Source organism: Dermochelys coriacea, chromosome 8 (assembly GCF_009764565.3).
Source record: "Dermochelys coriacea isolate rDerCor1 chromosome 8, rDerCor1.pri.v4, whole genome shotgun sequence".
Taxonomy (NCBI): domain Eukaryota; kingdom Metazoa; phylum Chordata; order Testudines; family Dermochelyidae; genus Dermochelys; species Dermochelys coriacea.
The window spans coordinates 77,707,745-77,768,692 of NC_050075.1; the positions used below are offsets into that span (position 1 = coordinate 77,707,745).

Below are 60,948 nucleotides of genomic sequence, written 5' to 3' on the forward strand. Positions count from 1 at the left end.
GAGGCCGAACAGACTATCTAAAAAGCAGGTGCATCAGATACCATCAGGAGAAACAGCAGCTAGATAGTATAGAGGAATGTAGAGGAATAAGAAGCAAGACAAATAATGTGTCAGAAAGAAAGAAAACAGATGATCTGCTTTTGATAAATGAAAACAATGATCAGACTGAGAATGAACTGGGAACAGATGATAACCTGATCAGTGAATGCAAGTACAGGGACCAACTGGACGAGAAGAGGGGGCAGCTGATAGATTGGGCCACTATCTATGGCTCAGATAAAGACAATAGAATAGCATGCTGTCCCTTAAATACCAGGTCAAAGCACAGTCCGTGATAAGAAATACTCAGGTTATCCTACAGAATGCTGAGTAATGTCAAGATGGTGAAGTTATATATAACACAATCCACATTGGAAACTCCCCGACAAGGACCAAAAAATCAAAGATGACTTTAAGGATCTGAGGAAAGAACTGAAGATGATGTGGTTGGCACATGTGATTAGAGACAACTATTTGGTTTATGCTAATCTCCAAAAAAGCAGGTGTGGTAACAATTCCTTAGCTTCAAAACCTATAATCGGGGTTCATTAGGCAGGTTTTACCCTAGAAGAAACTGAAGAGGTACAGTCCCTCTCCTTATAGCTCTGCTGAGCCTCTAGAGAGAACAATGTGTATAGTTCTTGGTACCTTAATATCCAAAATATGTCAACAATTTGGAGGGAGTTGAGAGAATAACAACAAAAATGATCAAGAGGCTGGAATGATTGATGTTCTATGTGAGAAAAAATTAAAAGAAATATAAATTACTTGGCTAAATGACATATTTTGGCTGACTACCAGAATTTTTTTTTTCCAGCCGTGACATCTGTTAGGCTAAGGAGTAGCTGCCCATATAAGGGAAGCTATAGGCCCTGGTACAGGGCATCCCAAAAGATAGGCATTCTGGAAAATCTAGTCTGGAGGAACTGATAAAAGGCACAGTCCAGGAATTGTATAACTAAGACTATGTGATGGAGGAACTATAAAAGAACTACCTGTTTCTCAGATGGCAGAGAGCAGCACAAAGAAAGCTGGGAAAAAAGTGCAGTAGAGGCTGTGGAAAAGGCCTCTGTGGGGGCCTTGAGGCAGGTAAGAGGAGAGAAAGGGTCCCTGGGGGATAGGAGGCAAAATAAAGGAAGGGAAAGCCTAAGGCAACAAAATAGGGATGTGGGCTAGAAGTCAAATAGTTTAGGGGGGACTTAGGCTGTTATTTCAGTGACGATGGAAGGAAATCCCCCTTCACTTCCCCTGCATCAATGGGGTGAAAAGCGTGGCCTGGAGAGAGCCAAAGATCATTGATCTCTTTAGTCTGGGGAGGACAAAGACTCTCAGATCCCTGTATCAACAAGGTACTAGAATGCAAATGACTCTAGAAACCCATGTTAGGAAAGGTGGGTGTGTGGCCTGGTGTGATTTTGAGGAAGAAACTGTTTAGTCTGGGAGGGAACACTATGAGTGCTATTGCACAACTCTGTGTCCACAGGGTTCAAATCCATAGTCCCAAGATAAGAAATACTCGGGGCTGAAGGACTGAGCATCCCTGTATTAACAGGTTTGAAGGTCTATTAAGCTCAGGGACTGCTTAAGGATTATTTTGTGTTCTGGACTTTTTTATTTGCTCTGGAAATTGAAGACTTTATGGCTTTGACAGAAGCTCCAACTATTTTATTAGAAGGGAAAATTTAGTTGCTAAATTATTATACCATGGGAGAGAGAGAGAGTGCAGACCAAAGTGAAAAAAAACATACCTTAGCTCTAGAGGAGGAACTGCGGCACGGCCACACCCAACACTCTCCCATTGGGAAAGATGGAAGGCCCACTGCAATGAGTCATCTAAATTTAGCCTGAACAAAGCTCTTGATGATCTAATTTAAGGAACAATCCTGAGTTGGCAAAAGAATGAACAAAATGTAGTTGTTTCCAGTGGTTCTCTGAAATGTCTGATTTCTGAAGAATTTGATTCAAAATTTGAGCATCAAGTAAGAAGAGTGAAGAAAGTTATTTTTCTCTCTGTGGCTGTAAATTTCTCATGTTAAATTGTAGCAGGCCCAGTCTAAATGCTCTGATATTCTTGTGTACACAGCACTCAATTTTAGCTGGGTTATGTTTCAAACTGTCTATTCATCCATGTTTCAAAATGTCTGCTCAGCCCTGCTAAACAGCCTTATTGCTACAAAAGGCACAGAGTTCTCAAGCTTTTTATTTGAATAGGCTGTAGCTAATATTAAAATAACCTTCAAATGTTGACTCCAGATCCCTTCACACTTTGATAAAATTGTCCTGAAATTTCTGTCATTCTTGCTAATATGTTTCATTTTCCATCCCACATAGTGTACTTAGCATTGTCAGAATTTCTCCCTTTTCTACCTGCTGTACATTAAGAAATATTGATGTCATTTTGCTAAAACAAATAAGTAAAGTGAAATTTTCCCTTTGATCGTTTGTTCTGTTCTCATTTAAAAATACAGTGTTTATAGCTGCCTCTGGCTTTTGTTGCTTTAAGTGACAAGTCCATATGAAGTTATTTAAAAGTTCCCCATTACAAAAGGAAATGTCTTTAACTATTCATAATCATCTTTGTTTAAACTGTGCTCTCATGTAGAAGTAGGCTACGTGAAGCACAAAAAATAATGTCTTGTTAAAGAGTCACAGTGTTTTTCAGAAAGGACATGTTCTTATCAAGGACTGAGACAGTCTCCTTTTTTCTTTGCATATGAAATATTTACTTGTTAGGCAGTATCAGGAATACCCATTTTCCATAGTGCTGTGCCAGCCCAACCCATCAATGTGCTGGTTAATTAAGTGTGACCTAAACCAACTTGACTTGAGCTCTGCATTAAATGCACAAAACCCATTTGAGCTGACCAGCAGCAGAAGTGGTACTCAGAGAAATTGAAAAGGATTTCTCCCAAATGCTTTCTACTTACTTACAGCACTCAAGTAATGGCTGAAGATTAGCATATGACATGACAGATTACATTAAGTCATGTCTTTCCAGTGCTTTATGACAGCACTATCACATTAGCTTCTTAGCACTGGCACATCGAGGCATGCAAATGTTTTCAGACCCTCTTATTCAAATCTACAAGCTGACATGGCAGCCTTGATATGATTATTAGTCATTTGAGAGACTTTAATTCACGTCATCAGATAACAGGTTCTGCTAAAAGGTTAGAGAAACTGTCTGCTTTTAATGAAGCCCTCAAAAAAGACCCTCAAAAACCTTACTGCTCACAGAGAGTCTAATTTGACTTTATTGACAAGATCCCCCGAAGAATGAACTTGAGTTGAATACCTAAGGAGGCATCTAGACTGAAAAATACAGACTCAATTTAAAATGAAACCAAACTGTGATGGAGTATTATTCTTTTCCCCTTCCTGGTTTACTCTAGTTTAAAATACAATCTGTGTTGTCCTGAAAATGTTTTCAGTAACTGATATTGGATGGAGGGTGGTCAGTGGCAAGGGTAGGTCTGGTAGTTATAATGGTAATTATTCTGAAGATATCCATCGCTGTATTGAGCTGCAGATCATTGCCACACACTACAAGGGGTTAACTGATGATGTCTTGTGATAAGTAAACAAATGCTCAGTGCAGTTGGAGATCATCAGAGTTTGTAATTTGTAGTTTGCATCTATTAACTTGACCTTATGTTGTTTTATTTTATAATGTGGTGAATCTGCATTTAACGTCCAGGAGAAATTCTCATTATAAAATACTCACACATAGATCAATGGAGTTTGGCACAGATTATTGTCTGTTTTGAATGAAGGGGGATGGAGTGATCATGAAAAATGAATGCTTCCTATGAGAAGATAGAGAGAGAGGGAGACCTCTACAGGTAAGAAGGGATGTTTGTTGTTGGAGTACTGTAAGTAATTTTCCTTTGGATCTATGAGCGTTTGGAAAGATCCACTTTGAGTGCAAATTCTCTCTTCTTTTGAAACTGTGCTGCAGATGTCTACTTACATGGAATTCATTGCAGGATAGAGGTTTTAAATATCTTAGTTAATCTGGTTTATCTCACCCCAGCTCCGATCCCAACTTCAAAAGGCCTGGTGATGCTTTGTGAAAAACTTTGTAAAACATTTTATTTAGGGACATTTTGCATGTGTCATATTTTCTGTATTCCTTTCCACTTTTTATTAATGACATTTGCATGAAACACCAAGTCTCTATTTGTTTCTTATTAGTGCTTTAATTGACACCAACCTCAACTTTAACTTTCCTCCAGCACCTTGCTATGTAAGTTACACCAACTTAAACTCCTTTGCACTCACTCACTCGTACTTTGGCAAATAGGCATATGTAAATCACAAGAAGTCTAATTGGAAGGGATCTGAATTGGTGTGAGGGTCTCTAAAGTATGCCACTTTACACATCAGCCCTGAATTTAATCTACTACCTGTAATCTTGGTACCCTACTTGACTCTTTAACTCAACTTCTTCCACATTTCATATGTCTGTAAATCTATGTGTTGCAACATTATCCATGTACTCCATATCCTCAGTTCTATTTCTACTAAATCCTCATTGACATCTTCATCTCCTCTTACCATCATTCATGCAACTTCTTCCTCTATGATCTCCCCAACTCCTCGCAATTCAGCATCTGCAGAATGTAGCTGTCTGCCTTTGTTTGTGTACAAAGCAGTATGACCACATCACATCTACCCCAGTGCCCCTCCATTTGCTCCCCGTTTAGTACAGGACTCAGATCAAATTTCTAGACCTGTTTTCAAAAGTCTCCATGGAGTTACTTTAGCTTGTATCACAGATTTGGGCCTGTTTCTCCACTGCCTTGCATCTTGTGTAGTCATTTAAACCTGAGCAAAATGGGCTATTGTAAGCACTACCATTCTGATTTGGTAGTGCTTTTCACTCATTTTGCACAGGTGTAAATGGCTACACAAGATCCAATGCAATGGAGTATCAGGCCTCTTTTCTGCTATTCCTTCCTCCCTACTCGTACAGTTCCTTTCTGTTCCTTTACGCAATCTCTCTACCTATGGTTTAAAACTCTTCTCCTCTGCATGCCAGCAATATAGAACAGCCTGCTTGTATCTCTTTCCCTCATAGATTCTCCATCTTCTAAAATCCTATCTTAAAATGCATGTTTTAGCCATGCTTTATATTTCTCTCTCTTTCTCTAATTGGATTTATGACTGACTTTTTAAATGTATTCATCATACAATGTATTTGTAATTGTGTTCTGTAATTTAAACCATTGCTTTATATAATTCTGTACAGTGTTTTGAGTCACAGTTTGTATGAAAGATGCTATACAAATAAAGTTACGTTGTATTTTCATGGTTTTCTCTGAAGCATAAAAAGCTCTTTAATTATATTACATTGTGTCATTGCTCACAAGTTAATTTCCAAGACCGAAGAAAAACACTTGGGGACGGATCCTGCAAACCCTTCCACACGTGAGTTCTCCCATTGAAAGAGATTAAAAAGATGTAGGATTGTTTAGGGGACAAATGACAGGTGACAAGATAGGAGTAAATAAAGAAGTGGGTAGGATAGAGAAGGTCTCTCAGGTGGTCCTTTGAACCTGGTTTCATATTACAAGAACAAGGGGGATACCAATGAAATGAGAAGGCAACGCATTTAAAATGGATAAAAGGAAATAGTCTTACAAGACACATCATAAACCTATGGATCTCACTTCCACAAAGGATCACTGAATCCAGAAGCCTACATGGATTAAAAAACTGAATAAACAATATGAATATCTGTTGCTATATGAGCGAAGATAAAAAATAGATAAGAGATACCAATCCCCATGCTTCAAGGGAAAAAAACACCTGGGATTCGGAGGAAATATCCTCCCTAAACCCCTTGCATAACTCTGCATAGTTGTCCATTATGGGATTTTACACCAGCCTGTCTTTATATTGGGCTTTTTTTTTTGTTTAAATTCACCCATTGCTGTGTTCTGTGAGCACCTTCTATGAAGAGTAATCATGAAATCTCTCTCCTGTCTAACCCTACTGGCAGGAGCAAACTAACAGTTAGTGTTTCTGAAACTTTTGGCCCTGGCCATCATTAGAAATAAGAGGGACCCGCAGTCTGATACAGCACTGTAATTGTTTCATCTTTATGCTTCTGGATAGTAAGTGTGCATGGCAGCATCCATATTTTTAAAATTATAGACTAATTTAAAGTTTACAAAGTTTGCTGTCTGCACTAGTGCTATCATTTCAAAAATAAGGACCCAATTCTATTTTACTTTAATATTTCCTTAAAAAAATTTTGTGTAACAGAAACTAGGGGATCCATATTGCTGTGTTCACCTACTGCCTCTCTCTCTCTCTCCCAACTGTCAAGAGTCAAAGAAAATCAGTCTGAATGAAATTACATAGCAATGATCTTCAGTTCATTGGTACATTCTGGGGTTTTATTATTTTTGTTTTCCGTTTTTTTTTTTGGTTCATATGCATTGAAACATGTCCCCCATTCTATATTGCCCCTACTCCTCATGATGGTCACACTTCCATATACACAAATGTTGACAGTGGCTCAAATTATTATTGGCATATTTTTGGTTTGCTCCTCATTGCAGGTTTTCTCTTGATTTCAGGAGAGTGGCAAATGCAGTGGGCTGAGGAGCTTTTACAAGGAAGATTAGAGGGGTTTTTTTCACCAGAGTTTGGAATCTCTTGTGACAGCTAACTACAGCTCTAATTTTCATGTGCACTGTCCCAGTCCTCTAACAGATTGCATTTCCCTCACCCTTTCGCTCTCTATTATTAATTCTTCACCTTTAAAGAGATTAATACCTTTCAAGAAATGGACTTGTGTGCTGATTCAACTATTCTGAGTGCTAATATATGGAGCCCACAGCAGTTTGAGATCTACCACTTGATGGACCCTGATGTACAACCACAGTTATCTCAGGTTTTCATGGTTTGTGTAACTTAAAACTTGTGGAACTTGTATATGAAGGTGCTGCTAGTAGGATGAAATCAATTGTTCTAGGAGTTAAGGGAACTATAGGGTAGTTTTAGATTAATCCAGCCTGACAACTGTACTTGTCACTCTTGAAAGGCAGACCACAATGCCTGGGTTTCTTGCCAGCAGAAAAGTTTTCAGTGGCCTAGCTGAGGACGGTCATAAATATAAGGTGTGATAACAGGGAATAGTTGAGATAAGAGACAACAAAAGTAGCAGGAATTGTTTTAAAATGGTCTGTAAAAAGGAAGAAAAAGTTGCCAGTTGTCAGCTCATTTTCTTATTGCTCTATACTTTGAGCTTAAAAATATCTCCATATGATCTTCAGAACTAAAGAAGTATTTCAAATTTCTGTCACTCAAGTCTACCAAGTATGCATTAGCTATAAATCTCCATCCTTAAATGTACACATGCAATTATATTTGTGAGATCTGGCTTCCATTAAAGTGACAATTGCCATTCTTGCCCCCACTTTAGTTTGTATAAAAATAATGTTTATATATGTATAAAAAAACAACTGTCATTTGATAGGTAACACAGACATTTATGCTGTTATTACATTAAATTTCATGCTTTATATGGCCTTATATTCTCAGTAAAGTAATTTTACCTTACAAGTATTTAACAATTCTAGAAATGTGAAAAGTTATGCTGCTATAACTTGAAATTTGACACTTTTAGGAATGCTCTTTACTTGCATAGGGCAAATTCAGGGATGCTCTCTGTGTATCTAAAAGGAGCCTATGTTATTGTAGCTTAGAGACCGGCCCTTTCCCCACTCTGTGTGTCCTATGCTATAAAAACTTAGACTTCCTCACTATATTAGACCTCCTTACTTAGAACTACACCCTCTTACTTCTGTCTAACCATACTTTACACATGCACTCGTTTAGTCTATCCTAGGATAGAAGTTAGCTAATATATTTTAACTAACATGTTTTAAAATGGCCATGTGGGTAGGGCAAGAGTCATCCTAACATATGTTAGCTGGTTGAGGTGAAACCTAGGCATTGTAGACTGTGGTCCAGAACTCTCCCAATCTGGCCTTCCCCCTTTCTTCTATTACATGCCCTGTCACAGAGGTACAGAGCAGGTTGTAGACTTTGCACCAACTGGGAGACTCCTCAAAGAGATGGTTTAGGTCTTTTTGTGTCACTCTGAAACTAAAAAGTGAAAAATGTCAGGAACCAAACCTCATAGCAAAATCTGGAGAAAACATAATGTAAGTAATTTTTATACAATAGAGATGGGTTTGCACTACCTCCAAAATGTTTGAGAGTGTAGCACTAGCAGTTTGTGCACATCCCCTAAATATTCTCTTTGTGTACATTTTTTGGGAAGGGGCATGAGGCATTGAAGCAAGAAAGCAGGCTTCAACCCTATACTAGCTGAAGCCTTTTTACCTAGTCATCCAATGGAAGAAAATTCTCGCTGTAATGTAACAAGAATAAAAAAAATAATGTTGTCTTTTTTTTTTTTTTAAGACTGCACTAGGAGTTTTATTAGGAACACTACATTATCCCTAAAACTATTCTCTCTCTCTCACTATAGAACTTCTGCCTAAAACTTGAAGTCTGTGTCCTGCTTGGAATCCTGATATAGTTTTTTTTTTAAAAAACAATAGCCATATTCTCATACCTACTATTATTACGTAGGAATCCTGTTCATATGGGAATCCAAGAGACATGATAAATTATATAGTGGGTACCTGTAGCGAGGTGATGTGGTCCCCCGCCACCCCAGAGAGGGATGAGTCCCTCCGGACACCAAAGTAGGTGGAACCAGCGAGCCTCCAGAGGTCAAGGCACAGGACAGGAAGTATAAAAGCCCAACCCCAGAGCTCATTGGAGGAGCAGCTGCTGGAGATGCCGGACATCTGCGGCCTAGCTCCCGGTTGGGAGACTCCGGCAACCAGCAGCAGACCCAAAGACTGGCCCTCCCGATCAACACTTGACTCTGACCAGAGCCCGGAGGAACTGTCAAGCCTGCCCCTCACCAGTTACCCAGAGAAGCTGCCAAGCCTACCCCATGCCAGTTACCCTGAGGAACCCATGTTGCTTGACCCCCCCGGAGGACACCGTCTGGACCCAGGTACCTCTAGGTTGGGAGTTAGGAAGTAGCCTGGGGGCAGTCAACCCTAGTCTGGCTGTAGCACTGCCAGAGCCCATGCCCATGTGTTGCAGCCAGGATCCCCACTGACTCAGCAGCAGGCCTTCTGCCACTGCTAGGGCCCCGGGCTGGGATACAGTGGAGTGGATGGGCCTGCGTCCCCCCCTGCTACCCAACTTGTGGGTGGCAGTCTCCCCTCTCCCAGGCCCCTCTGAGCTGAGAGCCTGGCCTGGTTGTTTACCTGCCTTTGCTCAGCCCTGCCTGAGGGCTGAGCCATTGACTCTCGGCTGCCCCGCCTTGACTTACAGTGTACCAGTAAAAAATAGCCACCAGTACCGGCCCGTACTGCTGACTTTAAAGTGCTGCCCCTTTTGCGCCCCCATCGGCAGCCTTGCCGGTAGGGACCCCTGGTTACTTTCACCCCTGGTTTTGCTGGAACTAAACTGAAGTGAAGAAATTCTGCTTGAAAGTAGGGCCTGATTTTTTATCCCATTTCAAGTGATGTATGAAAGTGATGTAACAGAATGCAGGATCAGGCTTATACTCCTTCAATCCAGCTGAAGCTATGTTGCACTGGAAATTTCCTAGGAAAGTCTGATCCTGTGAGATACACAGGCCTTTGTCCAGATTGAAAAGGACCGGAAACACATCTGAATTGAACCAAACTTCTATATTTTGGAGTTTTACCTGTGACTAGTTTTATTGTTATCTGTAGATATGGTTCTTACCTGAAGGTAGAGTTCTATGTGTGTGGTTGGGGAGGGAGCCATATTTGTACCTCATGTGAATTACTGCACAGATTAAGAATCATGAATAATTTCATATTGCTGAATTACTTAGTGACTCCTTTATGATTGCCCTTGCCATGTAAATGGTGGCAGCATCGATTCTCCTTCTCAGAGATAATTGGGCCCATCTAAAGGGGTCTAAGAGAGTCTCAGGAGGTCTAGGTTGTTAGTGTAACTCCTCTTTATAATTTACTCCCCTTTAAAAATCATTTCTGCATTCAGCCCAGTATTTGTGAATTGTGTTCAGGTCGTGAGACGAAAGGTGCTACAGAAGTGGAAAGATGTATTATTTTTATTGTGGCAACACCCAGAAGCCCTGATAAGACACTGCAGCTCCATTATGTAGGCAGTGTATACCAAACTTCTGATTAAATTACGCATAAGAAGCCTGCTGGGAAGTCTAACAATAGTGCCACTTGTTATCATCCTGGGAGCAGAGGCTCCATCCAGCTCATTCCCTTTCAGCCAAACTGGCATGGTGTTAGAAACTCTCATAGTAATCGCTGGGAAGAGAATGCGATTTGTTCCACTAAAGCTAAGGCGTCTATCACATACTTTAGGGAAATGGTCACTTGTGCCCTAAAGGTAGTGTGGACATAATAGGCCATACTGCATGTATGTCACTCCTGCCAGAGGGCTAGAACAGCAACATGTCAGACAGGTGCCCTTCTCAGCAGGAGGGAGTGCTTCAAAGGAGAGACTGGCACTTGTTCATACACTTAAGATAGGAGCTCATCTTTTACTGCTATGGACTGAAGATTTGCTTGTTCCCTCTTATATTTGTTGGCATGGGGAGAGCCAGCTATTGAGAGACAAGTTCACAGCAAAATCAGCAGATGGCTGTGATTTGGGCCGTGCAGGGGGCGGGTTTCAATGCTGGATAAGAGTTGAGCAGCCAAAAAAAAATCAAATCAAATCACACATAGGTCTCAGCAGAATGAAGCCTCCCCTGCTTTTCCCTCCTTAATCTCTGAGCATTTAGCAAAAATATATTGGCTTTATGAAAAAAAAATCAACAATTTGAGATGACACGCTTGGCAAGTGTTCCTTAAAACTGCATGAGAAAGTTGGCCTCTAACACAACGCGCAGCCAGCTGGAACAAGTCAGTTTCATTGCAAGTTGGGAATTCCAGCTCATTGCAAGGAGAAACTCAAGAGTTGTGCTGTCTCAGTCTCCAGAGAAGAAATCAAGTGCATTGACCTTGTGCTGCTGACCATGCCCACTGGAGCAGCTGATCCTAATGCTCCAGGAGGATGAAAGCTCTGTTCCCAGTTTGAAGGACACACTATGTGTTTGATATAGAGGCGGGCTAGAGGACACAGTTAGTCAACTTAGCTGGTGAAAGCAGATTCCTGCTGAGATAAAAATATGAAGAAAATCAGATAAAAAGCATATTTAAAAACTGCTGTGTTTGAGACAAAATTGTTTAGTGCTTGGTCTTTAACCACAGTTCACCTTTAAATTGAGCTGTCTCTGAAGGCTAATCGCTGTGAGGGAGAGCTATCCCTCCAAGACAGGGTTGACATTTTTGGCATGGTAGTCCGGAGAAGTTTGCATTGGCACCCTCTGGATTGTAACTCAACTCTGGATAAACAAAGTGCTTCAGCTTCCAAAGTAGAGAGACCCTTAAACGTCATAAACATAAGCATTCATCCCCTCTCCCCACATACCCCGCCCATGAAAAAAGTGTGTGTGTGTGTGTGTGTGTGTGTGTGTGTGTGTAAACATTAAACACACTCTAAAAGCAAAACCTGCTCTCCTCACAAACATGATTAAACATAGTCATTATGCCATGAAGCATGAACCTGTCAATTCAGCTTAGAAAAATTTTCAGCAGCAACAAACCTAATAAACTAGGTTTCAGAGTAGCAGCTGTGTTAGTCTGTATTCGCAAAAAGAAAAGGAGTACTTGTGGCACCTTAGCGACTAACAAATTTATTTGAGCATAAGCTTTCGGCATCCGATGAAGTGAGCTGTAGCTCACGAAAGCTTATGCTCAAATAAATTTGTTAGTCTCTAAGGTGCCAGAAGTACTCCTTTTCTTTTTGCTAATAAACTAGAACACACATACCATATAAAGTCAGTCTTCTTTAAAAGGCCTAGTGAAAAATGGAACCCTGCTCCTATGAAATCCACTGCAACCCTTTCAGTAATATTTTGTAACTATTTGGTAATAGTTTTGGTAAGTATTTCAATATATTTTTAATTTTAAAAAATAATGAAAAGAGGGTTATTTTTGAGAAAACAAAAAATGGGTCCATTTTGAAGCCTTCCAATGAAAACAATTTTTACTTTTTCAAATTTTTCATGAAACTACTTCCGCCCCTCCCCCCGCGCCCAATCAGTTCTAGTTATCAGCATGTATAATGAACAGTGTGGATAAGCTAATATGAGAAACTTGTCTATGAAAATACTCAACAATTTTTCTTCAGCTTGGCTTGTTTATAGCTGTCATTGAAATGTGGGTAACCCGTTTTCGGGAATGCTTTTTTTTTTCCAGATTTTCTTAGAAGATTCTCATTTACTTTTGTCCACTGAAAAGGTATGAGATATATGTATCATGCAGTCTTCAAGTTTAGCTTAAATCTCAATTAGATCTACAAAACAAATCAAGTTTGATAAACAGTTCAGTGGTTTTACCATTTTGTTTCTCGTAGAAACATAAACTTGCTGCAATATATATGTGTTTGTATGTGTATATGTATATATGTTAATAGCTAGCTCTAATATAGTACTTTTCATGAATAGATCTTAAAGCTCTTTACCAAGGAGGTAAGTAGCATTATCTCCATATTACAGATGGGAAACTGCAGTACGGAAAAGTAGAGGGGTGTGTGTGTGTGTGTGTGTGTGTGTGTGTGTGTGTGTGTGCGCACATACATGATATAGGCCAGGCTGGTATCGTCTATGTATGAATATTCCAGTTTTAATGTTTTTTATATGTGAGTACACATACCAGAAATAAAAACAAACATTAAACTTGAATAAATTTTTAAAATATCAGCAGTTCAAGGAACAAGCCATTAAAGGACCATTACAGATTTAAAAACCTAAATATTAGAAAAGTAGGTGCATTTGGAAATGTCCACAGTGTTTTAAATAATATTTACGGGTAGATCTATGTGAGCCCATACAACGGTCTCAAGTTTTGTTGAGGGCTATCAGGAGCTCTCTTGCTCTCCCCTGGTTTTGAACTGTGTGTGAGTGATGACGTTTGGGCAACATCTGGGAATCATAGAAATGTAGGACTGGAAGGGACCTTGGTCGGTCATCTAGTCCAGTCCCCTGAACTGAGGCATTACTAAGTATTATCCAGTTTACTCCAGACAGCCTAGTAAAGTTCAAATCTGCATGAGATCAGATCTGTGAAATGTTACCAGGATCAATTTTTTTTTTTTTGATGAGGTTGGGTTGGAGAATTCAAGTTTGTAATCAAAAGGTTGTTCCTACATTTTCCTTTAAGATACTAGAACCTCTCCTAAAGAAAGATAAATAGGTAGTAGTGAATAATAGAAAATATAAATTATTCTTAGGCTTCTGGGCCTATCACATCAAGTGAAATGAGGACCTCAGAATTGTTTTTCCCCTTTAGTTACTGTGATAGGGTGTGCTAGGCTCTTTGAGAGCCCCTGCTGGAGGCCTGTGGTCCTACCACACCCTGCCCCAGGAAAGGAGCAGTGAAGGTAGATCCTCCAGGCCTGCCTAGAAAGGCTGCAGGGAAGTAGCCAATTAGAGTGCGACAGGCTCAGTTAAAAGGAGCTGCAGGGACTAAGCAGATTAGTTCCTGGGTAGAACCAGAAGAATGAAGAAGGGTTAGAGGATTGTGAAACTCTCCAGGTGAGGAGGCTCAGGAGACACCCTGCTCAAGCAGGGGACTGACAGAGAGAACCCAAGTACTTAAACCCTAGGGTAATGGATGAAGGTGATGCGACAGAGTGGGTAGCAGCAACTCTAAGGGAAGGACTACGAGACTGCTGTTTATAGGGTCTCTGGGTTGGCATCTGGAATAGTCAGTGGCTCCAGGTCATCTCACCATCAGTGAAGAAGTGGCCTAAGTCCTGAAGAGTAGACAGGACTCTTTGCTAGAAGCCAAAGATAAGGGGGCTAGATTTAAAGAGGACCAAGAGGGGCTGAAGAAAGAAGGCACCCTCAGGAAGGAGGGGCTAAATCCAGCTTGAGCCAGGGAATTTGAGAGACTTTTGCTTGTGTTTATTTTGGACTTGTGTATGCTGGAAGGGGTTCACCATTTTAGACTGTGTGACTTAGCCGGAGGACTGAGCCACTGAAGACTTGCCCAGCAAGGGCAACAGTGGCACTGGGAGAAGAGAAAAAGAATTCAGGTTTGCAGCCAGCCAACAGTAGGTGCTCACAAGAGGTGAGTGTCCCCCATTGCAGTTACAGTATATTGTATTATTCTAAATCTTCTGATCTATCCTTTTGTTTCCTTTCTCTCAAATCACCTTCTCCATTTTTCCTCCCCCTTCTCTTTCCTCTTTCTTCTCTAGGCTCCACTTTTGAATCAACCCTCCTGGCCATGGGTCTTATTTTTATAATCCTACTTTTTGTGCCAACTCCACTTAAGCTTTGTTTATTTGAAGAGCTTAATTAAGACTCACGAAATTTTCTGATTACTTTTCTTAAATAAAACATGAAAGCAAGAAGCAATTATGAGTATGTAGCTTTTGAAACTGCAACCCACAGGCAATAAGACTAAAAAATCTGCTGTTGCCTTACCCCTGCACCACCCCAAAAGGAACAGCTGCACTTTTTATTGGTGACAATATACCAGAGGTGGGCAAACTATGGCCTGCGGGCCACATCCGGCCCATAGAACCATCCTGCCCGGCCCTTGAGCTCCCAGCTGGGGAGGCTAGCCCACGTCCCCTCCCCTACTGTCCTCCCTCTCCTGCAGCCTCAGCTCACCGTGCCGCCAGCGCTCTGGGCAGTGGGGCTGCGAGCTCCTGCCGGGCAGCGCAGCTGTGAGAGGCTGCCGGTCATAGACTCATAGATATTAAGGTCAGAAGGGACCATTATGATCATCTAGTCTGACCTCCTGCACAATGAGGCCACAGAATCTCACCCACCCACTCCTGCAATAAACCTCTCACCTATGTCTGAGCTATTGAACTCCTCAAATCCTGGTTTAAAGACTTCAAGGTGCAGAGAATCCTCCAGCAAGTGACCCATGCTACAGAGGAAGGCGAAAAACCTCCAGGGCCTCTTTCAATCTGCCCTGGAGGAAAATTCCTTCCTGACCCCAAATATGGCAATCAGCTGAACCCTGAGCATGTGGGCAAGATTCAACAGCCAGATACCCAGGAAAGAATTCTCTGTAGTAACTCAGATCCCATCCCAACCCATCTAACATCCCATCACAGGCCATTGGGCCTATTTACCATGAATAGTTAACATGATTTTGGCAATTAATTAATCTTTATCCCATCATACCATCTCCCCATATACTTATCGAGTTTAATCTTGAAGCCAGATAGATCTTTTGCCCCCACTGCTTCCCTTGGAAGGCTATTCCAGAACTTCACTCCTCTGATGGTTAGAAACCTTCATCTAATTTCAAGTCTAAACTTCCTGATGGCCAGTTTATATCCATTTGTTCTTGTGTCCACATTGGTCCTGAGCTAAATAATTCCTCTCCCTCTCCAGTATTTATCCCTCTGATATATTTATAGAGAGCAATCATATCTCAAGCTTCTTTTGGTTAGGCCAAACAAGCCAAGCTCTTTGAGTCTCCTTTCATAAGACAGGTTTTCCATTCCTTGGATCATCCTAATAGCCCTTCTCTGTACCTGTTCCAGTTTGAATTCATCCTTCTTAAACATGGGAGACCAGAACTGCACACAGTTCATTCAGTTCATTCAGATGAGGTCTCACCAGTGCCTTGTATAACAGTACCAACACCTCCTTTTCCCTACTGGAAATACCTCACCTGATGCATCACAAGACTGCATTAGCTTTTTTCACGGCCATATCACATTGGCGGCTCATAATGATCCTGTGGTGAACCAATACTCCAAGGTCCTTCTCCTCCTCCATTACTTCTAATTGATGCGTCCCCAGCTTATAACTAACATTCTTGTTGTTAATCCCTAAATGCATGACCTTACACTTCTCACTATTAAATTTCATCCTATTACTATTACTCCAGTTTACAAGGTCATCCAGATCCTGCTGTATGATATCCCGGTCCTTCTCTAAATTGGCAATACCTCCCAGCTTTGTATCATCCACAGACTTTATTAGCACACTCCCACTTTTTGTGCCGAGGTCAGTAATAAAAATTGGTCCCAAAATCGATCCCTGAGGAATTCACTGGTAACCTCCCTCCAGTCTGACAGTTCACCTTTCAGTATGACCCGCTGTAGTCTCCTTTTTAACCAATTCCTTATCCACCTTTCAATTTAACTAATAATTCCCCATGTGGCACTGTATCAAATGCTTTACTGAAATCTAGGTAAATTAGATCCACTGCGTTTCCTTTGTTTAAAAATCTATTACTTTCTCAAAGAAGGAGATCAGGTTGGTTTGGCATGCTCTTCCTTTTGTAAAACCATATTGTATTTTGTCCCATTTACCATTGACCTCAATGTCCTTAACTACTTTCTCCTTCAAAATTTTTTCCAAGACCTTAGAATGGTGTCAAACTCAGATGTCAAACTAACAGGCCTATAGTTTCTTTGAGTCTTAATTTAAGTTCTTCAAATAAACACTTTTTTTCCCTTTCTTAAAAATAGGAACTATGTTAGCAATTCTCCAGTCATATGGTACAACCCCTGAGTTTACAGATTCATTAAAAATGCTTGCTAATAGGCTTGCAATTTCATGTGCCAGTTCCTTTAATATTTTTGGATGAAGATTATCTGGGCCCCCCCGATTTAGTCCCATTAATCTGTTCGAGTTTCACTTCTACCTCAGATATCTACCTCCAATCCTCATTCCCATTTGTCATGCTACTATTATCCCTAAAATCCTCATTAGCCTTATTAAAGACTGAGGCAAAGTATTTGTTTAGATATTGGGCCATGCCTAAATTATCCTTAACTTCCACTCCATCCTCAGTGTTTAGCGGTCCCACTTCTTTCTTTTGTGTTCTTCTTATTTATATGGCCATAGAACCTTTTACTATTGGTTTTAATTCCTTTTGAAAGGTCCAACTCTACTTGACTTTTAGCCTTTCTCACTTTATCCTTACGTGATCTGACCTCAATAAGGTAGCTTTCCTTGCTGATCCCTCCCATCTTCCACTCCCTGTATTCTTTCTGCTTTTTCTTATCACCTCTCTGAGATGTTTGCTCATCCAGCTTGGTCTACAACTCCTACCTATGAGGATGCAGCCTTCTGATAGCTTCTGCAGCTTTGACTTAAAGTAATCCCAGGCCGCCTCTGCCTTTGGATCCATAAGTTCTTCAGTCCAATCCACTTCCCTAACTAATTTCCTTAAATTTTTTAAAGTTAGCCCTTTTAAAATCAAAAACCCTAGTTGCAGATTTTTTTTGTTTATCCTTCCATTCAGTTTGAACTGAATTAGCTCATGATCACTTGAACTAAGGTTGTCCCCTATAACTATTTCTTCTATAAGGTCCTCACTACTCACCAAAACCAAATCTAAAATGGCATCCCCTCTAGTTGGTTCAGCAACTACTTGATGAAGGAATCCATCAGCTATTGCATCCAGGAAAATCTGAGCCCTATTATTACTAGCACTTGTCCTCCAGTCTGTATCTGGGAAGCTAAAGTCTCCCATGATCATGCAGTTTCTGTTAGTATTTACTTCATTTAAAAACATTTAAGATGGTTCTATCCATATCCAAATTAGATCCCAGCGGTCTATAGCACACCCCAAGTACTATCACAGGGGAAGCTCTAGTAGTTTTCTTCCTCAGTGTGATTTTTTTTTCCCCAGATGGATTCCGTCTTATCCATTCCATCACTTCTTATTTCTTTAGTCTACCTCATAATTGATATACAGTGCTACTCCACCACCTTTACCTTTGTTTCTTTCCTAAAAAGCACATACGCTTTAATAGCTGTAGTCCAATCATGACTAGTATTCCACCAAGTTTCTGTTATCCCTATAATATCTGGTTTCAGAGTAGCAGCCGTGTTAGTCTGTATTCGCAAAAAGAAAAGGAGTACTTGTGGCACCTTAGAGACTAACAAATTTATTTGAGCATAAGCTTTCGTGAGCTACAGCTCACTTCATCGGATGCATTCGGTGGAAAATACAGTGGGGATATTTATATACACACACACAGAACATGAAACAATGGGGTTTATCATACACACTGTAAGGAGAGTGATCACTTAAGATGCGCCATCACCAGCAGCACGGGGCGGGGAAAGGAGGAAAACCTTTCATGGTGACAAGCAGATTGGCTATTTCCAGCAGTTAACAAGAACATCTGAGGAACAGTGGGGGGTAGGGTGGGGGGGGAGAAATAACATGGGGAAATAGTTTTACTTTGTATAATGACTCATCCATTCCCAGTCTCTATTCAAGCTTAAATTAATTGTATCCAGTTTGCAAATTAATTCCAATTCAGCAATCTCTCGTTGGAGTCTGTTTTTGAAGTTTTTTTTGTATAATATCTATAATATCTGGTTTCACTTCCTGCACCAGTAGCTCTAGTTCCTCCATTTTGTTACCTAGGCTCCTCACATTAGTGTACAAACATCTTAATTTTTGCTGTTTGGCCTCGCTCACATTCTTTACCTGATTAGGCACTGACATTCTACCGCCAGTATGACCTATTAGACTGTTATCCACACTGCCCTTCCTCCTTATGTCCATTCTCCTACCCACGACTGTATCCTTTCTTACTTTGTTTTCTTCCCTCTCAATGCTAAAATCCGGCTTGGTTGGGAGATGTCCAGGTAACCTCCATCTCCCCCAAATTCCTAGTTTAAAGCTCTCTTAATCAGTTGTGCCAGTCTCTATCCTAGAAGTCTATTTCCTTCCCTACTCAGATGAAGTCCATCCTGAGAGAACTGTCCTCTGTCCATGAATGCCTCCCAGTGCCCTTACATCCTAAAGCCAGTCTTGGCACTCTGAGCGGCATGGTAAGGGAGCGGGGGGGTTTGATAAGGGGCAGGGGGTTCTGGGGGGCAGTCAGGGGACAGGGAGCACGGGGTGGTTGGATAGGCATGGGAGTCCTGGGGGGGCCTGTCAGGGGGTGGGAGTGTGGATAGGGGTCGGGGCAGTCAGGGGACAGGGAGCAAGAGGGGTTGGATAGGGGGTGGGGTCCCGGGGGGTGGTTAGGGGCAGGAGGTCCTGGGAGAGGGAGGTCAGGGGACAAGGAGTAGGATGAGTTGGGTGTTCTGAGGGAGGCAGTCAGATGCGGGCAGTGGGAGGGGGCAGATAGGGAGCGGGGGGCCAGGCTGTTTGAGCAGGCACAGCTTTCCCTACCTGGCCCTCCATACAGTTTTGGAACCCCGGTGTGGCCCTCAGGCCAAAGTTTGCCCATCCCTGCAATACACCCATAAATTACAAGTTTGTAAAGTCCTATTTCTGGATAGTCAATAGCTCACACAAATTATGTACAGAATACTGATGAGACTGTTGTATCTGGCCTAGCTTCTCTCTGCACAGAACACAAAGAGTAGGGAAGGAAAGGTTATTCTTGGTCACCTTTTTCTCTCAGGGCTGGCCCAGCTGATTTGGATCACCAAAGGCTGCTTCTAAGACCAGCTAGTGGAACAGTCCCCGGAGGCTATTCTGCAAACCAAAGATTGCTAGAGCATAAGTCACTGCCTCTGATATACTATCCATTATGGTGGGCCTGGGAGTAGGTGATTTAGAGGTGGCTAAACTACTTTGAGATTCCCCTGCAGTAGTAAGATTCTCACTCATCCCATTAGGGCAGCTTTCTGGCTATTTTTTGTATTCATCAGCATGTAAAACTGTATAATACCATACATTAAGTGGGCACATTATACTCCTAAAATATCTTCTAGCAAAAAAACAAACAAAAAACCCCCACAAATTGACATTATGGAATGTAATCTTGAAATTGAGCACTGGAATTGTGTACAAATCTTCATAACAAAAAGTGAATGGGCGAATTACCCATAAAAATCCCATTAACCATTAACAGTGTGTGCCGGTAACTACCACTTTGCAAATGGCTCCTGTAATAAGAAGGGAGTAATAGGATAGCACTGGTAATCAGATTTGATGGAAGCATTGGTAATCAGTTTCCTTAGTAAGCTTTTGTAAGGAATATTTGCACATATGTTCTAGTATAAAATGTGAGGACATGGTGACATTGGTACAGTCCCCATTGTAGGAATGTGCTACATTGATGCTAGGCACTTATTTGGCTAGTTTCCATTTATCTTCATCCAAAAAAGGCTTCCATGGGGGAGGGGGCAGGAGTTTACAGAGAAGCAATGCATGAAGACATACTAAAAAGTCACCATGGCATCTTTAGAAGAAAGAACTAGTTTCTTAGTTCTATGGAACTTTTAGGCAGACTTTCCATGCCTTTGGTGAACTGCAGGTAAGACCTTATACATGGTGGGCTGAGTGGAGGGGAATAAGAAAGACAGGGTGTTCTTCTGAGTTTGGTACTCAGTGTAGACATGTTTGTTTGATTTGGTTTGATGTTAGCATTAAGGGGTTATTAATGGGACTCTAAGGATAATTAGTTTGGGCAGAAATTAGCCATAAAAATCAGTTAGCTTTTAAATGTCAAGTTATATTTATAGAAATTGTAGCTTTAAATATCACTTAGCTGACAGTATCCTTTAGATTGACAAGTGAGAGAGGATGATCTTGCATTCAATAATCCTATATGTTTAAGATGTTTCTTTAATGGTTTGTGTTGCAGTTCTAAAAAAATAGAAGGCCTATGCATGTGCTTAGGCTTGCTAGGGTATTTCAAATTTGATTTCTGAGATTGCTGACAGCTTCTGAAAGATTTAGGAACTGGCAGCAGGAAACATTCCCATAGAATCTATACTGTGAACTTTTTCTGGAAAAAACAGCATCATTTAGCAGGTAATATATCTGCAATAAAAATACAGTTATGCAATAATGGTTCATTAATATGGTAATCATAACATGGCTTTTTCTATTAAATGTAAAAAGGAACCTATAGAAGGAATGAACTCCTACTCAGCCAGTTCTTGGGTTTTGAAGGGGGATTTTTTTTATATGTACCTTTGAAATAGCTATTTTGATTTCTACAGAAGATAACATTTGCTCATGACATTTTTATTCCTGCATAAACAGATTTCCATTTTGGCTAAGGTTAATACAGTAGGAATTTATTTTGACTTTTGGGTATGCTATGATACTGCTAGAGCACTTTGTTTGGTATGTAACTGCTAATTTATCCTTTATGCCTTTACGATCTTGTCAGTGCCTCATGTCTCCCTTAGTTTTTCTAATCTAAAATAATCCCAGTGAAATCCTTTGATTGTCTGTTTGGACCTGATCCACTTCTAAAGCAGGAATGTAATGGGCTTTATGGCACTTACTTGGAAGTAATTTATCCAGCAGAGTGACTATAGATACTTGTTTTAATAAGAATATGCTTTATGGTAAGTGGGGACTGCTATTTAATTAGCCAAAAGGAAAGTAGTTCATGATACAATCTGTTCCTATCATCTTGGACATTAAACAAAAAGTCAGACTAAGTTATTTATGTACATGCACTTTATTTGTAGTTGCTTTGTGCAGCCTCTCTCCAGAACTTTACAGCATTGTCTGGGAGCAGCGTGGGGAGATGTGAACTTCTTAAAAAAATTTAACCTGGTGTTTCACTTATTGCTGTCCATTTTGAGTGCATGCCCATTAAAAGCAGTTGACAGTAGGCAACTGTCCTGGGTAATATGCTTCTTTGGCAGTTTGCATCTTTCTGTTGTGGAAGACTAATTTACGATACTGCAAATACATATTTTTTTTAATTTAATATTGATCTTTTCCTTTGTCTTCTGTGGATAAACAAGACATATTTCTAAAGAGTAGAGATTAACACTCAGTTTTGTATATTCTAGGAATATAGCAGTATTTGGAAACCAAATGGAGATGCTCTCCCTTCAACTTCTCTAGCTGCACTGAGTATGTAGCCCTTCTTCCCCACCCATTCACTGGCCCGGTATGAGGTTGTTCAAGATAGGAGAAGCCTGCCTTGTGACTTTTTACACAACTTTGGGAAATAGGGTTGCCAACTTTCTAATTGCACAAAACAAAACACGGCTGCCCCGAGGCTCTGCTCCCATTTACTCCAGCCCTCAGTTGCTCATTCTCCCCCACCCTCACTCACTTTCACCAGGCTGGGGCAGGAGGTTGAAATGCAGGAGGGGGTGAGGGCTCTAGCTGGGGGGTGCAGGCTCCAGAGTGGGGCCAGAAATCAGGGGATGGGACAGGCTCTGGGCTGTGGCAGGGGTTTGGGATGTGGGAGGGAGTGCAGGCTCTGAATGGGGATATGGGCTGTGGGGCGGGGTTGAGGGGTTTGGGGTACAGGATGGGGCTCTGGGCTGGGACCGAGGAGTTTGGAGTGTGGGAGGGGGCTCAGGGCTAGGGTAAGGGGTGGGAGTGCAGGGTCTGGGAGGGGTTCTGACCTGGGGCAGGGGGTTGGGGTGCAGGAGGAGGTTCCGAGTGCAGGCTCCAGCCAGGTGACGCTTACCTCGGGCAGCTCAAGGTCAGCAGTGCAGCAGGGCTAAGGCAGGCTCCCTGCCTGTGCTGGCTCTGGGCTGGTTCGGGAAGCGGCCAGTATGTCCAGCCCCTAGGCAGAGGCACGACCAGGCAGCTCTGCACGGTGTGCACTGCCCGCACCCTCAGGCACCACCCCGCAGCTCCCATTTGCCACAATTCCCAGCCAATGGGAGCTGAGTATCCGGCACTGGAGTCAGGGCAGCGTGCAGAGCTTCCCTGATTGCCTCTGCACCTATGGGCTGCAGGGACATGCTGGCAGCTTCCACGAACTGCAGGGAATCTCCCTTAGCCCTTCTGCGCTACTGACCAGACTTCAATGGCCTGGTCCGCAGTGCTGACTGGAGCTGCCAGGGTCCCTTTTTGACTGGACTTTCTGGTCAAAAACCTGACACCTGGCAACCTTTATTGGGGAAACTGGGCCCGAGGCTCCTTTTGTGTGCTCTGTGTTATCAGTTTGTGGTCACCTCAGACCAGACCCGCTCAGACAAAGCACCAGGAACAAAACTTTATTCTTTAAAGAACATAGAACAGGATTACAGATCAGCAGCCTTCTCTGTGCTTGCCTGCTCCGTGCTCCTAGCTCAGTCAGTGCTGAGACCTCCTGCTTTTGCAGGGGAACAGAGGGTACAGGAAGTTCTCTCAACATGCCGCAGTTTATAGTCCACAACTTGTAGTTCCCAGGGCTGCTGCTGAAGCACACTGGACCTGTGGCTACAAGTATATGGAAAGACCTGGAAATTATGACTTCATAACTGAAAAAATATGAATGGTTGCAGTTATGTAGACGCAACAACAAAACTGAAAGAAAAATGTGCAGACTCAAGGGTGTTCTGTTTACATACAGTAGTTCGAGTAATTAGTTATCAAGACCTACCCAATGAGATGCTTTCTTTTCCTGCAAATTTGTCTTGCCATTCAAGGGATTGATCCAAAGCCTCCCAACCACTTTGTCTGTAGAAATTCCTCAAAGGTCATTTCACACAAGCAGTTTCTCAGGATCTCCATGAAGAACTGTGATTTCATATACTGTTTGTAAGGTCATGGGAGCCCATCCAGCATTTTGTTTAAAACTGGATAATAAAGGCTTCACTGAGCTGAAAAGCTCCAGTATTTTCACTTCATTAAAGTAACATACACAAATGTTCAAGAAGAATTCCCGTGGTAACGAGTACACAGGCCCAAGCTTTAGCATATTCAGTGAAAGGGAAAAAGAAAAATTAATTAAGGGACTTGTCTTATGGCCCAAGTTCCCAATCTTATTCTACAATGGATATGAAGAGTGTTTTGATATAAGACACTGTGGAGTGTGTTCTGATTCCCTCTCCCACTCTCAAATATGTATAACCTGCTGGGTCATATGATCCTGATTGTTGCAGTGACCTAAAAGGCAAAATTGTGACATTAAGCAAGCATGACCCACATACAGCCAAAGAGACATTACACTAGGGAGTAAATCACAGCCTGTGAGGTACTTGGCACCCGTTTTGAGTTACAGCTGTCTTGATACTGCAGGAGGAAGATGCAGCTGAGTAACTAGACGGATTTTTCTTGCTGAGGAACTCTGCCGACAACAACAAACAACTTCTCTTCACTTATAAATGATGCAAGTAAAAGCTAATGCTATGAGGATGCTCACTGGAGGTCTCTCATCTAAATACTAACCAGCCACCCCTGCTTAGCTTTTAAGATCACAGGACAAGGTGGTATGGCTGCAGGCCATGACTCTAATGAAACCCTGCTACAGTGAATAGCTTTTTCCTGGATGTCATTATAGGCAATTGTTCCACTGTGTCTGTTGTTTTTAATTCCTAAACCTAATATTTACCTCTGAGCATTCAACGTTATTTTGAATTTTATCTTGACAAATCACTAAGGGATCTATTCTTCTCTTCATGCATGCATTTAACTCTCATTAATGTTCATATGAGTTATGCACAGAGCTGAAAGAGTGCAGGAGCTCAGCTCCAGCAGTTTTTCCAGAAGGACCTGACCACCAACCTTTATTCTGAGCTTGAGTTACTTATGCTTTTGAACAAACATAACATTTTTCTGTCCAGCTGGAATAGACCATTGCTTCCTTCTGTCCTCTACTTTGACTTTCTGATCCACTGCATAGATCAGTCTGCAGCATTAAGGAGAGTCCCCCTTTTCCTTTACCCACTTCCAGCAGTGTTTGCACATGCATACTGAGAATTCTAAGGGCAAAGAACACCTTCAGGATCTGCATTATGGAAGCCTCATGCAGGGTGTTAAAGCAGTGCAATTCTGGCTTCATTTTGTGCTGAACCAGACTCTGAATTATGCCTAAAGTGCTTTTAACAGGGAAGGAAGGACGAACTTGGGCATACTACAAACCATTTTGTCATTCTGAGATCTTTCTGCCAGTCTTTCAGTTTAACTTCCTGGAAATGCATTTATCTTTATCTTCATATGCTTGACAAATCGCTAAGTACCCTGAATCGAGCTTATGCCACTCTTTCTTTAATAATAAAAAAACAAAAACAACTCAAACCACACACCTTTAAAGGAATTTTTAAATGTAGGGGCCCAGAGGTTAGTGATTCAGTGCTGTATTTGCTACTGTAGCTGGAGCCCAGAGGTTTAGCATGAAACTTTTGGGAAATGATGGTTTCCTGGGGTTTCGTCACCAACACTTTGACACTGTACAGTTTACTTTATCAAGCACTGACTGAAGCAATCTCAAAGAAAATGCAGGAAATGGAAGGGCCTATTTTGGAACTCTAAAATGCCTTTTCAGGGCAAGGTGCATCCTCTTCTGCCTGGAAGAAAGAAAATAAATCTCTCCCTAATAGAGAAGAGCTATAGAAAACAGAGCTTGAAATACCAATGTCTGCATTAGAGATTTCTGGATATTGTCATGAAACAGTCAAATAGTCTTTTCTGAGATTCCAAGTGGTTTGAGGCAGCACCTCTTTCTTCTTCAAAGCATTCTATTAGAGTTGGTCAAAAGATATCCAACTTCAAAATGTTTGGACAAAAAGAAGGGACACACATTTTCCTGTTTCTTTTTGTTTTTGTTTTAGACCTGCTCTACTTTTTAGAAATGCCAGCACCAGCAATTACCATGTGAAAACATAGAGTAAAACAAGTTTACCTCTCCTGGGGCCTAGTTTACTAACCGAAAAGTATTTCCAAAATAATACTACGTGAAACCTCTGCCTAAAACTAATAGTTTCATTAGTTATCCTACTATCCGGTACTATTCTGGGTGAGGCCATCTGATCGCCCAGTTGAACACAAATGCATGGCTGCATCCTCAAGGGAGAAGCTCCTTTTGGATATTGTCATTTCTACTTCTCTTCTGAGGTTCCAACCTGTTGAGGATGCAACTCTAATAGCTTCATGGTTTGTGACAATTCCTCATCTGGGCTGACATGTAGCTAGCCCATAAGGACTGGAGGCAACTGGATAGCCCAGGACGCTTTCTCTCATGGATATCCCTACCAGCCAGTTAAAACCTAATCATGATCCCACTTTGTCAGTGTCAAGGTTCCTTCCCACTATGAACTCTAGGGTACAGATGTGGGGAGCTGAATGAAAGGCCCCCAAGCTTATTCTTACCAACTTAGGTTAAAAACTTCCTCAAGGGACAAACTTTGCCTTGTCCTTGAACCCTATGCTGCCACCACCAAGCATGTTAAAGAACAGGGAAAGAGCCCACTTGGAGATGTCTTCCCCCCAAGCCATACACCCTCTTTCCTGGGGAAGGCTTGATTTAAAAATCCTCACCAATTTGCATAGGTGAACACAGACCCAAACCCTTGGATCTTAAGAACAATGAAAAAGCAATCAGGATCTTAAAAGAAGAATTTTAATTAAAGAAAAAATAAAAAGAATCACCTCTGTAAAATCAGGATGATAAATACCTTACAGGGTAATCAGATTCAAAGCATAGAGAATCCCTCTAGGCAAAACCTTAAGTTACAAAAAGACACAAAAACAGGAATATACTTTCCATTCAGCACAACCAATTTTACCAGCCATTTAACAAAAGGAAATCTAACGCATTTCTAGCTAGATTACTTACTAACTTAAGAGAAGTTCTGAAGAGCATTCCTGACCTGGTCCCGGCAAAAGCATCACAGAGACGGACAGACCCTTTGTTACACCCCCCCCCCCAGCTTTAAAAGTAACTTGTCTTCTCATTGGTCATTTTGGTCAGGTGCCAGCGAGGTTATCCTAGCTTCTTAACCCTTTACAGATGAAAGGGTTTTGCCTCTGGCCAGGAGGGATTTTATAGTTCTGTATACAGAAAGGTGGTTACCCTTCCCTTTATATTTATGACAGTCAGCATGGAAAACTGCTGCTCCTTCATGCACTGGCCTTTGTCCTAGGTCTGCAGTATGAGCTTGCTGCTGCTATTATGTTAGTGTTTCAGGATCTCTTCCATTCCTCTCCCGAACCCCCTTTTGGCAAAGATGGTCTAAAAAGTTCCACTTCTCTAACACCATGTATAAGCAAATGAAGTTCCTGACCCACTGTACAATAATGCTACTTGAAACCCCTTCCTCTCCAGACTTTGCTGCTCCTGGGATTCCTTCCCTCAAGACCTGTATGTCCCATCCCTAGCTCTTTCTCCCTGAGGTCTACTCCTTCTTTCCTTATATCTGAGCCAGCTGCTATAATACCTCTGGCCCTTGTATTAGTTTTGGTTCTAATAATGTCCAACTGTCTTAGATGCCAGGCTAATTTTCATTGTCACTTGAGGAAACTTTGACACACTAGAAATAACTACATATGTCACATTCAAACTCCTATCTATTTCCAGGTATGTCTAATTTTAAGCTAACATATTTATTCAAAGCATTACATACTGTAAATACAATGTAAAATCACATTTACAAACTTTTGTGCTTGACACAATTAAAACAAATAGAGTAATAGCTTCTAGTTATATTTGCATGATACCTTTCTTGGCATTAAGCAAATTGGCAAGCATCATTTGAAATCTTATGTATTATCAGTTCACTCTTTTAGGTACTGTAGTACATATGTCATATATACAGCACAGTACTATATTTTCATCTGCGAGTGATGCTAGCAAATTACACACTTTATTTTACTATAACAAGAATAATTACCAGTTTTGCTAATTGGTGGCATTAGCCATTTCTAAGGTTGTTGCAATATCTTTTTCAAAATATTTTCGAATTTGCTAGAGGCAGTTGACCATGCTTTAATCATTATGGCTAACAAGCTGCCACTCAAAACATGTCTACCTGCTTCTCCACCCCCTCGAGGACTGCCTTAATCATCTGTGCAGTTATACCCCTTGAGAAATACAATGTTTGCCTAGATGCAAGGAAGTTCACAAATCTGTGGTTGTTGAATAATCTATTATTGAACAACATGGCTTCATTACTTTGTCATTGTTCTTTTAAAAATAACCTCATAATATCAGATTTGTGAAAAGTTCTGACTTAGGCTTGACAACATACAAACAGAAAACATAATTAAGTGCAGTATAGTGGAGAGAGATTTGATTGAGAGCTGTAGGCATTAATATAACTAATTGAAACAAAACTTGCTTCAATATGCAGTCTTTATTAAAATATCTTAAGTGAACTAGTGATTAGGTTGTCCATGAAAGAAAACAATTGTGGATCGTTTGCAGTGTTGGAGTAGTATGAGATTGTGGGACTGGTGCAATTTCACCATGCCATTCCAAAATCGCAGCAGGCTGATCAGTTTACAGGGCCTCATGAGGACTTCCACACTGCTTAAGAGACCTCAATGAAAAATGGGCCTGATATCCTCTTTAAAGACTCCAGAAGGCCTCTAGAGGCCACGAGAGGAGATAGTGAACTCACATTTATTGCTCTCAAAATGATAGAAATAATTAAACTAATCCAGTTAATTGGACATTAGCTTGGTGCTGATGATGGGAGAACCCCATGGAATACAGGTTTGGAACTCAGCAGAAGCCCTTAGTGGATTTACTGGGTCCCATTGACCAGGACAGGGGAATAGGCCTTCATATAGTCCCCAGAATATGACTTAGGCAGGGGAGGTTGGCCTGTTTGGCTTGTTTTCTGTAGCTATTAATTGTAGAATTGGGAGAACAGACTGTCCAATCATCTCTTGAAGAAGAGAGTCTGGTGCTAATTTGTAGGACTTCTGCAAGGGTTAACTGGCTAAAATTTGTTGGAGAGACAGGGTAGTTGAGGTGATATCTTTTATTGGACCAACTTCTGCTGGTGAAATCAAGTTTTCGAGCTTACACAGAGCTCTTCAGTTAAGTGTTTTGGACACAAACGCTATATACAGTATGTACTGTGAAAGATCATATCTGCATTTTTTCATACATGGATTGGAAAACTGAACTAAAAAGAAACTCGAGACAAACTTCACTTAGCTTCCATAAACAACCAGAGCCATCAATAAGTAGCTGGCTTGATCATTTAAGAGGTGAGCGTGTTGAGAATTTCATTTATGATGACACCACTGCCCGTGCCATGCATCTGTTAAGCTGTTTTTTCTGCATATGCCTGTACAGATTGCCTAAATTATTTCCCCTTCTTTGGTTTCTATTTTGGATTGCTGGATAAATATTATTTGAGTAGCTTGATATAGAGTGTCCTTTGAGCTCTCTACATACTCCCATTTTTTTGCTGGATTTGGACTGTCATTTTTTTGCTGAACAGAGTGTGTGTTCCTGTTTTGGGGCATATTTATTCTATGTTAATGTATTCCTCTAGAAGTTCCTCTTTGGCTAATAAATAGTTCCAGTTGGACTGGTTGGAGAGCAAGATGAAAAATTACCTTCTCTTGTGAGGTGAGAAACAACTGAGAAAAATGGCAAAGTAGTATGAACTGAGGTCTTCTGCATTTATAGCCTCTTTCTAACTGCTTTGGTATGTTGATGTAATTTGCCTTTTTCCCCTCTTAAAATCTCTTCTGTACTACATTATAAATATGTATAAAATGTTAGTAAATAAAACACATAATGTATGTTTGTTTTAGAAACCTATGAGATACAGTGAGTGTAGGAGGCTGGAAGGTTTTTTTGTTTGTTGTTTTGTTTTGTTTTTTTACAAGGGGGGGTATTATTTGCACTTTTTAATTTCACATTGACCAATATTTTTACTTTGGGTAAAATAAAAACATACGTTTTCCTGAGCCTTTACCAAGATACATTTTCTTAACATTAGGCATTCCAGGATATACAGCCAACTCCTCCTGAGAGCCCAATGGATAGATCCATTCTGCTTTAGGGATATAGCTTCCTCCCTCCCTCATCCATCAACTCCTGCCTATGGCAGCAAATCAAAGAATCCTGGATGAAGCAAATCACAGTTTAAAAAGGAATTTGTCTCATCTCCTCAGTCTCATGACTGCTCAGGTCAAGAAATCTGGCTGGTAGAGAAAACTGAATTTCTTTTTCTTGGTGCATCAGGGAAAAGGGCAATAAAAGGAGTGGATGGGGTATAATCATTAGGTTGTCTCCTGGGTGACAGCATCAACAAACCAGCCATAAGGAAAGGAATAGGAGTGTAAATTAGCTATTTTCAGCAAATCAGGATCGTAGCCCCTCTCAAGTCTTGGAATGAGTCATTATAAGCAATTGCTAAATAGTTATCTGCCACTCCTCCTTCAAGCCATATTATTAATGCATCTAATAAGCCAGTCATGTTCGTTATTCCCCAGTGTTCTCAGACCCTTCACTTTTTTTAAAAAATCAGAAGCATCTGAGCCATTCACAGAGCACTGGGGATTCCCGGGGGGCAGGCTGACTGGTGAAGATGGTTAGCTGGCATATGTCATGTGTCCCAGTGCAATCTTCTAACAAGAGATTTCTGAATAGGGTATATTCATGGGCGTTTAAAAATGCACCTCTTCTTATTTACTTTAAATGCTTTCCTGTATAACCTTTGGGTATACTAATATGTACCAGTAAGATGCATCCCCTCACTTGGAGCCTTGAAAGCATGAGTTGCTTTTTTCACACTTATGCCTAAACAGGTTATCACTATTAACGTATTGTTCATATATTGGGGTATAGGTAGTGTCTTTCACCAAAGGACCTGACACTCCTAGATGTTTATATTTCAGGCATAAACAGACAGCATGACTGAAACTTGGCTTTGTAATGTTGTTTAAAAATTAGTTTGACCAGCTGTGACAAAGCAGGGTACAATCCAGACCAGTAGGGGGCTGTCACCCCTGCCCTACAATCTTGGGTGCTTTACAATGCCTTGCTGAAGTAGTTCCCACATGTGCTGCTTATAAACACCCTTCCAGCATGCTGGTCACACCCTGAGTGTTATGTGTAACTGCTGCCTGCCAGTCACATTTGGGTTATACTTGGGCTTTCAACAGTCTTGGCTATACTGCAGGGTGACCCTAGATTTCCCACAGAGGTGTATATGTCCTGTATTGCCTACCCTTCTCCTAGACAGTATAATAATTCCATTATTCCTTAAAGAGAATAATATGCCACCTAATACTGTAGTTTTCAGACACTTCAATTTAAACATGGTGATTAGATAAGAGTAAAATGAGCTTATTAACTACAAAGAGATTTTAAGTGAGTACAAATAATGAGGCATAAAAATCAGAAAGGGTTACCAGAGAAATAAGATGTTTACTAATACCTAAGGCTATGAGTTCGTCACAGAAGTCACTGATTCCGTGACTTTCCAGGACCTCTGGGACTTCTGCAGTGGCCAGTACAGCTGGCCTGGGGGCCACCTGAGCCACCGCACCTCCCCACCCAGCAACAGCAGAGTTTGAGTGTGGGAGGGGGCAGGGGGTTTTGGGTATGAGGATGGGGTGAGGTGGGCTCAGGGTGACGCTTACGTTCGGGGGGCTCCCCAGAAGCAATGACATACCCTTCCCTCAGTTCCTGGCAGATGGCTCTGTGCATTGCCTCTGCCTTCAGGCAGCTCCCACGGGCCACAGTTCCTGGCCAATGGGAACTGCAGAGTCAGCACTCAGAACAGAAGCAGCGTGTGGAGCCAGGTAGGGAGCCTGCCAGCCTGCCCTCCCCACTTCTTCTCCCCTCCCCGGGGGGCTGACGGGGGTCCCGGGCCACCGTCTGCCCCCTCTCTTCTCCCTCCCTGAGAAATAAGAAATATTTATTATTTAAAACAGTGTGTTTGAAGTGCAAAGGGAAATCTGCTCAGGAAAGGGGGCTGGTGTATTATCCTCTCCACACTGAGGGAGGGGTGAACTGGTTAATAAATATACACTGGTCAGGTTTTTGACCAGGGCAGGATGATACAGGTCTGGGTTCCTAGGCTGTGGAGCTGGAGGGGATTGTCTGGAGCCACTTTCATGTTAATTTATGAGTGGCTAAGGAGAAGTATTCATATAACTGCAGCTGGGTATGTCCCTGCCTGTGTAAATGTTTGTGTGAGTGCAGGACCAGGAGTGGTCGGCAGCTTGTCACAGCCTCGCAATGTGAGAGGGGGCCCAGATTGGTATGCCAGAGGGCTCAGTGGTACCCCAGACCCAGGTTGCACCCTGGGGACATCTGTCACAACTACCTTTCAATATTGTGTTGTATGTTGCCAAGAGACTTGTAGTTTTGAGCCCATTGCAGCTTGTCTGTTCTGAATGCTGGAAATATTGCTTTGTGTATTTGTAGTGAAAATTGTGTTTCAGTATGTTGTGTATCTTGGTTTTTAAATTCTTGTAGCTGATATAAGAAGGTTATTCAGATTTTGTACCAGCTAGCAATAAGTCTGGAGTGCTGTGCACAACAAGATGGGTTGCTTGCAGGCACTGAAACCTGCCTGAGGCTTCAGTGTGACATAACCCCAGAGGTCTCGCCTGGCCATCTTGAATATGGGATAGAATCCCACAGGTCAAGCACATAGACTCCCACAGTCAATATGTGGGAGAATACACTGTTTCTAACAGCACAGAATTGTAGAAAGGGAGGACTAGATTTACTGCTTACTGTGACCTGTCCTCATAGTTTCCAATTAGGTACATAGTTATTTTGCTGTGTGTCAGTCTTCCTGTATAATATTCTGATCCTCCTCTGTATTGCCTCCAACTTTGTATCATCAGTAAATTTCATTAGTGCACACCTACTTTTTGTGCCATCATTTATAAATAAAAAATATTTAATAGGATAGGTCCCAAGACTGATACTTGAGGAACTCAAGTCTGATGATTTGAGCTGAAAGGTGAATCTGTTGCCTCTCCTCTTTAGCCAGTTTCTTATCTACCTTACAATTCTTGTACTAGTTCCCATGTTCTCTAATTTATCTAATTTCCCGTGTGATATTCTGTCAAATGTTTTTTTGAAGTCCAAGTATATTAGATCTACTGCATTTCCATTATCTAAAAATCAGTCATTTTCGCAAAGAAGGAAATCAGGTTAGCATGGCCCATCTTTTGATTATTGAGATTATTGAGATTATTATCTCATGTTGCATTACATCCCCTTTACCTGCATGAATTTTAATTATTCTTTCCTTCATGATTCTAAAGCCTTGCACTGTCCCGTAGCCCAGTGGTTTGGACTCTCACCTGGGGTGTGGGAGAGCCAGATTCAAAGCCATGCTCTGGAGCAGGGACTCAAGTTCAAACCCCTGACACTACATCTCCCATATCCCAGGTAAGTAAGTGCTGTAACCACTGGGCTATTCTGGGTTTCTCTCAATCACTCCTGTTTGAAGATATTCCACTTTGTATGGAATACTTGCATGCCACAGATCCTTAACAGCCTGGCCTTCCAGGATCCTGGCGGGGTAGTCTGCATCAGAGTCAGGAACCCAGGGCTCTGGGTTGGTCAGCCATCAGGCAGACGGTCTTGAAGGTGGCACCCCATTCTCTTTCATGGAGAACTTTCAAATATTTGGTTTGTGTTCTAAAACCAGATTTTGGAACAAGGTGATGCTGTTTCTTGCAGGACTTCCATTCTTCTCCCAGCTTTGTGACTGATTCTTTTGGTCAGCATACTTTAAAATAGCACAGGCTGGGTCTCTTTGCTAATCCTTCTCAACAGGCCTTGTAGAGATGTTGATTAAGTTGGTAGCAGGATGATGATTTTTGCATGGATTGGGCCCCGGTTTGCTCCTACAACCACCACGTGGGGGGAAAAAAACTGAAATAACATTGGAATTGGAAAAATGAAGGTGTCTCTCCCCTTTTCCTCCCTCCCCCCACCCCCAAAAATTCTACATCATAATAATATAGGTCTTGGGCAACAGTCAGGAAATTCCATCCTTCTCTTACCTTGTTATGCCTATGTATGTATTGTAGCATGTATGGTATGTAAAAGCACTCATTGTTCTGGCATTGCTGTGATACCTGGACACAGCTGGGTCAAATAAGTACAATAGCTAGGCCTTACTGTGAGATTCCTTCGTTTTGTTGGTTTAGTATTGATCTATCATAGGGCTTTGTATGTGTGTGACTATTTATTCAAACATGTTTTTCTCTTACAAAGTTGTTCGCATTAATTTTAAAATGTGGTTATAAACTAATGTGCTTTGAAAAGTGCCAGGTTTACAGTCAAGAGAGGGCAGAACGTGGCACCATTAAGGATAACAAGAAGAATTCTCCAATGGGAACTCTAATAAATGTAGTAGCATGCTGTAATAAAGAGCACTCGAAAATGGATGAGGTATAACAAAATTATTCATAAAGAGAAATGGAAAAGGATGTCATGCTGAGTGGTTACATGCAGTTATATGGAGCACTAACAAGGTTATCACTGGAAGCTGAGTGCTGGTGCACTCACATATGTTTTCTAACTAGCACAAAGAGGAAACTATTTTTTATCTTGGAGAACAGGAAAGAAAGCCTGGAGTTAGAGGTGTGCTAAATCTTTCTACTGATTTTTTTTTTAAATAATTCAGAGCCAAATGGCAATAAAGGTTCATGTAGGTCAGTGTAATGAACGGAGCAACTTCACTTCAGGTTGTTTGATGGAGGGTTTCCCGCTTAAATACTTTACTGCTGCTGTTTGGTACAATATTATCATATGCTTACACTGGACATTATAACTAAACAACAAAGTGTACGTGTGTGTTTATATTAATGTCACAAATAAACATTGAAATACTGGAAAAAAGTTTTAAAAGACCATGTGAGCTCTTGCTTACCCTAGCATTTCAGTGGCTGCTAATAGAAGCTGAAGTCTAACTCGCATACCACTAGTACAAAGTTTTCTAGGAAGTACAGTAATTCAAAGAATTGCCTAAATGGTTTGCCAATAATTCACTGAGTTAAACAGCAACATTTACCCAAAACATCTGATTTTTACACTGATTGAAACAGCACCAGATTTAAAATAGTCTCAAAATATGTAACCAAATCAACAGACGACCTGCTGTGTGTGTGAAAGCAGTCACTACTGTTTTCATAGATATACAAGTACAGTCGCACCAATATGTTTAAAACTCCTTTGTATGAGCTGAATTTAAGCTTAGACTTAAGGCATTCAAACTTCATACCAAAATCATATTGAGACATGGTTAGGAGTATCAATGGTCATGTCTAGAGCCAATAAAAATCTGTTGAAGTGTTTTTCTACTGAAATTGGCCTTTGGGGATTTTCCTTTTAAAATTACATTTTAATTGAAGCACGAACTAGTTCTGCACATGGTGAGAGTAAAAAGCTACTAACATTAGAATTCCTTATAGAGTTCTGCAGATTTTGCCAGGTTAGTTAAGAAATTTCTATCAGTCTTAGCCTTCAAGCCTTGGAATGATGAAACACTCTTTACTGTTTCATCAGTGACTCTGGTCTTCAGAGGACTGAGTTGATTTTTAGGTATGCTATTCGTTGCTGGTGTGCAAATGGGATGGTAGCTATTTCTTTTAGACTTTTTAGCAAATTTAAATCAATCAGAATCATTTTTATACCTTCTGCTAACATCTTGGATTTAAAAGATGTATTGAAACACATCAAAAGGTAAAAGTATGCTGGAAGAATGGATTCAGGCCCTGTTCATAACAGAGGAATGCTGTGCAAATAATATGTAGATAGGCTGATACTTGGATGGTTTGCCTCTAGAAGCTATGGTGTGCAATACCATTCATCCATGCACCTCAGCAATTAACCATTATTAATGTGTCTTGCTTCATGTAAGTACCACTTGCCTACATTTATGGGATTGGAGTACAAAGCTAGAAACAGAGTTACATTGACTCTCATTTTAAAAATGAAACCAGAATGTAAACTGAAAAAATAAAACAACCCACCTTGGCTGTGGATTCTTGCTGTGATTTACTTTGCAGTGAAACAGGTGTAGATCAGTGCAGTCAATTTGGTTTGCAACCATTAGAGGGAGAGTCTGTCTGTCTGTCTCAGGGGCAAATACTGCTCACTAAGGGGCTAACCTGGGGTTCTCTTCTAACTGTAAATAGCCACATTTGTACAAGTAATAGATGTGGTTTGCTAGTACAGGAAAGAAGGGGTAAATAATGAGCAATACTCAAAGAAGGAAAACATGTTGTTTTAGAAAACATTTTCAAGTTACATTGTCATTGTCAGTGTGAGGAAATGTCACGTGCAGTTTCAGACTATTTATGGTGCCTAATATCAATTCTGAAAAATGTAAGCCGTGGCCACAGTGGGGCCCTAGCAAGGATTTGAAATAAACCTCCCAAGAGGAGGATGTAATTATTTTCTCTGAACATCTAAAATATCAGGTGTAATGGGAGAGGAGAAAAGCATTCATTCAGTACAGGTGTCTTAGTATGTTTATTGAATGGAATCATGCAGCTCGGGCGCCAATTCTGTACTGTCTTTTATGCTATGTTATCCCATTGATTTTACTGGGCCTAAACAGGGTGCAGAATGTAGTCATGAAATCAAGTCCACTTTGATTTAGAAATTATATGTACGTGCATGCATGTGTGTGGTGGGGGGGGCACACATTCTGCCTCTCACAAGGTTCTGAGCTTCCACTGCTCCATGGTGTCAGTGGGTGTGGAGGACACTTATTCCCACTTCATAGAAATGCTAAGCAGCTGCAGGATCTGGCCCTGAGTGACGACAGGGCCATTTCCAAATGTGGGTCTAGTTTCAAATTTGAAACTTACACAAAGGTTGGAAGTGTTCAGATACCATGTTTTACTTGGGACCCACCTCTGATATTTACACAGACATAGTAGGAAAAGAACAAAACAAGCAAAGTGTGTCCAAAAGAAGAGAGAGAGAAGCACAGATTCAAGGAAGGACAGATTTTTTTAGGATTTTTAGGCCGATCTCCTTGCTGATTTCAGTTGGCATTTAGACCTAAAAATTGATTGATACAATATGGCCCTACATGATGAAGACTAATAGTCTATTGCTTCTTTCAGTTACAGCAGTGTAAATCCAGAATAACTCCACTGAGTTAAAAGGAATTTTATGTCAATGGAGTTACTCAGGATTTACCCTGGAGAAGCTGGACAGCAGAATATAGCCTTTAAACAGTAGCTTAATTGCCACTTATAACATGTTTGCAGTCTATTGGATTATTTCAGGGTGGGGCAGAGGAGGAACGGATTAAGAAAAATGTTCCCAAATGGGGGAAAAAAATTGTTTGGAAATACTGCCAGCATGACTGTTCTTACTAATATGACTATATAATTGTGCCTAAGTATGGTACATTTATGGCCTTTAAGATCCCAGCTTCCAGCTGCTATAAAGTTGTTACAGCTATCAATACATAGATCAAAATAATTATAGTGGTGCTGACTAGCACCTCTGTTTAAGGTCTGTCAGCATTTCCATTATAAATCCAAGTTTATAGCAGTTTATAACTTGGACAGAGTATCTACACTCTGAGTTGAAATGTTCCAGGTAATTATCAATAATTGGATTTTTTTTAAAGTCTGGTTATTTAAGTTTACAAAATATTAAAAATTAATGGTTTATAGTCTAAGAAAGCTTTTTATTATTATTTGGTCATTTAATAATGTCACTATTTGCTAGAACTTTGCCCAGACCAAAAAGAATAAAGAATACCGTTCATCTTTTTCTTCCTTGTTTTAAAGTAATAAACTCTAACAAGGCTCCAAAATGTGGTGATGTGCTTACCATAATAATGCGATAAATGTTAGGATATATCCTCTTTTGTATGTACCAAAGATATTTACAAGGCACTGAGACCCAGAAAACCAGCTTCTGCCATAAATTTATAGCCCTATAACTCTATTGCCTATAGTGAAACTGAGCATGTGTGATTGAGGGAAGAATTTGGCCTAGAATATTTAGGATGAAGGCTGAAACTGTTGGTTCACACACAAAATGCACTAAGCTATTGCATGAGTCCCAAACCTATTTTCGTTGTTATAAATCATTGGCACTAAAATACTTAATAAAGGTATGAAGGGGTGATTTACAGATAGAGAGCCAAATTCACCAAAGCTGATTCTCAGAGGAATAGATTAGATTTTCCTCAATCATTGTGGCCCATTGCATCCCAAGGGGATTGTCTTTGCCTTTGTTTGGTGTTTTCTGATGCTGGAAGGAAATTAATTTAACTTGTGGTTGGAACTTTGTAAGTGCTTCATTGGCAGAGGCTGCTAAATCAATGCATTCTTCATTTGCTCTGACTAGGTTTCCTCTTTGGCTTGCAAGACATACTTTTTGGATTGTACTGGGACCCATTCACACACCATCCAGGTGAGCCTTATGCCCTGGTTACCACTAGCAGAAGCTGGCATTAATTTGGGCTGTGTTTGGCCTGGAATTTCAACCTGTGGTTTCAGTTTTCCATGGATTAATTTACTCTAGTGGGATCAAGTCAGACAAACTTTCTCCTCGGTTCTCTGTTCCACCACTGACTGACCACCTGCCAGTCTGCCTCTTGCTATCAAAACATCATAACGTGGCTTAACATATATGTTTATTTGGATTAATAATAAAAGCTCCAGTTATTGACCAGGATAAGTTTGCTCCAGGAACCAAAGCTATGTTTTGATTTGGATATATTTGGAATATTTATGGAAAAATTCCTTTCACCAGAAAAATTATAATGAACTGCGTTCTACAGAGAACTTTTAAAAAATTGGACCTGCTTCATGTGTATTCCGGAAAATGGGTCATACTTTTAGATTATCTGGTCAATGCTGAAGGATAAACAGCCACTGTGCTTAGGGCAGTAACTGTGCTTAAGGCACGGTGGAGACTTAAGGCAGAAAATGTAATTCATTTACAGGTACTGATACTTCATTAAGAAATTGTAGCTCTGAACTAAGATTTTACTAGTTCTTTTAGTGTAAAAATCTGATTACTTTGATTCCGTTCATTTGCAAACCTTTTGACTAGAAGCCATAGCAGTAAACTTGGACAAAGAGACTGTACAATTTCAAAGTCACTCCAGGACAATTTCACCACTGCTCATGTTTTATATTAAAATGTATACCATCCATCATTCTAAAAGATTTTCCCACCCCACCCCCAGGATTTGTCCATCTATCATGAGAATTAAATGCTATCTTATATCCTCGATATTGTGCTTGAAAAAACCAAAGAACAGAACTAGAATAGGGATAGGTTTTGAAGAAGTTCATAGTGTGAGTCCCAGCACTGGGAGTAAAAGGCTTACCATTCAGAAATCCCAATGGAAGTCGGCATGTAGGATAATGTTAGCTACTTAAAAATAAATCAGTGTTTTGGAGGATGAGGCGGGTGAGTGAATCGTTGTTATAAGGACAAAGCACGTGAATCAGCTAATTCTATGCAAATCATATACTGTCTGATATTCTCAATTATAAGCTAAATTATTTTTAAAAATAACCTGCTGGAATTATTTTTCCAGTATTAGCAGGAGTAAATCTTTAAAGAGAATAAACTACATAAAAGGATTTTGAGAGGTGCTACATTGCCTGGATAGTACAGCGCAGTCAGCCATATGCAATGTTTATTTGTGTGTGTGTGTGTGTGTGTGTATAAACTTTTATATATATATTGATTCCAAGTACAAACTGAAAAAAGCCTCCGTACAATTTCCTGGAAGGAAAAGTATTGCCCCTTCTCTTCCCTTTGACACTTAGATTTTGGTATACCTGCAGTATTTTGCTTGTCTAAAGAAGCTAGATTTATAGATTTCTTTGACTTTTTTCCAAGTATGGTTTATGGGAGGTATTTTCAAACAGTAGTCAAAGCACCATCAAAGAACAAAAGAAGGGCCACTGCTAAAATCTGACTGGTCATTGGGAGCTGGCTGCTCCTTGTTTCTAGTTGCTGAATTGCATTAAAAGAAAGAAATAGGTTCCCAACCTATTAAAAGAACATTAAATAGGTTCCCAACGTTAATTTTCCATGTAAGAAATTACTGTAGCTCCCACAGGGGTATTATGCACCCACAAATGGGAAGTCGTCCGTATTACCGGGGATGGGAGGGAAAGTGTTCACAAGACAACCTTGTATTAAGATGTCCACATTATGAAAAAAGAAAAGGAGTACTTGTGGCACCTTAGAGACTAACAAATTTATTAGAGCATAAGCTTTCGTGAGCTACAGCTCACTTCATCGGATGCATTTGGTCCACCAAATGCATCCGATGAAGTGAGCTGTAGCTCACGAAAGCTTATGCTCTAATAAATTTGTTAGTCTCTAAGGTGCCACAAGTACTCCTTTTCTTTTTGCGAATACAGACTAACACGGCTGCTACTCTGAAACCTCACATTATGAAAGCGTTTGAGAATCCTGAGAGGAGTGTAACAGAGGATTTCAGGTTTGTAGATGTTATGGAAAGCAGATACTTGTATTTGTAGGATAATGAACATGGCTGGGGTAATATAAATGCCTTTTACCATCTCTCTCTATCACTCTTTTTATCCCCAATATGCCTCTCTCCTTTGTTGTCCTATATGAGAACGATAATTGTGTTTAATGAGATTTGCCATGTAGTGTGCCTGCAAGACTGGGGCTATATATCCAGTCCATGAAATTGTTTTACCTTTTCTTGCACTGGCAACTAATCTGGTTCAACTGCTTTACTGTATTTCTATATGATCATTTCACTGGAAAAAAGGATAAAAGAAAAAGCATAAAGTTAAAAAAGAGCCATCAGAATGACAACACTTTTTTTTTTAAATGCTTTTTAGTCTGTGATGCTGCTGACCTTCGCAGTCTGTTCTGCTTTGCTTTGGTATGTTTCACTGCCCCAGGAGGTCATTAACAGACAGTGGTGACTGTTTTGTCAGGTCTTATTGTTTAATTAGATCACAGTTTATGTCAAAATTCTAAAATTCTTTTGGCACATGCCAAAATTTTCTCAGTTTTTAATTTTTAAGTTGAAATATTTCTTAAACAATAAGCAGCAGCCTCTGTAAGGGAGCAGACAAATATATTCAATATTTACACTAAGCCTTTAAAATTTTTTGCCTCAGGTTAAATTCATTGAAATGTGACATCTTATTTTCCAGAGTATCCTATGGGTAATCCCTTAGAATTTGTATTGACATTAATATAAGCCTTAAGAAAAAGGCCTACTGTGGTTCACAATATGCATAAGACAACTAATTCTTGCTTCAAATCTTGCCTCTATTCATCAGGAATTTTACACAAGATTAAAAACAAACTCACACTGCAACATTAAACAGGATATTTTTGATATTCACTGTGCTATCTGTGATGTATCATATTATGCTGATGATAAAATAATTGGTACAAATTTCTAGAATAGAGATGGTGGCAAACTACTGTATTAAAAGTGTGTTGGCCCAGCCCACCTGGATTTCACCTCCTATCCCTGTCATAGAAATTGGAGATGAAAAAATGTACCATATTAGCTCACCTAGTCTACTCCATGCTAATGGAGAATTCTTCCCTACAGTAAATTGTTTGGGGCCTGATTATCCCACCCTTGTTCGTCTTATTCCACCACTAACCCCATTGGAAATGCCTGGGAAGGTGGAAGAGCAATAAAGTTATCCAAGAGCAATAGTGTACAAAGAATCAGATAAGAGCATTCAGAGTTATATGGTACAAAAAAAGTCAATCTGATTTTGGGATAAATGGAACTGCTTATAGAATAAGTCGCAACTTCAAGTGAGTCAGGGCCTGATTCTGGTACTCTTAATTCTTCTTCAAATAGCATCCCTATGGGTGCTCCACTCTAGGTGTTTTTGCATCCCTGTGCCTCAGATTGGAGATTTTAGGTAGCAGTGTCTGTTTGGCCTGCACTTGCGTTCTCCCCATCTCTGCCTCGGTTCTATATAGTGCTATATATGTGGGTGAACCACCTTTGGCCTGAGATGGAGCCTTAGCAGAGTCTGAGTTCAGAGTACCTTATCTATATCTTACTTTGTTTCTCAGTTAATAGCACAGTTCATAGAGTTTCCATTAGTCAGTGTTAATACTCCTGTTCTTTTCTAAAAATATAAATCAATTTTTTTAATTTGTTACAAGAATAGATAACTCCCTCTCTTTAATGACAGGTTTCAGAGTAGCAGCCGTGTTAGTCTGTATTCGCAAAAAGAAAAGGAGTACTTGTGGCACCTTAGAGACTAACAAATTTATTAGAGCATAAGCTTTCGTGAGCTACAGCTCACTTCATCGGATGCATTTGGTGGAAAAAACAGAGGAGAGATTTATATACACACACACAGAGAACATGACCAACATATTAACCCACAGAGACCTTCCTGCCAACACTACAAAAAGAAGGATTCTGGGTGGACTCCTCCTGAAGGTCGAAACAGCAGCCTGGATTTCTACATAGACTGCTTCCGCCGACATGCACGAGCTGAAATTGTGGAAAAGCAGCATCGCTTACCCCATAACCTCAGCCATGCAGAACACAGTGCCATCCACAGCCTCAGAAACAACTCTAACATCATAATCAAAAAGGCTGACAAAGGAGGTGCTGTCGTCATCATGAATAGGTCGGAGTATGGACAAGAGGCTACTAGGCAGCTCTCCAACACCACTTTCTACAAGCCATTACCCTCTGATCCCACTGAGAGTTACCAAAAGAAACTACAGCATTTGCTCAAGAAACTCCCTGAAAAAGCACAAGAACAAATCCGCACAGACACACCCCTGGAGCCCCGACCTGGTGTATTCTATCTGCTACCCAAGATCCATAAACCTGGAAATCCTGGACGCCCCATCATCTCAGGCATTGACACCCTGACAGCAGGATTGTCTGGCTATGTAGACTCCCTCCTCAGGCCCTTCGTTACCAGCACTCCCAGCTATCTTCGAGACACCACTGACTTCCTGAGGAAACTACAGTCCATTGGTGATCTTCCTAAAAACACCATCCTAGCCACTATGGATGTAGAAGCCCTCTACACCAACATTCCACACAAAGATGGACTACAAGCCATCAGGAACAGTATCCCCGATACTGTCACGGCTAACCTGGTGGCTGAACTTTGTGACTTTGTCCTGACCCATAACTATTTCACATTTGGTGACAATGTATACCTTCAAATCAGCGGCACTGCGATGGGTACCCGCATGGCCCCACAGTATGCCAACATTTTTATGGCTGACTTAGAACAACGCTTCCTCAGCTCTCGTCCCCTAATGCCCCTACTCTACTTGCGCTACATTGATGACATCTTCATCATCTGGACCCATGGAAAAGAAGCTCTTGAGGAATTCCACCATGATTTCAACAATTTCCATCCCACCATCAACCTCAGCCTGGACCAGTCCACACAAGAGATCCACTTCCTGGACACTACGGTGCTAATAAGCGATGGTCACATAAACACCACCCTATATCGGAAACCTACTGACCGCTATTCCTACCTACATGCCTCTAGCTTTCATCCAGATCATACCACTCGATCCATTGTCTACAGCCAAGCGCTACGATATAACCGCATTTGCTCCAACCCCTCAGACAGAGACAAACACCTACAAGATCTCTATCATGCATTCCTACAACTACAATACCCACCTGCTGAAGTGAAGAAACAGATTGACAGAGCCAGAAGAGTACCCAGAAGTCACCTACTACAGGACAGGCCCAACAAAGAAAACAACAGAACGCCACTAGCCATCACCTTCAGCCCCCAACTAAAACCTCTCCAACGCATCATCAAGGATCTACAACCTATCCTGAAGGACGAGCCATCACTCTCACAGATCTTGGGAGACAGACCAGTCCTTGCTTACAGACAGCCCCCCAATCTGAAGCAAATACTCACCAGCAACCACACACCACACAACAGAACCACTAACCCAGGAACCTATCCTTGCAACAAAGCCCGTTGCCAACTCTGTCCACATATCTATTCAGGGGATACCATCATAGGGCCTAATCACATCAGCCACACAATCAGAGGCTCGTTCACCTGCGCATCTACCAATGTGATATATGCCATCATGTGCCAGCAATGCCCCTCTGCCATGTACATTGGCCAAACTGGACAGTCTCTACGCAAAAGAATGAATGGACACAAATCAGACGTCAAGAATTATAACATTCAAAAACCAGTTGGAGAACACTTCAATCTCTCTGGTCACTCGATCACAGACCTAAGAGTGGCTATACTTCAACAAAAAAGCTTCAAAAACAGACTCCAAGGAGAGACTGCTGAATTGGAATTAATTTGCAAACTGGATACAATTAACTTAGGCTTGAATAGAGACTGGGAATGGATGAGTCATTACACAAAGTAAAACTATTTCCCCATGGTATTTCTCCCTCCCACCCCACCCCCCACTGTTCCTCTGATATTCTTGTTAACTGCTGGAATTAGCCTACCTTGCTTGTCACCATGAAAGGTTTTCCTCCTTTCCCCCCCCTGCTGCTGGTGATGGCTTATCTTAAGTGATCACTCTCCTTACAGTGTGTATGATAAACCCATTGTTTCATGTTCTCTGTGTGTGTGTATATAAATCTCTCCTCTGTTTTTTCCACCAAATGCATCCGATGAAGTGAGCTGTAGCTCACGAAAGCTTATGCTCTAATAAATTTGTTAGTCTCTAAGGTGCCACAAGTACTCCTTTTCTTTTTTCCCTCTCTTTAGTTAGTTCTTCGTTTCTTCACTCTCAGGAAGTGAACCCTGAAATGCCTGTCTCCCCCGGATTTCAGTGTGCTCGCTCGCTAACGTGCACGCTCTCTCTCTCTCCTGATGAGAAGCAATTCCAGTCAGCGACAGGCATTTGCTGCCTCAAAGAGTCATGTGCTTCAAAAAAGCATTTTTGGCCTAAAAATAAAAAATCAAGGGCAAGGAAAAACTGAACTAAAATTAAGACTCCTCATGATGGAAAGTTAATTCGACCAGTCCCAGCAGTCCCCAACCAGGCTGATTCAATCAACATCCTCTGCTCAACATTCTCCAGTGACTTCAAAGAGGAAATATTTTGATTCCTCTCAAAAAAGCTGGCTACAAGTCACCTGAGTAGAGAATCAACCAAGAAAAAGAGGTGCCCAGCAAGGTTGACCATCGCGGTACTGACTGATCTACAATTAGGTACCTATGAGGCTGCAGGATCTGCAGGTACCAGTACCACCAGTAAGCCAAAAGACCTTAAGGGCACAGGCTTGGGAAGATCAGTACCACTGGGGAAATCAGAGAGCGACCTAGCTCCTCTAAAGCAGCACCGACTGAGCCATCTAAAGAGTCTGTACCAAGCAGAAGTAAAAGATAGATGGAGTGTCCATTCACTGGAGTGCAGAAGACTCCCGGTACCGTTGACTCTTGCCACATGAACTTCACTCACTCAGCTTGCCTCAGTACTACCGACCGCTATCCCAGAACTGCAAGAATTTCATTTTTTCTAAAGACTTACTAGTCTCGTAGATGCCTGACTCTCCTCTCCTCGGCACTGACACAATTGGTACTGGCCACATCTCAGTCCCTTGACTTGTGTGGTACTGAGGTCATCTCTCGCAGCACCATCACTGCTCTATTTCTGTCAAGCAATGATGAAGGGGAGGAGGAAGATTTATATTAATTATTTGTGGGGGGGAAAACTCCCCTTTATAATATCAGAGAACTAGCCACCCAGAAACCACTGCAATCCCAGTTTACCACCAGGGGAGACGTGGCCCACCCAGTTAGTATGAACACCCTTTGGTGCCTCCAATCCTTACACCACCTCAGTAGCTATACTGGGATTCATGGGTGGACTATAGGCACCTGTTCTCGAGGACATCTATTGTCACCCAAAAGGATAGAGGAAGACATTCTTGTTCAGCTGATCCTTAAGAGGAGATGTCGAGGAACAAGAATAGAAGCTAGACAAAGAGGCTACTCCTCTTGTCATCCTCTCCTGATGAAGCCGTTATGCCTTACCCACCAACCCTAGCAGACAACTTCAAACTGTTCTGAGATGTCATTAAGAGTTGCATATTCACTACAAATTCCATTTGAAGAAGTCACAATACAAACTGCTAGACATCTTACATACCTCATCAGCTCACATTGTGCTCCCTGTCAACAAGGCCGTACTTGACCAAACAAAACTACATGGTAAATGCTAGCATAATACTTCCCACATGCAATAGAGCAGACACAAAAATTATGCTCCCTCTAAGGCTGTGGACTTTTTATTTTTCACCCATCCCCGAATTCCCTTGTCATTGACGCTATAAATGAATGTGGCAGATAGCACCACGTTAAATCGACACCATATGACAAAGACCAGAAACAACTGAATTTATTTGGGTGAAAATCATATTAATCAGCAACCCTACAATTTAGGATCACTAATTGCCAAACCCTTATGGCAAAATATAATTATACCAACTACTCTAAGTTAAACCCTTTGTTGAACATCTCCCAGCTGATCAAAGAAAACAGTTTCATTGCTAAGTGTCAGCTTTTCTTGAGGACGTTGTTGCAGACATCTCTAGAAGCTGCTGACACAGCTGCTCGCACCATCTCAACAGCAGTGTTTATGCTGAGAGCTTCAGGGCTTCACCTTTCTGGCTTTCCAAAGGAGGTACAATCCACGTTGAAAGACCTCTCATTTGAGGGATCCAAATTTATTTGCAGAAAGGAGAGACAAATCCCTCTACAGCCATGTTGCGTTCCCTGGATATTTAAGAAAGGAGATATAAATCCCAGATGGCGCAGAGATCCCAGCCTACTCAATTTCCTCCTTCCCAGAGGCATTATGAACCCCAAAGGAAAAGACCAAGACTACCAAAATGGAGACCTGCTACCCCACAGCCATTGACATCTAAACACCAATTTTGATGTGTTGATTCAGGCCACGAGTTACCACTTCCACTTTTATTTGCTGAAACAATATGAACATCTCCATCCATTCATCAACTGCTTTACTCTTTTGACAAATTGCATATAACCACAGACAAGTGGGTATTGGAGATCATCTCCACGGGATATTTAATCCACTTAACCTCCCTCCTTCTCTATCCCTCTTCAGGGACCTTTCCTACAAGCACCTTTTACATCAGGAAACAAACTATCTTTTGAAACTAGGTGCTATAGCACCAGTTTCTACCCAAAACAGAGAGAAGGGCTTCTATTCCAAATACTTCCTGATACCTAAAAAGAGTAGCGGTTGGAGACCCATTGTAGATCGAAGGTCACTCAACAGATTTGTGCAACTATAACACTTCAAGATGTTTACTTTGGCAGCAATAATCCCATCTCTGGACCAGGGGGATTGATTCTTGGTCTTTGACCTACAGATAAAGATGGTTGCTTTCATATCACAATCCACCCATCCCACAGGAGATTTCTAAAATTCACTCTGGGTTATGGACACTATCAATACCAGGTGGTCCCATTAAGTCGATCATCCACAACCAGAATGTTCTGTGATAGTGGTGCACCTTCACAAACAAGAAATTATGATATTCTCATATCTAGATGGCTGCCTGCTGAAAACTCTTTCCTTCAATGCCTCAAGAGCCACACAAGACTATAGATCTCTTCCTACAGGTGGGACTACAACTAAATGTCCAAAAGTTCACTCTAACCCCAGTACAACATCTGCAATTCTAGGAGCCAAGCTAGATGTAGTAGAAGCCAAAGCCTTCCTCCCATCACACAGGTTCAATACCTTAGCCAAATTAATCTTGACAATTCAGGTCTGCTCTGAGCCAGAAACTGTCTCCAACTACTGGGCACATGTGTGCGGACACCTTTGTAATGCAAGATTCCACATGCTTTGCCTTAAGGTGTGGCTCAGAATGGTATACATTCCAAGCAGACTTTGCTTAAACACACTTCTATCGATGTCCTTTATGGTCTCCTCACTGGTGAACATGTCCTCACAACATTTGCGCAGGGGTTCCCTTCACTCAGTCACCGCTATTGTTAATACTGACGCATCCCTATTGGGATGGGGAGCTCACCTGGACACCATGCCATTCAAGGCAAATGGTCCTCTTTTGAATCCATCTTATATATCAACTTACTCAAGCTCAGAGCAGTTTAGAACACCTGCTCACATTTCCTACTTCTTATCAGAGGCAAGCATATAAAAATTGACAGACATTTCATGTATGTTTTACATAAAGGAGGAGCAAGATCACCTTCCCTTTGTGTTGAGGCAGTGAAACTCTGGAATTGGTCCATTCACTACCACACCTACAATTCAGCAGCCTATCTTCCGGCATACAGAACACTGAGGCAGACGCTCAGTAGAAAATTTTCCCAGTATCATGAATGGGAAATAGACTTCCATCCTTCACAACATGTTTATATGTTGGAGTCCCAAAGAGATTTGTTCACCACAGCCATAGACTGTGATGGACTTCTCCAGCCTTGTTCCAAGGATACTCAGTCTACTCTCAGCATGTTCCTCTCTCAGAGGTAACATGCCCTGGTCTTCAGATCCCTTGACAGAGTTCAGTCCTTTCTTCCATTTTGTTTGAACCTGTCTACATGGCCCCCTTGTTTGCAGGTTGTTTGAGTATCTACCTATCAAAGCTACCACTGTCAGCCTGGCTTTCTCTCTGCTGCTCTTGCTGGTGCATAGCCTCTAGTTCTCTACTGAGCCAGGTCTCCTCTGACCCTCTCTTTTCAGGGCTGAAGGGATTATGGAGCCCTCTGCTAGCTGAAAGTTGCACTGGAAGTTACACAGTGACCAGTATTGAGCAAGCAAGTTCATTACAATATATATTGTTCAAATTACTATTCTTCAGACGATTGATTTGGATTTTTTTTCTGGCTGAGTCTCATTTTTCTTTTTTTGGCCTATTTAAAAAAATCCTCTATTTAAAGTGCTAGGAGCCCCCCAATAGGCTCTTTTACTGAAATCCATTATAGAGTCTTAGCAGGCCCAGTGTTTTCTACTGGGCTAATTTCTAACTCTGCTTCTCGTGTGCTATTTTTTTTGAGGACTAATAGTGTATGTTGTGCTATTTTAAATATAGCATAACAGTCTCTTCCCCCAAGAAACGTGCAATCTATTTTAGAAATGGACTTCATAGAATGTGAAGAATCTGATTTATTTTCAGATTCAGAAATTTTCAGCAGGTACCAAATATGAATGTGATTGATAAGACTTCTTCCTCAATTTTTGAAAAAATAAAATTTCTATATTTCAAAAGGACTGAGATAAATCAGTAAAAATACACGACACAGTTTTATTTATACTCTGAAACAATAAAACTATCTCTGTACCATCACACCATTTAGCAGCACTTTATAGGCTAGCGCAACAGTATGCATACATACTGCACTGAATTCTTAGTTCACACTAGTGTGACTCACACTAACTGGCCCATATGGACCCTGCTGGCACACACCACAAGTTCCCTAGTACATGGTAACTTAATACCTATTTTTGAAACAGGTCTGCATTAACCATAGTTAGGGCAGATCTACACTTAAAAAGATGTCGGCGTAGTTAATCCACCTCTGCAAGAGACGGTAGCTATGTCAATGGGAGAAGCCCTTCAGTTGACATAGCACTGTCCACATTGGGGGGGGGGTTAGGTCAGTATAATTGTGTCGCTCAGAGGTGTTGATTTTTCACACCCCTGAGTGATATTGGTATACCAATGTAAATTTATAGTGTAGACATGGCCTTAGATACATGACTAGGGTTTAAAGTTATTAACATGTCCTAAATCTCTGGGACACAGTTGATTACATGCAGAGGCACCGACTTCTGCGGGCGCCGGTGGGTGCTCAACCCCACCCGACTCCACCCCTGCACTGCCTCCTCCCTGCCCCATTCCAACCCCTTCCCCAAATCCACACCCTGGCCCCGCCTCTTCCCCGAGTGTGACATGTTCCCGCTTTTCCCCCCTCCCTCCCGGAGCTTGTTACTCCACGAAACAGCAGTTTTGCGGTGGCAAGCACTGCGAGGAGAAGCAGACATGCAGTGCACTCAGTGGAGGAGGCAGAGGTGAGGTGAGGCGGTGGGGAGGGGATCTTGGCTGCTGGTGGGTGCAGAGCACCATGGTTATGGTTACATGGTCTAGTTAGATCTAACTTTGCAACACTGGAATCAGTGAGGCTCCATAGACTTATTTGAACCTCTTTACTGCTGTGAAAGACAACTGTCGTCTTTGGTGTATCTTACATTCTGGAGAGCCTGTAAAAGATGTAAGTTAAAGGAGATTGGAGGCTATCTTAATGTACAATTTTTTTATACCCTCCAGTTAGTTACATTTCTTTCTAAACTTGTCTTCTAAACCCCCTCAGAATGTGAAATATACTGATTTATTCTCTGTGAGACAAATTCAGAGGCAATATGCAAGTCACATATTACTAGGTGGTTTGTCTAAATAAGTCTAGGTAAATATGTCTAAGTGAGTCTCAAGTAGGTCTAAATTGATATGATATGCACAGGAGGGGTCTGGAATAAGAGGTAAGCTATCCCAAGTTAGAATTCCTCTAGATTTAGAGAGACAAGGTGGGTGAGGTAATATCTTTTATTGTTCCAGCTTTTGTTGGTGAGAGAGACAAGCTTTTGAGCTACACAGAGCTCTTCTTAATTGGTATTTTTAGATTTACTTAAATTCCCCTATGCTAGTTGGCCCAGCTTTGCCTCATAAATCAATATATACTCTACACTCTTAGAAATAAAACACAGTAGAAGCATTGTGAATGTAATCAAACTTATCTGATTTAATCATTATTTTGTACAGATTTGATTGCTATTTATGATCTCTAATAGAGGTCATTTTATTACATACTTTCTCAGCATGATTAAGTAACTTTAAATGAAGACTTTCAGTTTAAGTTAGTAAGAATAATGTATTTCTAATTTTATTTAAATCTACATTTCCTCAAATTTACATGCATTGTGCTGAGAAAGCCTTTTGTATTAGAATATATACAAATGAATAGATTACGTAGTTCTGCACTTTATTAAAAGCTGCTAAAATATTCCTTTTTTACACCATGTTTTGTTTTGTTTTAAAATGGTATCATGTTATCTCTAATGCTCTGATCAGATTACTCATATCTTGTGTTTTCAGGGGAAACTGCATTTCTTTCCTGGTTACATTGCAGCACAGAACTTCCAAAATTCAGAACTGTCCTGTAAAAGGAAAAAAAAGAGTAATATTTCTCAACAGCATTTTGTGCCTGACCATATAAGTGTTTTAAAAATGAGTTTAGTATTGTCATTGTTAACTTTGTTGCCCAAATAATCAGATCCAAAGTTATTTAACTGCATTTCAGAGCTATGAGTTAAAATGTATGCATTATTGCATCTCTCACAAGTTTGATTTTCTTTTGGGACTATTCTGGGTCTATAATGGAGCATAGCAACATGTAACAGGATAGACCAAATGGAAAAGAGGAAAGAGCCTGGGAGGGAGGAACAGAGTCCAGGCTACCCCATTCCAAGTAGATGCCATTGAATAAAAACCCTGGGGATAGCAGGGGTACATGTGGGGAGAGAGAAAGTGGTCCCAAGGGACCACTGAGTCTCAGGAAGAAAAGAGAACCATTTCTTTAATGGCATGGAGCAAGGAGCTTGTTGTGTAGGATGGGGCAAGACTCCACTTCTTTCCCAATCAGTCATCCAATCAAGATAAAAACCTTGGGGTGGAAAAAGCACTAAAAGCAACCTGTTCTCGCTGTGGGTGGATTAAAGGGGGACAGTTTGCCAGTAAAGGGTGAGTGATGACCCAGAGTTCTTTTCCTCAGGTTGCAGAAGAGAGCCAGAACCTGCCGTCCCCATGAGAAGAACAATGGGAAGAAGGACTTTTGCTCTCAAGGTTTTGTGTCTGAGGTAATTTTATTTTGAAAGACTCTTGCGGCATAAGGAAACTTTAAGGGCCTGTCGAAAAAGAGATGGAGAGAGTGGCTCAGGGCAGTGAGCCTGCCATACAGCCTTTTTCAGGCTTCCTAGGGAAACTGTTCAGGGTGAATACTAACCTGTTCCAGATTTACATATAAAAATATCTATGGGACAAAGAGATCCTGTAACTGAGGGGAAGGAAGGGGCTTCTAAAGAAACCCATGCTGCTGATTCTGTCATTAAGGCTCAAGGATATACATCTAAAGGCAAGGGGAATGGACTCTTCTCTTCTCCCAGTGTAAGGGCACAAGTTGGCTCTTAATGATTCCATCCAGACATTCTCTAAGAATCAGGAAAGGAATGCAGGCTGGGAAATGTAGTCCACCGAGGCAGACACATTAATAGTTCTACCTTATGGCAATTCATGATGACAATAAACAAGAGCGTATAAAGATATCGTTTCCAGAGATGGACCTATACAGAGTCAGGTTGTGCTGATGGTCCATCTTGTATGTTGCAGGCGGTAAACCTGCTTTCTGTTGTGTTGTGTTATATTGTTTTTATAATTCTTTTCTCAACAATGATTTTGGGGTGGGCACCTCTGAGCAGTGTCTGAAATAATCTGTAAGGCTGTCAATATGTTTTTGTTGTCTTTTGAGAGAGGTTGAAATAGAGACCCCAGGCCGAGAACTTTCTGTTTCCAAATTCCAAGGTGTTTTTGTTTGGTTTGGCTTCTGATGGGGGTCTCCATCTCTGATTTTATCATACCAGAAATAGAGTTTTACATCCAATTATCTGTAGAAGGCTTCTGGTTTCTTCTAAAAGTGGTGATCTTGTCTATCTACAGAATCTCATGGGGTCAATGGATAGTTTCAGCAGTAGCTCCTTAAAATATCAACCATTTAGAACAATATCCCAGCATAACATCTCAACAATTCAATCATTAAATAGCATTACTAATGCTTCCTTTCAGTAAAAATGTATGTTTCTACTGTGGAAGGTTTGAGATCTGTTTTATATACCTTTCTCATTTAATAGTATCTGGCATATGGCTTTCACTTCTGTCCCAGCTATTCAGCAATACATGTTGGCTGGACCACAGAGCCTTTTTTTTTTTGCTGAACCTGCCTCAGAGAACAGGTTGGGAATGGAAATTTAATTTTTATATTTAACATCTCCCTCTTGGAACATATTCACTAGAGTCAAAATCTCACCTTGTTTGGACACAGAAACTGTTTCTGGATTTTCACCATCAATTCAGCTCTAAGACGGAGTAATTATGGCACATGCTATAAATGACAGACACTGTAAAGTCCAACATGGATTTCTATTGAAAGCATATGCATCTCCTTCTACTCCAGTTTGTTACATATACTGGTTCATTAGCTTGTTTGTGCTTACACTCATATCCATCTATTATCCAGAATAAGAGAGGTTACTTTTACCAGGGGTCAAGTGTCAATCAAAAATGGATTTAAAATGAGAATCTTTAAATTACAAATCTCCTGCAAGGTGCTCCTCCTCTTGGCAAGCAGTGTCGTAGAAAATTATTATTTATTGCAAAGGACTGCAGCTGCTGATACGGATGGGCATTCACCGGTAACATATTACAAGGTAAAAAGAAAAGGAGTACTTGTGGCACCTTAGAGACTAACAAATTTATTAGAGCATAAGCTTTCGTGAGCTACAGCTCACTTCATTCATCAGTGAGCTGTAGCTCACGAAAGCTTATGCTCTAATAAATTTGTTAGTCTCTAAGGTGCCACAAGTACTCCTTTTCTTTTTGCGAATACAGACTAACACGGCTGCTACTCTGAAACCTATATTACAAGGTAGGTGACCTATGACTAGAGAGAGATTATCGTAAATGCATTTGCCAAATAGAAGCTAGTACTGAAGGTACATAACACATACATTACACATGGCTTTCTGCTCATCATGCATCTAAGTAGTATGCTAGCAATCTTGGGGTGGCTTTTGGTTCAGAGCTAGGATAGGGCAAACCACTTTGGATAATACAAATGCAAACTAGCTCCTTTCTCCCAGCTTGAACCAAACCAAACCAAACCTCTTTTGAAGTTTGAAAGTGTTATGCTAACATTCTTCTTTTCTCATTTTTTGCAAGCATCTGGTCATCCTGGTTCTGCCCATGACTGAAAATAAAAATGCCAAAATACCACAATAAAGTCTAGCCTGGTGATATTTTTCCAGCACAACCAGAAACAAGAAACCTTCTGAATGCTTGCAAATTTTCCAGCTCAAGCTTCAAAACCAAGAAATGGAGGTAGTTTAGATAATGTGCATATAAGCCTACAGGATGGTTATTTACACTAGAAACCTGACATTCAGAGGTATTCAGCACCTCTGATAATCAAACCTTAAGCCTTCAACCCTTTTATGGGTTCACCTACTGTTAGTGATAAAACAGGCTGCCAAAAGGAATGGAGAGAGAGGAAAGTTTTTTATTAACATTTTACTTGATCTGAACAATTCTTTATTCTAGCAAGTTAGTCATAACATGTAACAATTTATTACAGGCTTATCCAATTTGGCCACTCTGATAATGAGCCAAGGCTTCAAAACAGCTAACCATGTGTAGTTTTCCAAAATAAAATCTTTTAAAGTTGGAATGTTTATATTGTCTACTTCCTTTAGTGATTAGTGTCAACTGTAAACAGAGGGTGAAATCCTGGCTCTATTGAAGTCCATTGCAAAATTCCCATTAAATTCAATAGGGACAGGATTTCACCCAGAGTGTTCGACAGACTGTAATATGATGTCCATGCAGACAGTAGCTATTAAAGAGAAGGGAAGGTCTGATTTTCACTTTCATGACTACTAGCGCCTGTGCAGCTCTCGGTTATGACTTTTAGCCAAGTGATTAAGAAACTGAAGAAGAATTTTACCAGTCCTACCAAAGAGCTCTGCCGTGTATGTTAAACAACTGGGATTCATTATGGGATGTTGTCTGATTGTTTACTAACTGACGCTCTTAGTTATATGTGGAATAGTTCCCTAAAATTCAAGTAACTTCAAAAGCAGTGGTATCTACCATCCTAGAGAAGAGAATAGATTTAATTGCCTGACCTGCATTCCCTAATAAAGTGAGGGAGATGAGCGGCGATGAGCTGCCAAAATCTTAACAACGGGTTCCCTATAAAAAGTTCTGATTTAAGGGATGTGCCCCAGTATGTATTTTTTGTACCAACAGGATTACCATATGTCCGTATTTTCCTGGGAGGAATTTTTAAAATGTAAAAATTCCTCCCGGATGGCAATTTAAGAACCAAAAAGCCTGACCTTCCGGGAAAATGTGGATGTATGTTAACCTTGCCTAAAGTTCTTTTTAAAAAAGATGGGCCTGAACTAGAAATGAATTCAGTTTCACATGTGTGGGTCCCCGCCACTCCCTGGGGGTGTATTAGGGTAACCAGATGTCCAGATTTTATAGGGACATTCCCGATTTTGGGGTCTTTTTCTTATATAGGCTCCTATTACCCCTCACCCCCGTCCTGATTTTTCACACTTGCTGTCTGGTCACCCTAGGGTGTGCACATGTGTGGGACTCAGCTGCTCCATGCCCCCCTTATTGAAGCAGGTGTGCAGGGTTACTGCCCTGGGAACTGCAGGGCACCAGTGGACGTGGGGCAGGGCTAGCTGGAGAGAGGGGGGGCAGGGCTGGCTGCAGGCAGGGTGGGGGTGTGGAGCTGGCTGGAGACAGGAGGGTGCGGAGTTGGCTGGAGGCAAAGGGCTGTGGGGCTGGCTGTGGGCAGGGCAGGGGCTGACTGGAGATAGGGGCTGGCTGTGGGCAGGGCAGGAGGTGCGTGTGGCAGGGGCTGACTGTGGGCAGGGCAGGAGGTGCGGGGGTAGCTGCAGGCAGGGGCTGGCTGGAGACAGGGCAGGGGGTGCGGGGTTGGCTGGAGACAAGGGGGTGTGGGGCTGGCTGCGGGCAGGGCAGGGCATGCGCCAGGGGCTGGCTGCGGGCAGGGCAGGGGGTGCATGCTGCAGGGGTTGGCTGCAGGCAGGGCATCCAGGGCTGGCTGGAGACAGGGCAGGGGCTGCGGGGGTGGCTGAAGGCAGGGGCTGGCTGCGGGCAGGGCAGGGGCTGCGGGGGTGGCTGGAGACAGGGGCTGGCTGCGGGCAGGGCAGGGGCTGCGGGGATGGCTGGAGGCAGGGGCTGGCTGCGGGCAGGGCAGGGGCTGCGGGGATGGCTGGAGGCAGGGGCTGGCTGCGGGCAGGGCAGGGGCTGCGGGGATGGCTGGAGGCAGGGGCTGGCTGTGGGCAGGGCAGGGGCTGCGGGGATGGCTGGAGGCAGGGGCTGGCTGCGGGCAGGGCAGGGGCTGCGGGGGTGGCTGGAGACGTGCTGGCTGCGGGCAGGGCAGGAGCTGCGGGGGTGGCTGGAGAGAGGAGGATGCGGGGTTGGCTGGAGACAAGGGGGTGTGGGGCTGGCTGCGGGCAGGGCAGGGCATGCGCCAGGGGCTGGCTGCGGGCAGGGCAGGGGGTGCATGCTGCAGGGGTTGGCTGCAGGCAGGGCGTCCAGGGCTGGCTGGAGACAGGGCAGGGGCTGCGGGGGTGGCTGAAGGCAGGGGCTGGCTGCGGGCAGGGCAGGGGCTGCGGGGATGGCTGGAGGCAGGGGCTGGCTGCGGGCAGGGCAGGGGCTGCGGGGATGGCTGGAGGCAGGGGCTGGCTGCGGGCAGGGCAGGGGCTGCGGGGGTGGCTGGAGACGTGCTGGCTGCGGGCAGGGCAGGAGCTGCGGGGGTGGCTGGAGAGAGGAGGATGCGGGGTTGGCTGGAGACAAGGGGGTGTGGGGCTGGCTGCGGGCAGGGCAGGAGCTGACTAGACATAGGGGCAAGCTGCAGGCTGGGCAGGGGGCTGCAGGGGTGGCTGGAGACGGGCTGGCTGTCGGCAGGGTAGGGGATGCGGCAGGGGCTGGTGCAGGCAGGACAGACGGTGCGGGGGTGGCTGGAGACGGGATGGCTGCGGGCAGGGCAGGGGCTGCTTGCGGCAGGGGCTGGCTGCAGGCAGGGCGGGGGGTGCGGCAGGGGCTGGCTGAACGCAGAAGGTGCGGGGGTGGCTGGAGGCAGGGGGTGGCTGCGGGATGCAGCCAGGGACCCACCAGAGCAGCATCGGGAGCCCCAAGACCAGGGGAGCAGCAGCAGCAGCAGCCGCAACAGGGCTCGTCCCCAGGGCCAGACGGTAGCCCACATGGCTCCCGCAGTGCAGTGCCCCCGGTGGCCGGAGGAAGAATTACATCATTTCCCTGCCGGAGCCAATCAAAGCCTCATCGCCCCCTGCAGGGAAGCAGGTTAACAACCGATTCTAAAACTTGCTTCAAAATTTAACAACCGGTTCGCGCGAACTGGTGTGAACCGGCTCCAGCTCACCACTGGAGATGAGCATGCTGCATGAATGTTGGGCTCAAGCAAAGTCCATGGAAAGACTCTCACTGACTTCAGTGGGCTTTGGATCAGACACTCTGAGAGTAACACAATCTTTTCTAACACTAAAACAAGTGTGTTGACCTCATGGACCATACAATGTGATGGGTTGCTCCAGGCAGCTTTAAAAGATACAGATCTTGGAAACCACAAAGAAAAGAACCAGTGGGTTTATGGAGGAAAACACTTATGAAGGTACATCTGTGTTGTCTCAAAGACCAGCTGCTCACAAAAATTGTGGATTCTGTGTTACTAAAGGATAAAGAGAGTTGAGAATCCATTGTTGTCCTGTACCTATAGGTAAAAGAGAGTAGGAGGCATTTCAGAGACTTTCTTCTCTGCTATAACGCCGGTATGTTTAAAATAGAGGCAAAGTGTGCTTTATAAGGAAATGAGAGAGGGCCCAAAATGTCTCTTACATTTATTTTTATAATATCATTAAACAAAATTTTTAAGCCATATATATTTATTTTGTATGTAATGCTTATAATGTAAAAAGGAGCCAATTCATGAGAAGATTGAAATAAGGAGTTACTAACAATGAAGTCACTATTTTATTGAAACCCAATCAACTTCCCTTGGGTAATTTGGGATTTTTAACAACATTTTTCAAGGCTGAAAAGAAAGGGTGGGGTAGGGGGAAGGACCTTAAGTTTATCAGAAATGAAAAATGTTTGTTTACTATGGCAGCTTGATCTGGACATGGAATACCTGTTTCTAACTATTCATAACTCCACCTCGCAGTCTATTTATGTATAAATTACATGAAATATAAACAGTAAATAGAATTGTTCTGGAATCAGATACAGCATTAGAGTTAATTAAATGAATGTGTTTGGGGTGGATTGGGCGTGGCAGGAGGGTGGGGGAGAAATCGGTCTGAGATACTAGACCAGAGGTTCCCTGCTGTACCCATTTAATGGAGTCTCATCTGTTTGGCTCATGGACACATTCTTCAACACTTCCACAAAAATGTCACATTCTTTATGTGTGTGTGTGTGTGTGTGTGTGTGTGTAATGTGCCTTAACCACATCAAGACCACCATTTTATACTTCCAATCTAATTAATTAAGCCTCAGTTTTTCATGCCTGAGTGACCATCTCTGTTACACACCTCAGGCAAAGCTCCAAGAGAGCGGGCCAGCCAGGCCGGGGGGGGGGGGGGTAGGAAGGAAGGTGCATTCCCAGCTCTCATTTGCTAATTACACATTTTCAATAGCAACAAAATGTTGAAAATGCCTTCCAAAGTGTGTGTGTACATTTCTGCAGGCCCAAAGCAGCAAAACATGCTGGTTTTTTTTTTTTTAAAATAAAGGGCCTTATTTAAAGCCAGGAGGAGTGGGCAACCTCCCCGTGCATGAAAAAATTAGACTTGCTGGCGTGAAAGGTAAAGGTGAAAGGAGGCCTACAATTCATGATAAAATGAAGCATCAATAAGGAGAGGGCTGTTGGGGCGCAGTGCAGTGGGAGTATGGAAAGGATGGTGAAAAACAGAAGACAGGATGTTAAAGTACCACTACCTGGCTGAACTCATGAAGAGTGATCATATGTCACTGAAGTCCCCAAAAAGTGGGGTGAGCTGATTTCATTCTCCGTTCACTAGGTGGGAATGTAGCTCTTGCTTGATAAGGTAGAATAAACTGTTTTGTTCTTAGTGTACAGTATTTCAGTATTGTTCTTAGTACTTAGCCTCCAAGTATTTTGATACTTAGTACAAACTATTGCATATTTCTCTGTAATGTTAAAGAATATTGTGCCATTCCAATACTATGCCATGTATTTTTCAAGTTTGTTTGCTTTACTTAGATTTAGGGAAGAGTTTGTAGTTGCCCAGCTTGTGGTCTTGGCAATTCAGAAAAGCACTGAAGTACATTCATAGATTCCAGGGCCAGATGGGATCATTGTGATCATCTAGTCCAGCGTTTCTTAATCTTTTTAATACCAGGTACTAGCTTACTGCCTTCCTAAATGGTGCTGGGGCGATCTCCATGACCAGCACTGATCCACAGACTTTTCCTTCAGAAACATTGATTTAGTCTGACTCTTGTATAATACACGCCACAAAACTTACCCAAAATAATTCCTGGAAAATATCTTTTAGAACAATATCCAATCTTTATTTAAAAATTGTCAGTGATGAAGAATCCGCCATGACATTTGGTAAATTGTTCCAATGCTCAAGTTCTTTACTGAAATGGGGACCTTACTACATAAAGTGCACAATACAAATAATTCAATATAGAAAACTATTTGTGCTACCTTGACACAGCCAGCATTAAGCCACAGCCCTATGTTGTGCTGCCCCCTAGGAGGACAATACCTCCTGGTGCTGGACTGAACTGGGTGAGAAATGTTCTCTATCCGCTGGCCAGCTTAGAGACAGGAGCAGACCCATGGCCCTCCTGCTTCCTACCCGCCTCTTCAGAAACTTGCTTCCAAGATCACGGGCTGTCATTATGAATAGCTGATCATTCTAGCACAAACTCTTTAGTAGAACGATCCAGCTACTCTGGGACTGCAGGAGGAATTTGAGAGAGTCTGGGCAGACCTTGAATGGAATACTGTAAACCCCTTTCCTCGGCCCCAACCACTGTTTGTGTCTGATGCAAAGTGTGCTCTTGAGATGTGCTGTTGGATCAGAAGTTTGTTTCACCTGGAATTTACTGAGAATTTTCCAGCTGAGGTGAGATTTCCCAAATTAAATAATATTTTCCAACTGGGTTGCAACTCTGAGGAGTTTCACCCTTTAAAACATCCCTTATCTGTCATCCCTGGTGCCAGGGGGGAGAAGTCTGGAGCAGAAGAGGAAAGCTGAGTCCTAAAATTAAAAAGTTATTGATTAAGCCATTTGACTTTTTTTCCTCCATTGCTGTATTGTAGTCCAGAAAACATATATTTAGTTTATTTTGGATGAAGGGATTCAATTTGTGATAATGCCCTGAGAATATAATATCCTCACAGGTTCAGATTTCTCATAGTAAATGTTAATGAGCGTTTTCTGTTGCACTGAAGAATACTATGTAGCAGAGCTGGTAGAATAATGTACAAATAGCTATTACGACAAATGATCAGGAAGACTTTGTTACCAGCATAATCATGTCCCTTTTTATACACTGTTTGCCAGCATTTGCATGAATAGATTCTTGTTTAGCAAGTGGCTGTTCTCTGTACAAGTACCTATAGTCACATTCACACATTGGTCATGATGTCTTAAATATGAATAGTCACTCATTATTTATTCTTTGGGATTCATTACTCTCTAGATTTAGACATGCAATAGGAGAACAGGCATAGTAGCATGTGACTTTAAATTAGTCACAAATTTAAAGTTAGCACAGCAGATAGTCAAAGTGATTAGTTTGTGAACATCTCATAAAATATAAAAATAAAAATTGTTCATTCAAATTAGGTCCTTTTCTGCAAACACATATGTACATGCTTGCCTTTATGCACAAGATTAGCTTTGTCACCTGCATAAGTATCACTTGCATAAATATTGGCAGGATCAAATGGTCTAATGGTCAAATACAAACAGCAAAATATATTCTCAGAAGTCAGGATTGGTTCACGAATGAGTTTTTAAAGGAAAAAGGCCCCATTTTGTCATAATTTATTAACAGCTATTAATTTAACAAGGAGGTATTTTATCTATGTAAGTGTGATAAAATATTTGCATTCTTATGATTTTTATTTCATTAGTGTTTATTATGGTAGTACTAGAAGCCTCAGTCAGAATCAGGGCTTCATTGTGCTGGGCTTTATGCATGCATTAAGTAGAAGACATTCCCTGCCCACAATGCTTAATCTAAGCACGTTCTTTTTTTTTTTTAAATGCCTCTGAAGCAGAGAACAAAGTGCTCCAGCTACTCCC

At 41.8% G+C, this 60,948-nt stretch overlaps 2 long non-coding RNA genes across 2 annotated transcripts; one reads left to right on the forward strand and one right to left on the reverse strand.

The window, feature by feature from the left end:
* Nucleotides 1-7,717: 7,717 nt before the first annotated feature.
* LOC122461252 lies at nt 7,718-12,410 on the reverse strand. Its single transcript, XR_006283119.1, has 3 exons — nt 12,315-12,410; nt 11,096-11,247; nt 7,718-8,154 (listed from the first exon to the last, which is right to left on the reverse strand). It is a non-coding gene; the product is annotated as an uncharacterized LOC122461252 (long non-coding RNA).
* A 1,264-nt stretch (nt 12,411-13,674) lies between these two features.
* LOC122461253 lies at nt 13,675-54,354 on the forward strand. The gene is made up of 3 exons (XR_006283120.1): nt 13,675-14,270; nt 51,546-53,253; nt 53,472-54,354. It is a non-coding gene; the product is annotated as an uncharacterized LOC122461253 (long non-coding RNA).
* The last annotated feature ends 6,594 nt before the right edge of the window (nt 54,355-60,948 follow it).